At 34.5% G+C, this 60948-nt stretch overlaps 2 protein-coding genes and 2 long non-coding RNA genes across 9 annotated transcripts; 3 read left to right on the top strand and 1 right to left on the bottom strand.

The window, feature by feature from the left end:
* Positions 1-2004: 2004 nt before the first annotated feature.
* Positions 2005-4336, top strand: LOC140179644 (uncharacterized). The gene is made up of 4 exons (XR_011873355.1): positions 2005-2173; positions 2265-2319; positions 2408-2536; positions 3978-4336. It is a non-coding gene; the product is annotated as an uncharacterized lncRNA (long non-coding RNA).
* Positions 4337-9481: 5145 nt separating this feature from the next.
* LOC140179645 (uncharacterized) lies at positions 9482-10013 on the top strand. Its single transcript, XR_011873356.1, has 3 exons — positions 9482-9649; positions 9741-9790; positions 9884-10013. It is a non-coding gene; the product is annotated as an uncharacterized lncRNA (long non-coding RNA).
* Positions 10014-15308: 5295 nt separating this feature from the next.
* LOC112750105 (uncharacterized) lies at positions 15309-19906 on the top strand. Of its 6 annotated transcripts, none has more exons than XM_025798659.3 (9): positions 15309-15424; positions 15500-15584; positions 15818-16498; positions 16623-17039; positions 17143-17207; positions 17677-17773; positions 17898-17972; positions 18163-18274; positions 19074-19906. In XM_025798659.3, exons 3-9 carry the CDS (start codon positions 15818-15820, stop codon positions 19076-19078), a joined length of 1452 nt encoding a protein of 483 aa, XP_025654444.1. In that variant the 5' UTR covers positions 15309-15424; positions 15500-15584; the 3' UTR covers positions 19079-19906. The 6 variants fall into 6 exon arrangements, with proteins under 6 accessions (XP_025654444.1, XP_025654442.1, XP_072075091.1 ...); XM_025798657.3 differs by having other exon boundaries at positions 15814-16498; XM_072218990.1 differs by lacking the exon at positions 17898-17972.
* Positions 19907-19947: 41 nt separating this feature from the next.
* On the bottom strand, positions 19948-23038 carry LOC112750104 (formin-like protein 4). The gene is made up of 2 exons (XM_025798655.3): positions 21601-23038; positions 19948-21501 (listed from the first exon to the last, which is right to left on the bottom strand). The coding sequence occupies exons 1-2, from the start codon at positions 23001-23003 to the stop codon at positions 20286-20288; spliced, it is 2619 nt and encodes an 872-aa protein (XP_025654440.1). The 5' UTR covers positions 23004-23038; the 3' UTR covers positions 19948-20285.
* Positions 23039-60948: the final 37910 nt, after the last annotated feature.

The following is a 60948-nucleotide window of genomic DNA, read 5'->3' as shown; positions in this document are numbered from 1 at the left end:
TTATTACAAATTTAAATATTATACATATTATTAATTTATTTCTTAATACAACTTAAAAAAAAGCCATTAAACATACACTTATATAAGGATATTTAAGTAATTTTTTCGTAAGAATTTTTGCGGGTCTCTATCGGATGGGTACCTTAATTCCTGTTTTCATCCCTATTTATTCCTAAGGTGGATCTCCGTTCTATAAAAATTTTGTAAGTCTCCATTAGCTCCTCTGTCATAGGTAATTTCAGTGGGTATCTGTAGATATTATTTTCTTGCTATCTCTACTCATATTTGTATTTAATTTATGACTTTTTTTTTCTCTTTTTAAGTTCATTACTCTTGCTTCTTTCCATTATTGAATTGTTTTAAATAAGTTGCATTTTAGAATTTAAAAAAATTAAATTAAACTAATCTTAACAATAAAAAATTTTAATTTGATAAAAAATATCATATTCAGTCAAAAATTAATTACTAAATAAGAATTTATCTATAATTTATAATTAATAAAAAAAATTGGCTTCTACCGGGGGTTGATTTTTTTTTTATATAAAAATTATTGTTGTATTATTTTTGGTTATGCAGAAGTGGTGTGTTTTAATTTAGTATCGAGGGTCCTATTTGTGTTTTAAAAATTAAAAAAAAATTAAAGTTCACAAATTGAAAGGTCAGATTTGTGTAGTGTAAATTCACAAATCGGAGGATCAATTTTGTGTAAGTCCACAAATCGAAAGGTCAGTTCTATATTTTAAAAATTAAAAAAAAATAATTAAAGTTCACGAATCAGAGAGTTAGTTTTGTATTTTAAAAATTTAAAGAAAGTTAAACTTCACAAATTAGAGGATCAAATTTATGATCTCTATATAAAAAAATACATTAAATTTTACATATTATTAAAAAGTATTATTATAAACATAATATCAAAATTAAAAGCGTCTACCAGAATTCTTTTGAGCATGAATTATAAACTCTAAAAATCAATCACTAATTAGTTATATATAAAAAATATATTAATTGTTTTTTATAAAAAATAATATATATTAATATATATACAAATATTACATAAAACTCATCATTAAATCAAACACCAACTAATATTACATAAAAGTTTCAAAATCAGAAACGTTACATGTATGACCTCGTGCATATAACTATATAAATCGAATTTGTTAAATTTGAATTAGACGTTATAGTACTAAATTGAATCAATATGATTCGAACTAGTAAAGAACAATGTAAATTAAAATCACTTGTTTCGATTTACTAAAGAATAAAATTCGAAACGCAGGAGATATATATTAAATTGAATTAAATAATAAACTTTATTCGATTTACTATTTGTAACAGATTATTGACATTTATTACTTTTAAGTATTAACTTTAAACATAAATGTCAATAAGAAAATACCTTTATTTGGATTCAAATAAAATATTAAAAAAATCAAAACAAATAAGAATAGAAATCTAACTTTTGTATTTTAGTTCAAATTTCAGAAAATCTACATTTTTATAAACTTATGAATTTAAAATGAAAAAATTAGTTTTTTACAAATAAATTTATAAAAAATATAGATTTTTTGAAATTTGAACTAAAATACAAAAGTTAGATTTCTATTTTTATTTGTTTTGATTTTTTTAATATTTTATTTGAATCCAAATGAGGGTATTTTCTTATTGATATTTATTACTTTTAAATAATTGTTTATTTATTCTATATTAACTTTAAAATATAAATGTCAATAATCTGTTAAAATTCGGTTTACTATATATGTAAACCCCGGTTAAATTAGTAGATAATTAGTCAATAAATTAGTTTTTAATAAGGAGGATTAGAAATGTGAATGCTATATTAAATTAGGGTAGAGCTCATCGAAACGAGAATTTTGACACTAATTTCGAAGAAAACGGTCCAAAATTAGACCGAAAGGACCGAACCGGTTGAACCGAATCCGAACCGGGCTATCGGTCCAACCGGACCAGCCCATTAAAAAGAGCCACGGGCTCTTTTTCCCTCATTTCCTCAAGGACGCAGCTGAGCTCCAGGGAGAGGAAAGGAACGCCGAACCTTTACGGCAAAGTTCCAAATCCCGTAATTCCTCCGTTCGAGCTCCAATCGTCGCACCGTTTGCGGCCACGCGTTCACCGCGTCGAGCTCTACGTTTCTACCGGAACAATTTCATAGGTAACTTGATATTCCACTTCAGCCTCTCATTTCCCCCAATTTTCGAATTTTAAGTGGGAATGTTGAATTTCTTTGATTTTTGATGTTTTAGGATCCAATTAGCTTGAGAAAAACGTTCACTCTTGCTTATGTGAAGCTTGGGTAAGGTGAGGATACGATAATTCTATTTTATTTTCATTAAATTTGAGCTTTGAGTATTAAATTGGGTATATATGTATTATGAATGTGTATTAGGTTGAAAATAAATAATTGGAGCTTGAAATTGTGAATACTGGAACTTGGAGGAAGCGGATTAGTTGAGTTTTGAGGGGCTGTTTTGGTTTTGAATAAATAGCTTTGGTCGTTACGTGGAAATCGGCTAAGGTATGGTTTAGGTTTCTTGCATTTAATATATAATGTTCTGTGAAAACTTAGGCTAGATGACCATTGGATAAGTTGGAATGCAGGTGTATGTTTAATGTTTAGTAATTTATCGATGAATATATTTGGTTGAAGTTTATTGGATAATTAGTTTTTAATTTTGGATGGTGAATGTTGTTATGTTAATTTGGAGAGAATTATGGTTGAATGTTATTGTTGATTAACTAATGATTTGGTGAATTATTGATTTGAGGTATTTTGTGTTAAAAGCCTAGGATTTGTGAACTATGATCCTTAGTTGAATTTTGGTTGTTGGATTTGAATGTTGTATGAGTTTAATTGTTGATTTGAGGTAGATTTATTGTGGTGGTTGTTATGATGATGAGAAAGGGTATGTTGAATTGAAAAGAATACAGGTTTGGACCCGAACAGGGTGGCAAAGTCCGAGTTTTAGAGGAGATGCTGCCGAAATTTTATAAAAATTAGAGATTTTGTTTATATGATTATCTAAAAAGATTTAGATTTAAAGGTTATATGGTTTGATTTTGAGTTATTAAGAAAATGAGCATGTTTTAAGTTTAGTTCATTTGGAAAAGAATGAATTATGTTTTGAATTGGAACTATTGATGGACGGAATGAGAGGTGTGATAATGAAGGATAATGATTGAATATGATTGACATATAATGATGAATGAGATGTGATTGAGAATGATGTGGATGTTGATGAATTTTAATTGAATTATTTATATGGCTTATGAATTTGAATAATCTGAGATACGAGATTCCCTGGATTAAGTGCCGTGGCTTGCCACCACGTGTACCAGGTTGAAAACTCGATACTCTGTTGACCCTACGACGTAAGTGTGACCGGGCACTATATAAATTCCCGGGAATGTTACCCCCATTGAGCAATATTGATTATTTGAGAAAAATCTATGCATAGACTCTTGGGGATGCACGTCGGGGGACCGTCTAAGGACAATTCAGACTTGTCGGGTTGGCTGGATAACCGACAGATGAGCCTCATCAGCCATAGGACAGGCATGCATCATATGCATATTACTTGAATTACTTGCTTATGCTCTAATTGGGTGTGCCTATCTGTATTTGCCATGCTAAATGTGTATTTGTTACCTGCAGTAGTTGTAACTTTCTTGTGTTTGCCTTTATCTGTTTATTTGTCTGTGAAAATGCATGATGGAATTGGAGGTATGGAGGAATGGCAGTATAGGACTTAGATTTAAGGTTAAGTTAAGTTAGGATTAAATATTTTTAGGAAACCACCTTTTATGGCTTCTGTTTAATACTTTGAGCTCTACAATCTGAGTGTCGGCGTTCTAGGATTGCCTCTGGCATTCCCAGGACCTTATATATTATGTGTGTGGCACCTTTACCATACTGAGAACCTCCGGTTCTCATTCCATACTATGTTGTTATTTTTCAGATGCAGGTCGAGAGGCATCTCGTTAGGCGTCTGGACTCTTGAAGCGGAGTGGTTACTGGGATATTTTGTTATGTTATGATGTATATATATGTACTTAGATTTCTCTCCGCATGACTTATTCTTTTTGATCCTCTTAGAGGTTTATGGAGAGGCAGGATTGTGTGTATGTACTTTTGGGTTTTGGATATGTATGTATATATGTGTAAATATTCTCCGGCCAGTCTTGACTTCGCAGGCTGAGTTAGGAGCTTGTTATTTTGTATCTTTGGCACTCTATTCCTACTTCTGTTATCTTATGTTTGACAGTTACGGTTTTCTTAGCATGCAAGTTAACTCGTTCCTTGAGCGTTGCGCTTTTATCTCGCGATTTTTATTTCCCCTATCCTTCAAGGCTCCTAGTATATTATAACTCTTCTGCTATTATATGTACTTATTTTATTTTAGAGGTCGTAATACCACATCACCTCTGTTTTACGACTTAAGCGTAAAGCTTTTTGTGGTAGAGTGTTACATTATGGTATCAGAGCAGTTCGTTCCTATAGAGCCTGAAAGACGGACTGATTGTGCTTCTGTGCATTCTCTGTACATGTGTTTATGTGCTATTAGGATATCTGATTGATATATATGGCATAAACGTTTGTGAGCATGCATTTGGAACTTAAAGCATTAGACCTGCGATATTGAGACTGATCAACTTAATATCACTTGTTTGGTGTGTATAGGGACCAGATGTCGACTCGCGGACGCGGTCGCGGGCGAGGTAGAGGTAGGACAGGCACCGTTACTCCTGTACCCACAGGGACTGATCCAGTAGACTTTATGGCTGCCTTGGGAAATATGGCTGCAGCTATGCAGGCAACAGCTGAGGCACTGGGTAATCAGATAAATCAGGGTAATCATGGGAACAATAATGATGAAGACGGTCCTATGACACTTGCTACATTTCTGAAAGTTCGCCCTCCGACTTTTAGGGGAACCTCAAATCCCACTGATGCAGATAATTGGATTCAGGCTATGGAAAGGGCATTACAGGCACAACAGGTTCCTGAAGAGCAATGGGTTGAATTTGGAACTTATCAGTTGCAAGGTGAAGCTCAGTATTGGTGGCAGGGAACACGACGTATCCTGCAGCCTGATGGTGCTGCGATTCCTTGGGAGGTTTTCCGGACAGAGTTCTATAAGAAATACTTTCCTAATTCAGCCAGAAATGCCAAGGAACTTGAATTAATGCAGTTAAAGCAGGGACAGATGACTATTGCTGAGTATACTAGCAAATTTGAGGAGTTATGTCGCTTTTCTCGTATCTGTCAAGGTGCGCCTGAAGATTTTGCTGAATGGAAGTGTATTAAATATGAGGGAGGTCTTCGGAGCGATATTCTGAGCTTCGTTGCCCCAATGGAGATCAGGATATTTTCTGAATTGGTGAATAAGAGTAGGGTGGCTGAGGATTGTGTGAGGAAGGCGGCAGCAGAGAAAGGAAGTTTGAGGGTGCCTTTTCAGAGGCCTTCAGGGAGGAACTTTGCTCCGAGAGGTAGGAATTTCAAGCGTGGAGGCTTTGTTCCGCAGCAGACTCAGGGTCAGGGTAATTATAGAAGGCTGAATATTACTGCTAATCAAGGAAAAAGGTTTGGGAAGCAACCACAGCAGGATCTGAATTGTCAGAAGTGTGGAAAATATCATCCTGGAGTTCCGTGTAGATTAGGACTTGGAGTGTGCTATTCCTGTGGACAGCCCGGGCATATAGCCAGTAATTGCCCTGAGAAGAAGAAGTATGAGACTGGTAGGGTGCAGCAGCCAGGGAGAGTATACACCACTTCTACCATAGGTGCTGAGGGATCTGAGACACTGATTAGAGGTAATTGTGAAATGGCTGGTAAAATCTTAAATGCTTTATTTGATTCAGGAGCAAGTCATTCATTTATTACATTTGAAAAGGCCCATGAATTAGGATTGAGAATGGTGGTTCTAGGTTATGATTTGAAAGTATATAATGCTACTCATGAAGCTATGGTGACTAGGATAGAATGTCCACAAGTTCCTTTTCGAGTGCAACAACGTGAATTTGTGCATGATTTGATTTGTTTGCCTATGACTGGTCTTGATCTCATTTTGGGATTGGATTGGTTATCCAAGAATCATGTTTTACTTGATTGTTCTGAAAAGTCAGTACAGTTTATGCCGGAAGGGTCAGAAGCACCGGTTGTGGTGAATAGTTACTATTTGAATTCTATGATAGTAAACTGTTCTGGAACCGAATGTCAAGGTACTATGTTATTAACTGCGGGAGTATCAGGTGATGATCAGAGTTTAGAGTAGATTCCCGTTGTATGTGAATTTCCAGATGTGTTTCCGGATGATATTAATGAATTTCCACCTAACCGGGAAGTGGAATTCGCAATTGAGTTGGTGCCTGGAGCCGGTCCGATTTCAATTACTCCTTATAGGATGTCGCCTTTAGAAATGGCTGAACTGAAAGCTCAGCTGGAAGATCTGTTGGGTAAGCATTTTATCCGACCAAGTGTTTCTCCGTGGGGAGCGCCAGTGTTACTGGTAAAGAAGAAGGATGGGAGTATGCGGCTGTGTGTCGATTATCGGCAATTGAATAAGATCACTGTGAAGAATAAATATCCGTTGCCTAGAATCGATGATCTAATGGATCAGTTACAGGGTGCCGGTGTGTTTTCTAAGATTGACCTGCGATCAGGGTATCATCAGATAAGGGTTAGAGATGAGGATATTCCGAAAACTGCTTTCAGAACGCGTTATGGTCATTATGAGTATACAGTGATGTCTTTCGGGTTAACTAATGCCCCGGCAGTATTTATGGATTATATGAACAGGATTTTTCGACCGTATCTGGACAAGTTTGTTATTGTCTTCATTGATGACATTCTTGTTTATTCTAAGACTGAAGAGGAACATGCTGATCACTTGCGGATTGTGCTTCAAATTCTGAGAGATAGGAAGTTATATGCTAAGTTATCTAAATGTGAGTTCTGGAAGAGTGAAGTGAAGTTTCTCGGCCACGTGGTGAGTAAGCAGGGGATAGCTGTGGATCCTGCTAAGGTGGAAGCAGTGATGAATTGGGAGCGACCAACTTCAGTGACAGAAATCAGGAGTTTCCTAGGTTTGGCGGGGTATTATCGCAGATTCATTAAAGGATTTTCACAACTCGCCTTACCTTTAACTAAGTTGACTAGGAAGGATACGCCTTTTATCTGGACTCCGGAATGTGAAGAGAGCTTCCAGGCATTGAAGCACAAGTTGACTACTGCACCTGTATTGGTATTACCTGAACCAAGTGAACCGTTTGAAGTGTATTGTGATGCATCTCTGAAAGGGTTGGGGTGTGTTCTGATGCAGCACCAGAATGTTGTAGCATACGCCTCACGGCAGTTAAGGCCGCATGAGATGAACTACCCGACACATGATTTAGAACTTGCCGCTGTTGTGTCTGCTTTAAAGATTTGGAGGCACTATCTCTATGGTGTTAAGTTTCATGTTTTCTCAGACCATAAGAGTTTGAAGTATCTTTTTGAGCAGAAAGAATTGAATATGCGTCAGAGGAGATGGATGGAACTTCTGAAAGATTATGATTTTGAATTGAATTATCATCCAGGAAAAGCGAATGTTGTAGCGGACGCTTTGAGTCGGAAGTCTTTATATGCAGCTTGGATGATGCTACGGGAGGAAGAGTTACTGAAGGCATTCCAAGGTTTGAATTTGGGAGTTAGAGAAGAATCTGGAATCCTGTGTTTGAGTCAGTTGCAAATTTCTAGTGATTTTAAATCAGAACTTCTGAAGGCTCATCAAGATAGTGAAGCGTTACGTAAGGTATTACCAGCAGTTGAACAGGGAAAACAGTGGAGAATGTCAGAAGGTCATGATGGTTTATGGAGGTTCAAGAACCGGATTATTGTGCCTGATGTTGGAGACCTACGACAAAGTATCTTGAAGGAAGCTCACAAGAGCGGGTTTTCAATTCACCCAGGGAGCACTAAAATGTATCAGGATCTGAAAGCGATGTTCTGGTGGCCAGGTATGAAGAATGATGTGGCATTGCATGTATCTAAATGTTTAACGTGTCAGAAGGTTAAGATTGAGCATCAGAGACCATCAGGGACCCTTCAGCCTTTGGAGATTCCACAATGGAAATGGGAGAGTATTGCAATGGATTTTGTGATAGGTTTGCCTAGAACCCGATCTGGTTGTGACGCTATTTGGGTGGTTGTAGATCGACTAACAAAATCAGCTCACTTTCTTCCTATCCGAATAAGTTGCACAATGGAGGAATTGGCTCGAATGTATATCAAAGAGATTGTCAGGTTACATGGTGTGACCTCTACTATTATATCTGATAGAGATCCCCGTTTTACATCAAGGTTCTGGGGAGCTTTTCAGCGTGCATTTGGGACTCAGTTAAGCTTGAGTACTGCGTATCACCCTCAGACAGATGGTCAGTCAGAAAGAACTATTCAGACCTTGGAGGATATGCTAAGGGCTTGTGTTTTGGACCAGCCGGTAAGCTGGGACCGGTATATGCCATTAGTAGAGTTTGCTTATAATAATAGCTATCATGCGAGCATCGGAATGGCTCCATATGAGGCTCTGTATGGCAGGAAATGTCAGTCTCCGTTGTGTTGGTATGAAACTGGAGAAAAGAGTTTATTAGGGCCTGAGATGATAGCTGAAACGACTGAGCAGATAAAGAAGATTCGTAATCGAATGCTTATAGCCCAGAGCCGCCAGAAAAGTTATGCTGATCAGAGGCGAAAGCCTTTGGAATTTGAGGAAGGAGAACATGTTTTTCTGAAAGTAACACCAACCACTGGAGTGGGAAGAGCTATTAAGACCAAGAAACTGAATCCCCGTTATATTGGACCGTTTGAGATTCTGAAGAGAATTGGACCAGTGGCTTATAGAATTGCCTTACCGCCATACCTTTCGAATTTGCACGATGTATTTCATATATCACAGCTTCGGAAGTATACTCCTGATGCAAGTCATGTTCTAGAACCAGAACCAATCCAAGTGAGAGAAGATCTAACACTCCCAGTAATTCCGGTGAGGATTGATGACACCAGTGTTAAACGATTACGAGGAAGGGAAGTATCATTGGTAAAAGTAGCTTGGAGACGAGCTGGTATCGAGGAACATACCTGGGAACTCGAATCAGATATGCGAAAGGACTATCCACATCTCTTTTCAGGTAACTATATTTGAATTTTGAGGGCAAAATTCTTTATTAGGTGGGTAGGATGTAAACCCCGGTTAAATTAGTAGATAATTAGTCAATAAATTAGTTTTTAATAAGGAGGATTAGAAATGTGAATGCTATATTAAATTAGGGTAGAGCTCATCGAAACGAGAATTTTGACACTAATTTCGAAGAAAACGGTCCAAAATTAGACCGAAAGGACCGAACCGGTTGAACCGAATCCGAACCGGGCTATCGATCCAACCGGACCAGCCCATTAAAAAGAGCCACGGGCTCTTTTTCCCTCATTTCCTCAAGGACGCAGCTGAGCTCCAGGGAGAGGAAAGGAACGCCGAACCTTTACGGCAAAGTTCCAAATCCCGTAATTCCTCCGTTCGAGCTCCAATCGTCGCACCGTTTGCGGCCACGCGTTCACCGCGTCGAGCTCTACGTTTCTACCGGAACAATTTCATAGGTAACTTGATATTCCACTTCAGCCTCTCATTTCCCCCAATTTTCGAATTTTAAGTGGGAATGTTGAATTTCTTTGATTTTTGATGTTTTAGGATCCAATTAGCTTGAGAAAAACGTTCACTCTTGCTTATGTGAAGCTTGGGTAAGGTGAGGATACGATAATTCTATTTTATTTTCATTAAATTTGAGCTTTGAGTATTAAATTGGGTATATATGTATTATGAATGTGTATTAGGTTGAAAATAAATAATTGGAGCTTGAAATTGTGAATACTGGAACTTGGAGGAAGCGGATTAGTTGAGTTTTGAGGGGCTGTTTTGGTTTTGAATAAATAGCTTTGGTCGTTACGTGGAAATCGGCTAAGGTATGGTTTAGGTTTCTTGCATTTAATATATAATGTTCTGTGAAAACTTAGGCTAGATGACCATTGGATAAGTTGGAATGCAGGTGTATGTTTAATGTTTAGTAATTTATCGATGAATATATTTGGTTGAAGTTTATTGGATAATTAGTTTTTAATTTTGGATGGTGAATGTTGTTATGTTAATTTGGAGAGAATTATGGTTGAATGTTATTGTTGATTAACTAATGATTTGGTGAATTATTGATTTGAGGTATTTTGTGTTAAAAGCCTAGGATTTGTGAACTATGATCCTTAGTTGAATTTTGGTTGTTGGATTTGAATGTTGTATGAGTTTAATTGTTGATTTGAGGTAGATTTATTGTGGTGGTTGTTATGATGATGAGAAAGGGTATGTTGAATTGAAAAGAATACAGGTTTGGACCCGAACAGGGTGGCAAAGTCCGAGTTTTAGAGGAGATGCTGCCGAAATTTTATAAAAATTAGAGATTTTGTTTATATGATTATCTAAAAAGATTTAGATTTAAAGGTTATATGGTTTGATTTTGAGTTATTAAGAAAATGAGCATGTTTTAAGTTTAGTTCATTTGGAAAAGAATGAATTATGTTTTGAATTGGAACTATTGATGGACGGAATGAGAGGTGTGATAATGAAGGATAATGATTGAATATGATTGACATATAATGATGAATGAGATGTGATTGAGAATGATGTGGATGTTGATGAATTTTAATTGAATTATTTATATGGCTTATGAATTTGAATAATCTGAGATACGAGATTCCCTGGATTAAGTGCCGTGGCTTGCCACCACGTGTACCAGGTTGAAAACTCGATACTCTGTTGACCCTACGACGTAAGTGTGACCGGGCACTATATAAATTCCCGGGAATGTTACCCCCATTGAGCAATATTGATTATTTGAGAAAAATCTATGCATAGACTCTTGGGGATGCACGTCGGGGGACCGTCTAAGGACAATTCAGACTTGTCGGGTTGGCTGGATAACCGACAGATGAGCCTCATCAGCCATAGGACAGGCATGCATCATATGCATATTACTTGAATTACTTGCTTATGCTCTAATTGGGTGTGCCTATCTGTATTTGCCATGCTAAATGTGTATTTGTTACCTGCAGTAGTTGTAACTTTCTTGTGTTTGCCTTTATCTGTTTATTTGTCTGTGAAAATGCATGATGGAATTGGAGGTATGGAGGAATGGCAGTATAGGACTTAGATTTAAGGTTAAGTTAAGTTAGGATTAAATATTTTTAGGAAACCACCTTTTATGGCTTCTGTTTAATACTTTGAGCTCTACAATCTGAGTGTCGGCGTTCTAGGATTGCCTCTGGCATTCCCAGGACCTTATATATTATGTGTGTGGCACCTTTACCATACTGAGAACCTCCGGTTCTCATTCCATACTATGTTGTTATTTTTCAGATGCAGGTCGAGAGGCATCTCGTTAGGCGTCTGGACTCTTGAAGCGGAGTGGTTACTGGGATATTTTGTTATGTTATGATGTATATATATGTACTTAGATTTCTCTCCGCATGACTTATTCTTTTTGATCCTCTTAGAGGTTTATGGAGAGGCAGGATTGTGTGTATGTACTTTTGGGTTTTGGATATGTATGTATATATGTGTAAATATTCTCCGGCCAGTCTTGACTTCGCAGGCTGAGTTAGGAGCTTGTTATTTTGTATCTTTGGCACTCTATTCCTACTTCTGTTATCTTATGTTTGACAGTTACGGTTTTCTTAGCATGCAAGTTAACTCGTTCCTTGAGCGTTGCGCTTTTATCTCGCGATTTTTATTTCCCCTATCCTTCAAGGCTCCTAGTATATTATAACTCTTCTGCTATTATATGTACTTATTTTATTTTAGAGGTCGTAATACCACATCACCTCTGTTTTACGACTTAAGCGTAAAGCTTTGTGTGGTAGGGTGTTACAATATATGTGCTTTTTAGTAGTAAATCGAAGGGTTAAGTATGATTTTGGTCCTTAAGGTAGGGGCTGAAAATTTATTTCGTCCCCAACCTTTTTTTTTCTCTACAAAATGGTCCCAAAGGTTTAACGTAGTTTTAAAATCATCCTTCGGACAAAAATACCATTCCCCCTTCTTCTCCAAAATCACCCAAAAACAGAACAGAAACTGAAGCTGAACCAGAACCCACCATCACCACCATCATCTTCATCTTCATCAAAGCATTAGTAACAACAACAATCTAACAATGTAATAAACATTAAAAAAAAACAACCAGAAGCAGAAACAATGGAATTAAAATAAAAACCAAAACCAGAAGCACAAATAACCAGAAGCAGGAGCAGAATGAAATTGAATTAGAAGCAAAATCAGAACTAGAAGCACAAGCAACCATAACCAGAAACACAAGCAACCAGAAGCAGAACAACCAGAAGCAGAATCAAATTAAAAACATAATCAGTAGAAATGAACAAAATCAACAAACGACGAGGAGCATAATCAGAAATCAATGTAATTAACAAAATCCACAAATCAAACAAATTCAACAACATAAATAACAAAATCGGTGAGTAGTAGAAACGGCGAGGAGAAGAAACGGCCGGCGAAGAGCAGCGACAACCGGCGACTGAGGGAGGAGGAGCAGTAGAAATGGCGAGCGACGCGCGACATCCACCCTCTCGGATCTGCTGGCGTCGAAGTCGAGCAAGGGAGACGAGTAGCGACGAGATCTGGCGGCGAGATCTAGCGGCGATCGAGGACCGAACGACGAGGAACAACGGCAGCGACAGCGATGAGGAGCATAGCAGCGGCGGCGAGGATTCCCCTTCCCTTCCCCACCTTCCCTTCCCCTCTTCTTCTATGACCCTCCTCCCCCTCCCCCTCCCGTTCGTGATTTCCTTTAATCTTTTTTTTCTTGTTTTTTTTTATATATTTTTTAGTTAGGGATAGTTTGGTAATAAAAATAAAAATTTTGGTAAATAGAAAGATTTTAAAACAAATTGAAACCTTTGGGATTATTTTATAGCAAAAAAAAGGTTGTGGACGAAAAAAATTTTCAGCCCCTATTTTAGAGACTAAAATCATATTTAACCCTAAATCAAATTAACTAGATTCGATTTACTATTGATATAACATATATAGTAAATCGAATCAAATTGATTCGATTTAGTATATATCTCCTGCATTTTAAGTTTTATTTCTTTGTAAATCGAAATAAGTAATTTTGATTTACATAATTTTTTACTAATTCAAATCACATTAATTTGATTTAATACTATAATATATATTCGAATTTAATCAATTTAATTTATATAGGTGTATATATATAAAGACATGCATGTAATGTTTTTTATTTTAAAACTTTTATATAATATTGATTGGTATTTAGTCTAATAATGTGTTTTACCCTAATTTTTATGGCGTAAATTCGTTGGTTCGGCCTTGCCTCGATGGAAAGAAGTGGTACTTATTGCAAACAAGAGTTAAAAGAAAACCGTATCTCTTTATAAGGAATAGAATCCAGTTCGGAATCTAGAAACTCTCAAGCAACTACTTTACAAGTTACAACTTTGCCTTTGAATCTTGATGATTGGGTTTATATCAAGGGTTTCTTCTTTCATGAAGTACCCACAGGGGCACAACAACACAAAGGTGATTTGTTACTGTTACTCTACAGAAAAAGTGAAGGAAAAAACAAAGAGAGAAGGGGGGGGGGGGGGGTTGACGGTTAGGGGTAAGAAAAGAATGATCAATGAAGCATTGAACCTTTTATTCTATTCTCCAGACATTTTATTTAAATTATTTAAATATTTTATTTACTGAAATTCAAACGAATAAAATATTTAAATTTTTATATTATCATTATACATTTTAACTATACAAAATAAAAGATAAATAAACATAAAAATTAAGTATTGTGCACACCTTAAAAAAAATATCCCATACATCAAAATAAAAGTAAAAAAAAAAAAAATTCAATCTAGTATATTTAGATATGCTACAGTCTGATTTATTTTGATTTTTTTATTTCATCTAATATTATTTAAATAATTTAAAATTTTAAAATTATATTCATCTAAATATTTTAAAATTACATATCTCAAGTATATAATACTCAATGTTTGTATTTATTTATCTTTTATTCTGTGTTATGATATACAGATACTGACATGGATACGGAACACGACATGACACAAGACATGCTGACATATAAATTTTAAAATCTTATAAAATATGAGAATACATGTATATATAAAATATAAAGTATTTTTTAAATAAATTGTAATAATATTTTATTAATATTAAAATAAAAATTATTTTTAATTTTTTATTTTAATTATATAAAATATTTAAAATATTTTTTATTTTAAAAAAATAATATTATATACTATTTTTAAATTTATTTTAAGAATATATATTAAAAATGAAATTAAATATATTAATACAGAATGATATTTGATATTTAATATTTAAATGTATCTAAAATATTTAATTTTTTTAATTTTTATTAAAATATAATAAAATACAACAAATATGTATATTAGGGGTGCACATGGGCCGAGTGAAGCCGGATTTGATGCGACCCAGATCCGGCCTGAAATATACACCGGGTTTATTTATTAGACCCGAAACCGACCCTAGACCCGATGAAACTAATACACTTTCGGGTCACAATTATACCGGATTAAAACCGGGCAGTTAACATTACATTACGTTGATACCTTCTTGTAAGCTAGCATGTAAAAATATCCAAATTTTCAAGACTCCAACCATTAGTTAACATGGTAAAATTAAAGCATAACCACAATCAATACTAAAGCATAACCACAATCAATACTAATATTGTCTAATAATACCAAATATTTAAATCAATACAAATAACACAATCTTATGTATTAGTCTAAAGTCTTATGCATTCTAAACATAAAAAATTAATTTATAGTCTTATCATGACTAATAACACAAAATATTAAGGTTTACAATACTTAAATTCCACATAAGAATAGTCATGATCCATCACTAATAACACAAAATATTAATTGTGTATGATGACCGGGCCACCGGGCCGACTTCGACTGACCCGAGCTATGACCCGACCCAAAATAATGACCGGGTCTATTTTTGAGACTCGTACCCGACCCTAAACTCGATGAAATCACACCAAATTAATCCTTAAAGTGTTCGGGACTGGACCGGACCTTCGGACCGGGTCGGGTCTGTGCACCCCTAATGTATACTAGACAAATATCAATAAATATTGTATTTAAAATATATCCGTAAAAATAAAATATTATAAATTAAAGAATCGCACCTGTCCCTACTCCCTTGTGTTTTCACTCTAGTGATCTATAGTCTTCATGTCTGGGAATTTATTTTAGGGTCCTCTTTTGGTCCCATTGTGGCCACTGATTCTTAACTCTTCCATGGTTTGTTCAGTACTTCAGTGAGATATCAATGAACGATTATATTATTTTTTTATTATTATAATTTCTTCTTTACAGGCCATTGTAGCTGAGTAATAATTCTTGGTTCTTCCATTGCTGAATGAATTTGGTGTAGGTGCGAACCTTATCTGAAAGTTTAAAGGTAAACCCCATTTCTCATTAATGTTGTTTCAGATTAAAGTTTCAATCTTTTTTGTCTTTTTTTTCCTGCAAATATCTGGCTCAACGGTTTTGTGGATTCACCAATTGATGATGGTGTTTTTCTTTTTGGTGGTAGTCTGAGTTGTACTTGTGTTGGTTGCTTGCAATTATGAACACAATTTGTTGATTTTATTATATTTTGTAAAATGTTATTGTCTCTGCTATTTAAGCAAGATGGGAGAAACATCAGCTTCCAATGATGGCTTGCAAGCTTCTGTTTCATTGGGTAGATTTGAGAATGATTCATTGTCCTGGGAGAGATGGTCTTCTTTCTCTCCAAACAAGTACATGGAGGAGGTTGAGAAGTGTGCCACACCTGGATCAGTGGCACAGAAAAAAGCCTACTTTGAAGCTCATTACAAGAAGATTGCTGCCCGCAAAGCCGAATTGCTTGCACAAGAGAAGCAAAATGGGGAAGGTTCTTCCGGATCAGAAGATCAAAATGGTATGCATATCACTGGCGAAAATTCCGGTGCTGGTGCAGTCTTTGATGTTTTGAAAAAACCAGGTTATGTTGAAGTGGTTAAGATAGAATCTAGTTCTGTTGATGAGATTAGTAGGAGCTACATAGTTTCTAGAGATTATGTAAGTTCTTCAGCCAAGGCAGAGAATGAAGAACTGAAAACCAGATCACATAGTTCGCAGTTGACAGATAAGGCTGAAGAAGTTGTCAGCACGAAACAAGAAGAAAGTATTGATGCTGAAGTTGAAGATGTGAAGGAAATTTTGCATGTCGTGTACAATGTCAAGGAGACAGGAAATGCCACAGAAGTTGAAGTAAAAGAACTGACACTGGATCATACTAAGGATGTTGAAGCAAAGCATCTGACATTGGATCATCCTAGGGAATATAAGGTTTGCATTCCTATATCTGTTGAATTCATCTTCATTTTCGGGAAAACATTGGTGAAATCATAATTTTTCTTGCTTCAAGATTGGCTCTACCCAGTTGCCTGTTCTCACCATCTATTTTTGATAGGTTACCCCCATAAAAAGGGAAAGCAATGTGGCCAAGACAAAGAAGACATCAATGCAACCTACACCTAAGATATCCCAAATTTCAACACCAAGAAGTTCAAGTTCAAAGCCTACATTAACTCAAACAAAGCTACCAGCATCCAGTTCTTCTACTAAAAATGCAGATTCTCCATCTTTATCAAGGAAGCAAATTACTTCAAGTGGCCAGAGCAGAAAAGTTGCTAACAAATCCCTGCACATGTCCATGAGCTTGGGACTAAGTAATCATGATCCGGCTCCTCATAGTACAGTGGGGAAATCTTTAATAATGCAGAAAATGGGAGATAAGGACATAGTGAGACGAGCATTTAAGACATTCCAGAACAATTACAACCAGCCAAAATTATCTGGTGAAGACAGATCCTTGGTGAAAAGACAGGTAGCTAGTGTGGAAAATCATTATGAACAATTGTTGTTTACTGTTGATATGTCGGTACTGTCGCATTGATTTGAGAATGCTTTCCTATGTATATCTTGGGCAGGTTCCTGCAAGGGGGACAAAGCCAAAGGTTTCTACCTCTACAGCTTCGCAGAAAGAAAATGGACAGTACGTAAATTTTTGCTGGACTGATAATGTGTTTTGATTTGCACCCGTTTAATTCCTTAATGCATTCTGTGTAACCCCACTTTGTTTATCAATTACATTCGGTTGATGCATCTCGACAAAATTTCAAATGTGTGTTTTGCTTTAGCCTACCATCAGATGATATCGTGTTTTTGTTTTGTTTTCCTCAAGAGTACAAACTTATCAACCATAAAGACTGCATAAATGATGAAACATTGGAAGTTAATGTTATATGAAGTAATTCAGTTTTGGTTATACTTAGCTCTAACTTGATCCATCCACAAATATTCCTTAATTGAAATTTAGCTCATAAAACAATCCGTAAAACCATCGTTGTATTTTTTATTGAGTTAAAAAGTTGTATTAGAAAATATGATTACCTTTATTGATGTAATGTAACATGAGGTCAATTTTCTATGTTATGACTCTGTTGAAGTTTTTTCTATAATAGGCCAACAAAGGTTGAGAGTATTGATAGAAGAAGTGCAAATTCTGTACGAGCTACTTCAGTTCTGAGAAGAGATGTTAGAGCGGAGAAAGGGAAAGAGGTAAGAAGTGGCTCTTGATGTTTGCATTAGATTTCCTTTGATACTGGGAGTTCTCATTGGATTTTGAAAGTAATGCTTATTTCTACTGACCAAAAAATGCTCTCGCCTTTTGTCTTTTAAACAGTCCTTTAGAAAAATAGAGGAAAAATCGAATACAAAAGTGGCGGTAGAAAGAACACGCCTTCAACCAAAAATAAAGGTTCTCTTTCATATATCACAGTGTTTCTCTATGGAAGATATGTGCATACATTTATAGTGAATCAAAGGCAACTGCTTAAAATATGTAGCTGAATTTTATAGGATGGGTAATCTTAGGTTATATTGTTATTTTCAAGTAGATAATATGCATAAATTGGATGTTTTTCTGAACTATCTATTCTTCAATGCAGGAGGAAAAAGAGGCAGAGATGAAAAAGAGAACACCTAATTTCAAGGGTTACACCTCTACCAGCATATTGGCCAGGACAAAAAGTGTCAAAGACAAAGAGTCATTCAGAAAAGGTATGCATTATACATCTCATTTTTCATTTATTTATTTATAATTTTATGCAAAACACCCTCATGTACCCGTATTTGTACCTGGTACAGGCACTGCATTCCTACCTATGCATCATCTTGGTAATTTGTAGTGTTTATTGCCTTACAATTTATATGTGCCTAAACTTACATCAAACAATCTAAATATCATCTGCTATTACATTTTAAAGACAATTGTATAAATATTACATATCTAAAAGCTTTACCTTTAACTTGAAGTCAGCTAAAGCTTGGACTATGGAGATTTGTGAGACACTTGGCTGTCTAGTTTTGCTGTTAGACTTATTTTTTCCACTGTCAAAATGAACTTGTATAATGTTTGGTGGGTCAGAATAGAGATAGTAGTAGGAGTTCTTGCTGTGCACATTCTAACAGCATTTCTAGGAAACACTCCCTGTGAGATATGAACATTTGCTGACAAATCGCCCAGTCTTTACCTCGACTGCATGATGAATCCTTTTAAACTAGGAACTTGATTACAAACTTCTAAATTATACGGATTTCCAGTAGTTAAACCTATTAAATACTAACTCATTTTCATAATTTAGAAACATCCCCAATTCTTTTTGAGTGGTAATATCGATACTTTATTTACATGTATGCGCCGGAGCCCAGGCAGAAAAGAGGGTCCGGTGTGGGGTGAATTCAAAAAATTGGATTAAATGAAGCATTGACAAAGGCTGCATGTTCTAAACTTATATTCCAGCTTACAAATATTCAGTTCCTGTATTGGATAATCATTCAATGTATTTTATTCGTCCAGGGTGATGCTAAGATTGGGAACCCTTTGTAGCTGCCCACCGCCACAGGTGGTGAAGGTAAAGATAAAGAGAGATCAAAGAAAAAGAAAGAGTGAAAAAAAGAATCTCAAATACACCATTGATTCAGATATATGATAGTATATCTTATATCTGTTGAGGGGAAACTTTTATCGGAGCTCGTGAATCATGGAAGGACTAGAAGGAAGAAATTAATTGAAAATGGCATCTATAGTTGATAATTAATTTCTTCCCTCACACCCCCTTCAACAATAAGATTTAGACAACATTGTACAATGTCTTTAATGATGTTGTTTTTCTTTTTATTTTAGGCATACATTTCTTGTAGGTAGTTGCTCCTTTTACATGTTCCCCTCTTGAGTCTTGATCCATTGTAGACCATTATCAAACAAAAATGCTTAGGTTTATATAGTTGCAGCAACCAATTATCCCATTCACGTGCAATAGTGCAAGACCTTCTTGTTATGTGGGGAAACAGGGTGAAGAATTTCCAGAATCAGGTAATCCAAGACTTGTAAAGTTGGCTACAAGATGCAGATTCACTCGAGCTTGGCATGTATACGTTCTTCAATAAGCTCTCTATTTGTTACTATATGTTGATAATCATATTACCTACGTCAGTAAGAATTGTACTAGAAACTTAGAATGCAGTTAGTTTAGTTCTATAGGAGTTTGAGTTGCCCCGTTTTTAGTCTTTCTAGTGTTTAATACTTCTACATGTATTAAATTCATGTATAAGTACTGAGTAGTGGGGAGCATATTTACTACGATCCTTGTAATAATAATAAATGGTAAAAGAACTTACTTGTCTATCTGATATCACTGATTAGATGAATTGAAGATGTGTATCGAAAGAAATTGAAAGAATCAAAGATCCTTGTACACCATTAGAACCTAAAAGCTTCTCCAAGAAAATGGTTCTCTATACAAAATTCCAAATGAAATTGTGCAGTTACACGTTGAAAAGTGAAAACATTCCAAATTTCCAATCATTTTGGCCCTTGCAATGTTGTTTTTCATTATGGGGTTTGAAATCTACCTTTTGATGTACAATAAAACGCTCAGATAAAAAAAAATTTGAATTGTTCAGGCCTATGGTAACCTTGGTTATCTCTAGTGACTAAGATTAGGCCAAACCAGGATTCCTTTGAGCTGCTTGCTATGTTCAAGTGGGATCAAAACCTCAAAAGTCCTTTCTACTTTGTGCCCTTCCTCTTCTGCATGTTACGAGCAATCTCAATGCATGCTTGATCAACCATTCCCAGAAAATCCTTCACTATCTCAAACAGTTGAAGTGGTTGTTCACTCTCTTTCCATGCCCCTCCTCCTTGATAATAAGCTGTTGTTTTCTTCACAAGCTGCATCACCCTTCCATGTTCTTCACTCACCAATTTCACTTCTTCCTCGGCTTCTGATAGAAAACGGTTCATTTCTCTTGCAAAATTCCCTCCTTTATCATTTCCTCCACACTTCAAAACGAGTTGTCGAATCTCAGCTATCCTTGCTGAAAGTGCTGAGATTGAACCAACAAAACTTTTGTAATCTGTTAGTGTTGCTTTCTTTACATTGGAGAACTCAGAACTGACCCCTCCAACAATTGGCAATCCTAGTATTATGTATTCCCTTTTTCTTTGTTCATCTGAAACAGAATTCTCAGTGTTTCCACTGCTAATACTGCTGCTACTTCTACTTCTGCTGCTACTTCGGCTCATGCTGTAGTCTCGATTGAGAACAGCACGTTTGCCTTCAGATCGGACCACTTCCTCAACCACAAAGTGAAGCAATGTGGTTTTTCCATCGGTGCTCTTCACATCAGAAAGTTTCCTAAGAGAAGCCAAGTTGAAAGCTTGAGCATTACCTCTATGAGTACCTGCATTCATGCGATTTCCGGCCTTGAGCACTGCTTCAAGAAGCTTCAGGAACACTCCTTGGTTCCTAAGCTCCTTACATCCCAACTCAAGTGTCTGCAGAAACTCCTTGATTTCGACAATCTCGGCATCATAGTTCAGCCTGAACAGCATGGCATTCAAGCGCTTAAACACCGAAGGAACAGCTTTGAGAGTATGATACAGGAAGGACTCCGCTGCAGGAAGGTTTTCAGGATCTCCTCTGTATTGGAGTATTAGAGATTGCTCTTCTTCTGTTGGAGCAACTCTAGAAAGCTTTTCAATGGTGTCTATGTTGAGGCCATGACCATCAAGGAGTGCATCAATGACTTCTTTTCTTGATATTGCAAGAGATTTCAACACAATGGCAGTGTTCTGTGATTTTCTTGGGTCAAGAAGGGTGGATGCCTTTGTTGATGGAGCTGAGGCAGAGGAACCCTTGCTTGGACTCCCTGAATCATTCGCTTTTGGGGTGTTGTGGTTAACAACATAGCCAAAGAGAGCTTCCATAAGATCGTCATCGACCCTGAAGAATTATATGTAAACACTAAGTGCCAAAACAAATGATCAAAATTTGCATATTAGTTTCAGAGAATTGAATGTGATAGGAATATTAGTATTATACCTGAAGGAGCCACGGTCAATTTTGTCCCAAACCATGGAGTGATCAAGATTAGCATTGACTTTATCCCAATGCAGAGGCTTCAGTTTCACTTGACGATTGCCGGTTTCTTGCATATCTTCATCTTTAGATTTGCCTTTTCTCAAGTATGATGGTGCTTCAATAGGGGTAGGAGGTGGTTTTGATGATGACTTTGGATTTCCTCCCTTTGGTGGCCCCTTTCTAGAAGGAATCGGTGGAGGCGGCGGTGGCGGGGCTTGGCTCTTTCTACCAGTAATTGGTGGAAGAGGAGGTGGTTGTGGTGGAGGTGCTTGGCTCTTTCTTTCTGGTACTGGTGGAGGACATGCTGGTGGCACTGCTTGGCTCTTTGGAATTGGTGGCGGAGGTGGTGGAGGTGGCGGCAGTGTAGGTGCTGAACTTTTTCTATCTTGGATTCTTGGAGTGGAAGGTGAAAGTGGTGTAGGAGTTGATGATGAAGAAATGGAGGGTGGTTTTGGTTGTGAATGGCTAACAAAATCAAGTTTATCAAAACCATTAATTGGAGGAGGAGGATGAGGTGGTGGAATCTTCATAATAGTGTATGGTTCTACAGGAAATATATTCAAATGTGAAGAATTTGAAGATAACCCTCTTAGCAAAGGAGTTTCTTGAACATTAGATTCAGGTTGTGTCCTTTGATCATAATATCCTTCGTGATCGCTTTCTTCTTTGTTTTTGTGACTTTTACCCAATACCTCTTTTGAGTTCTTACCATCTTGAAGCCTTTTCCAATATACAACATCCAAACCATTCTCATCAACAATCAGCCCTTTTATGTTACCTTCCATTCTCTCATACACACTCACCTGAGGTTGAGGTCGAGGCTGAGGCAGAGGCACCACAACATTCCTATAATCTCTGTGTGTTGCAGAAGAAGCAGCCATGGTTGTTGTAGTAGTGTTGGTTATGTCAATTCTCTTCTTTGCTCTGAAGCACCTTAGACCTAAGAAGAACACAATTCCACAAACAGCTAGTGTGCATGCTGCAGTTGCAGCTACAGCCTTTGCTACTTTACTGTTTGATGATGGTGATGGAGATGGCGATGATGGCGGTGATTCTTCTGGATTTGTTGTTGGTAATGGTGGTTCTTCTGGTGTTTCAATTGGATAGAAAGTCTCAATGTTCTGAGGATCAAAATTGGTTTGGGAATAACATGTTTGTATAAAAAAAATATGTGAAACAAAGAGAAGGCTCAGAAGAAGCACAGCATTCTTCAGAGCCATAACATTAGAGAATGAAGCATGGATTAGATTACATTCATCACACGGTTTTCTAAATCCTAAGACAAGAAATTTTAATGCACTTTTTCTTCTACTTCTTCTTCTTCTTCTGTTCTTTCCGTTGATTATAATTGAAAGTTTGTCCATTTTCTTGTTATATTGGTTTTGTTAGTGTCTGAAAGTTTCAAAAGAAGTAAGCTGATAAATGTCGTTAGTTGGTAGTTTCCAATTTTATTAAACCATGCAATGACCAACATGACCCTGGATCTTAGAAATGAGTAAATGGCGTAGTTGAGGGGTATTTTAGTACTTTTGTGGCAGGATTTGGTCAAACTACAAAAGGATATGTGAATTAAGTAGTGTTTGAAAGAGACTTGTCACTTGTGCACTATTCCACTAACTATGTCAAACATGTTAATATTGCATGCGGGGTTTGAGGTGGCACTAGAATAATGCTCCAAATCCAAAAGCTTTTTTTCTTTTTCGAGTCAAATGCCATTAATTTATCATCATGGCACAGTTATCCTATCTTTGACTTTGTCTTACTATACTACCAATTATAATTAAAGGTATCTTATTTATATACATTAACTTGCGAGTTATTCTGATTTATATATTGTTGAATGAATTAGTTAACGTGTTCGACCGTGAATATTTAAAAAAAGATAAAGAAAAATAAATTATTAATTAACATACCATACTATTTAGTAGCAAATAATATGTGAGTTAAAATTAAAAATGGTGTCTCATATATTATTTTAATGATTAATGAAAAGTTAGATTAGTTGCTTCTAGAAGCTAAAAAGGCACAAGAAAAAAGGGAGAAGTTCCATTACAGAAATTTGTGGTGAAGGATTTGGTTGACTTGATGGTCATGCTGACGCCAACCTATACAGTAAGAGCAGCTCCAATGAGTGGTCCTCATTCCACTTTTTTCTGACACATGGTGGAATTTATAGTTGGAGAAGGAGAAAGATGAGTTCCTTCACGGAGGCCAAGGCAGAAGAATCCCTCTGAGCAGGAATCAAACATAACCAATGATAACTTGCCACAAGTTACCTTTTAAATAAATACATATAAAATTATAATTAAATAAATAATTATATTAAATAATTAAATTATATTAAATAATTAAATAAAATTAAATTTAATAATAATTATAATAGTTAATTAAATTAAATAATTATAATAATTAATTAAGTGGGACCACAATAGGGACTAAAGTCAGTTCCTCCTAATGGAGAAGAGAGAGATGCTTTGAGTTTATGACACAAAAGTTGATGTGGAGTTACTTCTTATGACAGGTGGACCATAAACAGGAACTTGGATGAGTTTTCTACTGGAGATGGTCTAAGAACATCTCTAATGGATGAGTTCCATTTAATTTTTTCTGACATTTAAGGGACCTACTATTGGAGCATAACCAACATGAGTCCCAGCACGTTGTTTAAGAAGAGAGAGTCTCCATTCAGAGGGACTCATTGTAACCAATAATAACTTGTCACATGACAAGTTATTATAAAAATAAATAATTATATTAAATAATTAAATAATAATTAAATTAATAATAATTATAATAAATAATTATATTTTTATTTGATTAATAATTTATATTAAATAATTAAAGTATAATTAATTTATTAATAATTATAATAATTAATTAGATTAAATAATTAAAATGTTAACATTTACATAATTAAATAATTAAATCATAATTAATTTATTAAATAATTTTTAAAATTTAAAATACTAACTACATTATTAAAATTAACCGTTGTAAGAATTTTTTTGTATTAAGTAATTTTATAAATTAGTATAATTTTGAATTATATATTGTGTATTATTGTTATGTATGAATTTGTTTAATATTAATATTTTTTAATAGTGAATTATTTTTAAATTTATAAATTTAAAATATTATTGAAAAAATTAATTATATTAAGTTTAAGTATTTTAATTAATTAATTAAGTGGGACTACAATGGGACTAAAGTGAGTTCTTTCTAATGGAGAAGAGAGAGATGTTTTGAGTTTCTATTTACTGTTTATGAAGCAAAAGCTGATGTGGAGTTACTTTTTATGACAAGTGGGCCATAAATATGAACTGAAATGAGTTCCCTACTGGAGATGGTCTAAGGATCCAAGATGTTTTGTTTGAACTTTGAAAGACAAATGCTCTTGTGGAGACATCGTTAAGTGAAGATCATATTGTAAATTGTTAAATTATTTAATATATTTAATTTAAATATATTTGATTAAATAATTTAAATATTCATAATATTATTTTTATGTGAAGATAATTTTATGAAAGTATATCTATTTTTTAAAATGGGAGTCACTTAGATAAAGATGTTAAAAATATTTTTTTAAAAATATTTTTAAAAAATTAAAATTTAACACATATAATTAATTAAACTGTGTTATTTTTATTAAAATTAAACCGGACAAATTAATTTATCTAAAAAATTAACAAATTAAATTTTAAACTGATCTAAATTAATATTTTTTTATAAAAAATAACTAATATCTCTATTATAAAAAATATTAAAATAACTAAAATATCGATATTATATAAATATATATATATATATATATATATATTAATTTTGAAAATTCTAAATCCTAATCCTATGACGTCAGAGAAGAAAAAAATTAAAATTTAGGATTCTCAAAATTAATATATATAATAAAAGTATTTTAGTTATTTTCTATAATAGGTGTATTGTAGTCATTTTTTATAAAAAATAATATTAATTTAGACCGATTCAAAATTTAATTAACTATTTTTTAATTAAATTAAATTGTCTGATCTAATTTTGATAAAAATAATATAATTTAATTGATTATATATATTAAATTTTAATTATTAAAAAATATCTTAAAAAAAAAATATTTTAAACGTTTTTAGCAGAATAATTCCCTTTTAAAATGGCCTATTTCTATTTGTATGGTGTAGTAGTTGAAAACTAATATACATGCATAGTGTTGTATCTTCACATATATATGAATCAATTCTCTTTCTCATAGGATTAACGTGAGATTATTATTTGCATTAAGTCACCGTTGGTTACTATGTAGGAGTTATTAAAAACATATATAAAAAAAATAGCTACTCATATGTAAATGATAATTACCATGCTGTAAATACACATTATATTAAATAATTTAATTAAATATATTAAATTATTTATCCGTTTTCAATTATTATCTTTATCTGAGTAACCGAAAAAAGAAAAAGAAAAATATCAACAAATCAAGCTCAATTAACATCTCATTATATATGTTTTACTATTATATCATGTGTAACATAAAAAATAAAAATATAAAAAAAGTTTTAAATAATAGTGTTTGTAAAAATATATAAACTAATATTAATATTGTGAAATTGACTTGTCTTTCACTACCTTCCAAGGTGCTTCAGATTTCTTAGTGTAAGGGTGAGCACGGGTAGCGGGTACCTGATTATCCGTCCGAACTCGAACCGAATCAATTAAATTGATTTTGAAATCAATGGGTAATCGGATCCAATCCGAATCAAACCGATAGTTTTTGTTAGTAATTGGTTCGGATATCGGTTTTAGGGATGCGAAACCCGAAGTAACCCGCAAACCCGATCATATATTAATTAAATAACAAAAAATAAAAAAATATATATAGCTTTTTCATTAGACAATGATTATACATTATTAATATGTTTGGATTTTAATGAGTTTAGTTTTTAATGTATTTGGTGTTTAACATGTTTGGATTATTTCTATTGATGTTACATGTATATTGTACTTATTGAATTTTTAAGATAAAAATTTGGAGTTTTTTTATGAATTTCAAAGTCATCGAATACCCAATTATCCGAACCGAATCAATCCGTTCTTATGACCAACCTAATGGAATGTTGGTAAAGTTAATTTTTTTGAGAGGAGCTTGATTTTTTATTGATGAATTATTGTTTCCACGGAGCTTTGTATGTAGGCCAAGTTCAAGTTCCATCCCGTCCATGCTTTCTATGTCTGCTTGGAAATCTTCGAAGTGGAGCATATAATGAGATTGGATTTTCTCAATTTAAATTCAATTTTGGTAAATTCGTGTCAAACTCGGAGATGCAATTTCAACGATTGGTAATATATTCAAATTTTCTTATTTTAAGCTTTTCGTAATTAAAATAATTTTATGACATATTGTGATTTTCTTTTCAGAAATTACCGGTTTTCTTTTGCATCAATGCAATGTCATTGAGGAGAATAAATGTTAGTTTAGTTTCTCGATGTGGCAATTCTATACCTTGTCGCATTGCATGGATAGCGGGTGACGGAGCTTATTTAATAAGAAAATATCTGAATTTGCACAAATTCTAAATGTTCGAACTTATGATGTTGTTTCAGTTGGTAGTCGTTACGAGAATGACTATAATCTATACGTGTCTAAGGATTAGAATATAAAATATTATTTAAGTAATTTAGTTCTAATATTGGTATTTGATTAAATTTGTTTTAGATTAACTTAAATTTAAATTGTTGCCTCAATTTATATATTACGACTATTCTTCTTTAACATGTTATTTTTTAATTTTTTGAATATGAGATTTTTTTTTCGGTTTTTAGGTTATTTTTATTTTTATTTTTATTTGTTCTTGGTATAATTAAGAGAAAAAAATAGTTAAGTTAAAAAAATTGTAAATAATAAATATTATTTTTGATATAATAATTATTTTAATCAATTATGTAAAATTATTATAAACAAATAATAAAATAATTAATAATTGGATACGAATAAATCAACAATAATATTTATTAAAAGTTTACAGGTTCAATAATACTCTTAGTTGTATTTAAATTTTGATAATAAGTTTAATTTACTTATTTTATATAATGAATATATTGGAGATTATATTATTTTTTATAGAATATGAAATTTTTATTCTATATTATTTGACAATTATTTTTTTATTTAATATTATATCTTTTTTAACTATTTAGATAATATATATATTGAGCAAGTATTTCTATTGAATTAATCATAAAGGTTAATAAAACATAATGACATAATTTTTATCTAATTGTAACAAGTATCTCCATTGAAAATATTGTCTAATTATTACCGTGTACAATTAGTGTGTGTATATATATACTGAGTAATAGTGATGGTTTACAATTATTTATTATTTAGAGGATTTATAATTCAGATATAGTTCCTCTTCTGTTTTTTATTTTTTATACCTAATGGCTACTAGCTATGATTATATATATATATATATATATATATATACTCAATAGTATTATCTATGGTAGATTATGTGATGAAAAAGATTGAAAAATAAAGACAAAAATTATAAGATTATAAAAAGTTTCATCCAAATTTGACAAGAACAAGACGACTTATATAGAAATGGTTCTAATTGATGATAATGTTACTTGATTATTTTTTATGATTCTTTCAAGTGATACTAGGTCCAATTTATAAATATTTTTAATAGTTTTATAAGTTCTAATAGCTTTTATATTTAATTTGTTTTACAGTGTGATAAATTCATTGTTCAATCAAGAGTTATTTGGCAAAGATGTTTGAGAATGAACTGATCGAGGGAAGAGTCTATGTCTTCTCAAATTTTGTGATTGAGGAATCAAACAGAATTTATCTTCCAACTGCACACGTGTGTAGAATAACTTTTAAGAAGGAATCACATATAGTAAATACGGTCGATAATTGTAAAATTTCTGATAATCATTTCAATTTTCTTACTCATGTTGATATATTGAAACAAACAAATAAACAGTCTAACTTATTTGGTATGTAGTTAATTTGTATTAACCTACACAAAATTATTTTTTTTATTTTAATTTTTGCCAAGAAATTATATAATAGCATGTTTTATCGATAATATAAATTTTAACATTTAATTTATACAAATGTTTGAAATTGTATTGTGACTTTTTTAAAAGTATATCCTTTTATTAATATATTGTTAGTTTATCGTTTAGTATAAAATAAATTGATAAAATCTCTTTAATTTTTAAATAATTTATTATATTATTCATTTATTTGTCCTTAATTTGATACTCTTAATTCAATTTTTTTTAGTTAGATGTTATTGGACTCTTGACAAAAAAAAGAAGAGCTTATATAATGGTAAAAAAAAGAAAAAATGACCATTACATTATAGTTAATTTTCATTATTTGCAGCATGTGAAATTTTAATATTTCACAATGAGATTTTGTTTTGTAATAATTATCTTTTCATATGTAAAATCTTTTATCTTTTTCATAATATATTATTACTTATTTCTCTTAATTTCTGCTTTTATTTAGAAATGAGAAAAAAATAAGGTGAACACTGTGGAATCAATTCACAATCCAATTATTCAATTATCTACGTGATCACCAAGTAACCGAATACATACTTATTCTCTAATTTGCAAAACTTAACAAATACATTGGTAAGCATATTGGTTTAACTTTTTGTTTAATATATTTATTTATGTTATATCTGTAGTCATATTATATCTATTTTTACGTATATATCTTTTTGAAAAATACTCTTAATATTTTTTAATGGTATATTAAATTAATATTTTAAAATTAACTGTAACATATGATAAAAATAAAAATTAAACTAAATAGATATTACAAACACAAACACAGGCACAACCCATTTAACCCTACTCCAAACACAATCAGAGTAAAAAACTTTCTAACCCACTCATTTAACTACCTCACCAACTTTCATAAATCTACCTGCTAGCAATTTTCCTCTTCCCCAACCAAGATCATAAAACTCATCATAATTGGGGGTTTAACTGTTACCTGTTACAACCAAGTCACAAACAACCCTAAACTCAAATAAGTGAACAAATCTAGCAGTCACTCAACGACATAAAGAACAAACCTGTCGCACTGTCACGTGCTTGTCATCGCTGCCCACCCGTTGTGCTGGTCACATGCTCGCCATTAGAGTAGATTAATAAAAACAATTAATAACTATATTAGAGTTGATATACTTAACACCAGATTTAGACAAAATAAACAACACATGACATGTTACTTTTTTTTATTATTAATCAAATGATTATAATTCAATTTAGTTTTAACAAAATAACTTAAAATTATAATTTTAATTTTATCACGTGCATGATACGAATTATTACACTTCTTAGCATACTAAAAATGCATGTTGTTTGAGAATAAAAAATACTACTTACTCTTTAAATTTCAACCTTTAGTCAATCTTTTAATTTAAATAATATTATTTAATTAAAATTTAATTAAAATAAATTTTTTTAAAATAAACACATAGTTAATTAAAATTAATTTAAATTTTAAACACTAATTTTTTTTTAATTTCTTATATATCCACATAATAAAGCAGTTACCTTACTCATTCATTTTCTTCTCTCTCTCGTATACATGCTCTCTCTCTCTTTAAAGTGAAGCAGGTCTCCATGGACTCCATGTACGTAAAGTAGATAAAATCAATAAAAAATTTTTTTCTTCTTTGCAGGTAAAGAAACACTTGCTTGAATATGTACTTAATATATTATTATTATTATTATTATTTGTTTCATTGTTTATGTGACTACCAATTTTGTATTTTACTTTTTTTTTATCCTAGTATGTTAAGGAATATAAGAATCAACTTCTTTGGTTATGTTTAAAAATATAATAATTTATTTATTTAATAATAACTAGACTGATCTTATTTAATTTTAATAATGAAGTTGTTATAAATAAAATAATTTATATTTTAATTTGTTTGAGTAAATTTATCATAAAAAATCAAAATATTTGAGTAATTCATATTTTTTTTTATTCTAGTACCCTTTTTAACATTTTTTTGGACATCTTTTATCTTTTTTCTATTCTAATAAATTTAGTTTAATTTTATATATATATATATATATATATATTAAAATGTGACTTCAATTTTAGATCTGCTCGAAATTCAAATTATGTACAATTATGTTATTTTATATGTGTTGTGAAAATTTAATGTAATATTTTAAATATATTTACACACATCCAAAATAATAAATAACAAAATTAACTTATTAACTAAATAATATTACTTCTTTTTTTCTGTATCTAATTATATTTTAGTTTCGTATGTTTATGTTTAAACATTAATTTTTTTTTTCTCACGTAATTATTTTTGTGGTAGTTTTTTTATTATTTTGTATATGTTCATAGCACATCTAAAATAATAAGATTACACATAAAATATTTTTAGTACACATCCAAAATTTATTTAATTTGTGTTTATATTTTTCTTAACAAAAATAATTTTTTAACACATCCAAAATTCGTTCAAATTCATATTTATAGCTTTTTAATATAAATGATTTTATAACACATCTAACATTATAAAATTGCACACTAAATAATTTCTTAACACATTTAAAACTCATTCAAAAATAATTATGTTCATTACTCTTTTTAATTAGAACCGAAAAGAATCATATATACCAATCTTAAAACAAAAAAAATTGATTTTAATAGTATTATTTTAATTTTAGTTTAGTTAGAGTTTTTTTTTTGTTTGTTATTTTTATTTTGTTAGGTTTAAATTTAAATTTAAATTTAAATATATAAAAGAAAATTTGAAATATAACATCTAAAAATAATTATTATAATAAATAATAACTGGTTAAAAGATGAATTATAATAAATATCTAATTATACTGTTTTGGAATTATCGGCAGTGTGAATTTGTTAATATTTATAAGAATTCTTCATTTTCACACATAAATTTGAGCAACTTGTATGCTTTGACTTGCGAATGAAATAGGCTTTTATTTTTTCCAGTAATACTATAGAAAAATAATAATCTAAATTTATCTTATTATTTAACTTAATATTTATAATTTTATTATATGTAAGGTATATAATTTTATACGTATAATATCTATACCTATATATGTATTACATCAAATATTCTTTAATTATTTCAACAACAGTTAAAATATATAAAATAAAAAATACTAATTAAAAATAAGATAATTTTAAACTGCTTTAACTTATTTCTATTTACTTTTAAATATTTTTGTTATTCCTTTAGTCAGGAATTGTATTTAAGATGATCACTCCCAAATTACCTTGTAAAAGAACCAGAATTAAACTTGATTTTGGTAAAATTTTTTGAAAAGGGGTTTGGTAAATAAATTTATATATTAATTAATTTTTAAATTTAACATTTAAATTTATATTTTTTATAGTATTTTTAAATTTTAAAAATTATTTTACCAAACGTAATTATTGTTAATTGTGTTTATTGAAAATTATTTTTAATTTAATTTATCAAATATAAATGCTATATATTTTAAAAAATCACCTTTTAAAAACTAATTTTATCAAATTATTTTTAAAAAATAAAAACTTTATCAAATTAAATCTTAATGTCTCGCCATCTTTTAACACGTCTTTCCTTGATTACTAGTAACCTAGAAGTTAGAACAATAACTCATATTTTTCTTCAAATTGAGCAGTTGGGTGAAAATTACCGTACAAGTTCAAATACCATAGACTGTTCAAATCTTCCAGTCAAAGATGGACAAGTTCAAATACAGATGTATGCGTTTATATCAAGATTAATGAAAACATGAATAATTGATGAATGCAATAAATAAAAGACTTCACTAACTATTATAATTTATGATTTATACTATTATCTATGGCCATAGCTCCAAATTCAACCGTGATATGATGAATATTAACTTTGGGACGTGACCTAAAAGTTCGGACAAAAGTAACATATATAACCAAGAAAGAAAGTTTAGTTATGCCGAACTAACTATGTGCCTTGCAGTAATTAAGAAGATGGGTTTGGTAATTTAACACTATGAAATGTAAGCGTCGCTCATATATGATTATTTATTTCAGAATTCAAAAGAAGTTGTGAATCTTGTTAAGTAGTATTAGTTTCATATTTCACATAAAACAAAAAATTTTTAATTAGAACCTATTTTATTTAGTATTTATTAATTATTATAACAATTAATAAATATTAAATAAAACAAATGTTGACTCATTTTAACTAAATATTTTTATTTACCAAATATTTTCAAAATTCTTAATACTTCATTTCAAATTTTTGGACTCTCTCTAAACTTCACATCAATCTCCATCCACTACTACTCCTACTTTGTGCAGCATATTATTTATTATACCATTGATCATATATATGCTTCAAATTTCCTACTTCACAATTAATTGAGCTGTTGATAATGTCGCTGAACCAAAAATTCTTTTACTACCGTGTTTTCTGACATAATTTCAGTCAAGTTTGTCAATTGTCATGACAACGAATAAGCTCTTATGTGACCACCGAGAATGTGTTTCATTATTGTATCAGAACAACGAATATAGATATCAAACATGGCAAAGTATTTGATAAAACTCTCGTTCATTTGATGGAGAGGTTAAAAATATTTAAAAAATTATTTTAATTTATTTTGTTGTATTTATTAATAACCGACAATAATTTTAAAATTATTTTTAAATTTTAAACTCAATCAAATCATTTAATTGTATTAAAATCATTCTGTGTGAATCATGACGTAAAACATAGATATCTTTTGTCCTCATCTTTGCTCCCAATTCAAAAATAAATAATTTTTTAGCTTATTTTTATGATTCTATGAATACAACGATGCTAGCTGTTAGAGTGTTTCAATTTCTTTGATTATACTCAAATATGAGAGTCATCACCTCATTTTTCTGTTTAAGATGACTTCCACTTTAGGTAGCAGTGGTCGATGACAATATGACACCGGTGTAGAGGAATTCAACAAATTAAAGTAAGTACTTTTCTTTTATCACATATTTTTTTTAGGTGAATTTTATTGTACTCTTTTTAAAATAAATGGTAAATTACTTCTTGAAATATATATATTGAAAGTGATTCACCAGATAAATTTTATGACATGGAAGAGCTTTTACGAATGCAATTGATGCACTTAAAAGTAGAAAAGAACTTATGATCCATGATGATAGAAGTTATAAAGACATTTGAAAAGATTCTTTAGATTCTCAAGTCATAAACACAGTTAAAGACATTGTTGCTAATGATATCAAATACAAGTTTCAAGAGATTGTAGATTCGGATCCTTATGAGATTAAAGACATTGTTGTCGATGAGGTGGAGATCAATAGGATTCACAAGATGAGGTGACAATTATGCACAAGAATTTAATCACTTTCATGGGACAAAAGTTTTGCGGATAATGAACTCTGAGGATGTTATCACCATACAGAAGAGGGTGGAAGAGGCACAGTAGATGTACGCTGAGGTTGGGAAAGAATTGTGCCTATGTAGCAGAGATTCTCCGTATCTCGATAACACAAATGTTACCACGTGTAACGAGTTGAATACGTACTTGTACCTTGTTGATGGGTTTGTAAGCTCACCGCAAAAATTTTTTTTAGCGGTGACAGCCACCACCACCGCCACCATAGACTGGTGGTGTTAAACTAAAATTAAATAATTACAAGAGAGAGAAAGAAAAATAGAGAACATATACTTAATTATTATGGTTAATATTCAACTTAATCATAAGGGTAAAAAACACATATAAGCCAATGGCAGACTAAAATTACACAAATAAGCCAAAACGAAAATTGTTTCATGAATCCACCAATGCATGTTTATATGTAGTTCGAACCAGCTAAATTCGAACTCTATTTTTACATAATTCGAACCAGGTGGGTTCGAATTATACACAAACACACGCACACACTAATTCGAACCAGGTGGGTTCGAATTACACACAGTAATTCCTATGCTGTTAAAAAATTAATAATTTATTAAAAAAATTTTATTAAAAATTTTATTAAAAAAATTAATAATTTAAAAATTAAAAAATATATTTTATTTCATACATTAAAAAAAAAGTTAACAAAATATTTAATTACGAGACTTCTTTAAAATATTTGTGATCTATCAATTCGAATTCCATACAATACTCTTTTGTCCATTTTTAATAACTCATGAATATTTTTTAATAAATTTTTTAATACATTTATTTAAATTATACTACAAAAAATATTTTATTCTATGCAAAACAATTTAAAAAAAATGGCTTAAAAAATGTTAGGAGTACTATAAAAATTGTAATGTTCTAATAACTTAGGTAAATACATGCATGTACTCAAATTTTAAATAAAATACTCTACATAGTCAATAATAATTTAGAAATGAAAGAAAATATTTTATTCCATACAAAACAATTAAAAAATAAATTTTATTTTAATACAAAATAATTTTAAAAAAATGACTTAAAAAATGTTATGAGTACTATAAAAGTTTTTAATATTCTAATAGGTAAATACATAATAAAAATATTTTTTCTTTAAGATCTAAATTATTATTGACTATGTAAAGTATTTTTTTAATGTTCTAAGTCATTAGGATATTACAAATTTAACTATATAAATAATTATAATTATATGTATTTTTTACCCTAATTATAATTATAAACACTATATAAATAATAAAAGGTAATTTATCCTATATTTTAAAGAAGATATGGCAGCATTCACCATTTTTTTATTCCCTACAGAGAGGTTACTAATAAGTTTTCTCTCTGAACATGATTCTATTAATTTTTATGTTAAATTTAATAATGAGAAAGCAATTTTATTTTTTCTTCTACTAATTTTTGTATGTGTATAAATTGCTGATTTTATTATATTGACGATTTTTATTTTCTTTTTCTTTTGTAACAAAAAAAAGTAAAAATGAAAACATATTCACGGTTGTTCCTTAAACTTCAGATACTAACATTTTTATTTTTTAAAAAATAATATTTTATAATATGATTGATTTAGTTTAATGCATGTGATGTTGGTTCCTATAACCATGAAGTGCTATATATTTTATTTTGTAATTGAAGCTTTTATTTAAATTAATAGATTTTTTTTGTAGTCTTTATTATATTCTGATGTACTCTAATGATAATAAATTTGTTTGTGTTAGATATTCTCTGTGTCAACCATCAGTTTTAAGATTTAATGATACGCACCTTATTTGCTATCAAATTTTTTATGCTTTGTACATTATACATAAATAGTAGTGAAAATTTTAACTACATACGAAGAAGAAGAGAAGGTTTTATTTTGGGATGATATAATTTTTGAATATGACAATGTTAACGAGGAAGATTATGAGGTTGAGGATAACGATGAATATGTAGTAAAAAAAATTTGTGTGCAATGAAATAGTGTATAATATTAAGTAGGTTGAAGAGTAAGAATTGTTCTTAAATGAAGTCATTGAAGTCTCATATACATATACAAATGATGTCTATGAAAATGAATCCTGTTTAATGAAAAAGAAATTTTTATAAAGGATGATTCTATAGATGCAATAGTGTTATCGCAAAAAGTAATTTTAGATGAACTTCTCTGCATTATATCAAAGCAGCAAATTTTGGACACTAGTTTTAACAACTTGACAACACATGATTTTGTGAAGCACACCTTCTATAATTTGAATTTGGTTTTCGAGTTTTATAACAAATATGCGAAGTCTCTGGATTTTTATGCAAAGAAAAGCAAAAGTAGATGATTGAAGAGTAGACAACTCGTGATGAAAATATTTATTTGTTACCTAAAGAGAGTCAAAAAGAAAAAATATTATAGTAGAGAGAATCGCAAGCAAGAGTCATCACGACAAGAATACGATGCGGCTGCAATGCTCGTATGCAGTTACGATTTCATGTTAATAGTTCCAGATGGATTGTTATCTTTTTTGTGATCGACACAACCACAAATATGTTGATCCTCGAATAATTAGAATGCTACGTGGCCATAAAAAAATTTCTTATATATTATATTAAAAAATATAATATTATATAATTTTTTCTAATTCTAATCTCACCTCAACTGGTCACCAAAAAAAAAAAAATCTCACCTCAACTACCATTTTTCTTTCTCCTTTTTAATGTAACTATTTTTAGTGTTTCATAATTTTTTTTCTTTTCTTTTTTCAAATTTTCTTATAAATTTAATTTTAGTCAGATACTCAAATACCTAAATCAATCCCTCCGGAATTTCATTGATTTGGGTCCAATAACAAAAAATATACTAATCTAATTTAATTTGAATCGATGATTAAATTTAATTAATTTAATTCTTAAAATTGATCAAAATTTGATTCAATCCGATTCCATTACACCCCTAATTATTTATGTTATACTGAAATTGTCAATAAGTATAAGAAATATAATTGTCAATGTTAAAATCTAAAAACTAATTATATGATTTACAGTGAGATGCCTCCTTCTTCTTTTTTCCTTTCTTTATTTTTATTTTATTTTTCAATCTACAGCTCTAAACAAACACTAGCATGAGATTCCTCATTATTACTAGTTACAAATTAGAATAGTCATATGTGTAATTTGTGGTTATTATATCGTTTTTAGAAATTCAAAAGTAGGACAATAACCATCAGTTATTTATTGCAGTTCTCATTATACATAATATAGATATTTATACATATGTTCAAAATATTTATTAAATATAAAATATTTGAAAAAGTCTAAGAAATCAATTATGTATTCATCCAACTTGAACATTATTCTGTTTTTGAAATTTTGAATATTAAGCAGTGAAAAAACCAATTCGTAGAGCGACTTCTCCCACCAATAACATTGCATCATTCATATGGTATTTATTTCGAGTGTTCTCAACGTGAATCAATTGTCGCCCACGGTTGCGTCCTCCAGCAACTGCTCTCTCTGCCGCATCGTTACCCTTCGTATTTAATCGTGCTCGCTCCGACGCAGACGGCTCTCTGTCAGCACCTCTCTCTGGGTCGCTGATAAACCACTATTTTTATGATTTATTTTGTGCTAAATTGAGTGGTTTTTATCAGTTTTTTCGCACACTTATTCATACAGATTGTATGGTTTTACAAATCCTTCCTAATTTTGTTCCATGATTGAAAACTTGCTTCTTAAGCCTTTAAATTGTCAATTTTTAATTTTCCTTTATACCATTCGATGCTATGATCTGTGTGTTAAATGTTTTCAGGCTGTATAGGGCAGGAATGACTTAGAGGATGGAAAGGAAGCATGCAAAAGTGGAAGGAACACAAAAAACTAAGGAGCTGAGCAGCGAGGATCGACGCGCACGCATGCTTGACGCGTGCGCGTGCATTGGCGCATCATACAACGACGCGTACGCGTGACACGCGCAGAAGTCCATCGACGCGTTCGCGTGACTGACGCGTACGCGTGACGCGCGTCACGTGCTACAATTACAGAAGACGTTGGGGGCGATTTCTGGGCTGTTTTGGACCCAGTTTTCGGCCGAAAAACATAGACTAGAGCCAGGGGGCAAGCAGAGACTCAACACACATTCACATTCACTTAGTTTGGAGTTTTTAGTTTAGAATCTTAGAGAAAAAATACTACTTCTCCTAGGGTTCTTAGATTTTAGTTTTATACTTTTAGATTGGATATTGAGAGAGCTTCTTCTACCTTCGATTGAAGTCTTCATCGTTATATTTTGCTTTTCCATTACTCTACTCTTTTGTTTTCCATTTAATTTGCTCGTGGTCATATATGGATATTGTTACTTTTGGGATTTATTAATGCAATGAACAATTTTTACATTTAATTCCATTTCTTGTTTGATTTCCTTCAATTAATTAGCAGCTTCAAAATTTTCTTTTATTAATTTATTTTAATTACCATGTCTCTTATTTGTTCTTATTCCATGTTGTTGAAAAATGACATTCATGTTATGATTTAAAACTCTCAACTTGGCTTGGGAGTTGATTAATTGGAACCCCTTGACTTAGAATACTCAAGTAATAATTTATAATTGGGGGTTGCTGGCTAACTCACTTTTCACTAACTCTAATCCTTCCCTAGGAAGGGATTAGGACTTGTGAATCAGAGTTAGTGTTACCCACTTGACCTTCCTTTGCAACTGTAAGAGGATAACTGAGTGGAAGTAACAACCTTTTACTATCACACTTGGAAATTTCAACAAGGATAGAAACTCCAATTAATCTTCTCTTAGCCAAGGCCTTTTAATTCAAACACATAACACATCTTACTATTATTCATTGCTTTGGTTTTCACTTATTTATTTTTCCGTTCTCAAACCTTAAAAATTTCTCAAAAAATTCCTGATCAATAATTTACACTGCTGTGTCAACTCGTTGGAAAACGACCTGAGAATTCTACTCCCAATTTTTATTCTTAATTGTGATATCTTCTAAATTTAGAGTGAAAATTTCATCGGTTAAGACTGTACTCACAACGCTTCTTTTATTAGAATTTCTTAACCGACATTTTTCCACCAGTCAATTTTTGGCGCCGTTGCCAGGGAGTTGCAACAGTGTGATAAATTATTAGTTGGTGTAAATGATGAGTTTGGAAAATTCTTGTTTAATTTTGATGATGAACAAACATTATTAAAATGTTTAATTACAAAATTATTAATTTGATATTAATTTGCATTTGCCTAATTAATAATTTTGTTGTGCAGATTTTATATTGGGCCGAAAACAAATTTATTGTGCTAGCCCAATTTACACTCAGCCTTGGTTTTAATAACAAAAAATGAATGTGGCTGATTTAATGTTACTTGGGTCCAAATGATTTTGATTGCTCTAAGCCCAAGAGTGTTACATGCTTTCCATTTGCTTTATGCTTGCTCCAAATTTTATCAAGAAAGCAAATGTTATTAATGGGCCAAGAACAAATATGGTTGCAACCAAGCCCAACTTTGATGAAAGATCCAATGCATGATCCGAAAATAAATCCATCAGGAAAGCAAATGTTACAATTTGCCTTATGACCTCAACAGATCTCTTCTCCTAACTTGTGATGGAACTCAAAATTTATTGAGAATAATTAATATATGCATTGGAAACATGAGAGAGATTATAATTGATTTGATGGGTCATTATTGCTTCACGCCACCAAGAAAGAAAGGGGAGTAGGAATTAATTCAGCATTGTTTTACTTTATTCAAATTCACTACATGCTTTTAGTTCCACTTTGTCTTCTCTCTCATCTCTTTCTTCTCTTCGGTTATTACACAGGAAACATTGGTAGCCATGGAAGCAAAAATGAGCTACCGAAAGGAAGAGAAAGAAAGCCTAAAGACCATCACAATGATGGCAAGAAAACATACTAAAATAAAAATGAGCTGTGGCTAAGATACTTACCAAATATGGTCAGATTTGGTGAGGTTATCTTGAGCTCTCCATGCTCAAAAAGGAAGAAGAAGATTCGGCCAGCAAGGGAGATTCTTGAAGCATGGCTTGTCTTTGATTCTGCTCAACCACCACAGGGAGTAGCTAGAGTGGCGAAGTGATGGTTGAAGGCAGAGATTGAAGCAGATGAAGTCATCATCATCATGAAGCATCAAGGGCCAGAATTTCATCTTGGAGAGCAAGCCAAGGATGAAGAGCTCGGATTGATGAAGAGTGATGATCAAGAAAGGACTAGAGGTAATTGCATGTTGGTTAATGCATGGTTATCTCTTCTCTCTCTATGTGGCCGAACCAGTTTTGCTGAAGGAGGAAGAAGTTGGTTCGGTTTTGGCTTCAATAAGTGGAGGCTCCCCTCTTCTATAATAAGGGTGGACAGCCACTGTTTGAAGCAAGGAGAAAATTTGAGAGTGCAAGGCACAGAATTCTCAGAGCTACCTGAGCTAACAGTTTTCTCTTCTCCTTCAATGTATTCAATTTTGTATTTTTCTGTTTAATTTTGTCATGTCTTGAGTCTCATGGTAAAAGGCAAACAGTGAGGTTTGTAATGAAAAAGCCATAGAGCGGAAAAAGGCAGAGAGCGCAAAATTAAAAGAAAAAGCCATAGATGTCTTAGAGTTCCTTTGTTCATCTATGTTGTGTTTCATGATTCTGTGGGAATCCCCTTGTAAGTTGGGTTAGCACTTTACAAGTTGTAATCAGATTGATTATAGTGAAATTCCATCATGTTTGTGATGGAGACTGGATGTAGGCTGCACTGCACTTAGCAGCTGAACCAGGATATATCTGGGTGTAATCTTCAACTCTTCTCTCCTACATTTCTATATCTACTGCACAGGAGCAAAAACTAATATTATCTCGTGCCAAGTGACGAGACAAAAAGAAAAGTCTCGTGGCTAGGGACGAGACAAAACAAAGTTGCTCGTGTCCAGTGACGAGCAAAAACAGAAAAGTCTCCTCTGAGTTCAGCAAGTGTTAGCAATGTAAAAAGGGGGCTAAGATTCAACCCCCCTTCTCTTAGCCAATGAAACCATCAATTGGTATCAGAGCTTGGTCTCAAAGAGATCAAGCTTTGCAGCTTGGAGTAAAGATCCTCATGGCAGAAAACAGTGGCACAAATGTGGTGTCTTATAATCTAACTGAAGGACAATCAAGCAACAGACCCCCTCTTTTCAATGGGAAAAATTATACCTATTGGAAGGAGAGGATGAAGATATTCGTACAAGCAGTGGATTATAGACTTTGGAAGATTATTCTCGAAGGACCTCAATTTCCAACTACCACAAGTGCAGAAGGAGTTGTTTCTCTCAAACCAGAAGCAAGATGGACCGAGGAAGATAGGAAGAAGGTGGAGTTAAATGCCAAGGCAATAAATCTGCTCAATTGTGCTATCAGCTTCGAGGAGTACCGACGGGTATCAAGATGCACAACGGCAAAGGAAATCTGGGACAAATTGCAAATCATCCATGAAGGAACCACCATCGTCAAGAAGACTCGGACAGATATGCTAAATAGAGAATATGAAATGTTTGCAATGAAGGAAGGAGAGTCCATTGATGAACTGTTCGAACGGTTCAATGCTATCATTGTTGGCTTAGATGCTCTGAGAATTACACATTCTGATTCTGTGCTAGTGAGAAGAGTGTTGAGATGTCTCACAAAAGAGTGGGAAACTAAAGTTTTAATTATTTCTGAGAGCAGTAGCTTAGACTCCATGACACTTGATGATTTGAGAGGAAATCTTCTTGCTTTTGAAAATACATATTTGAAAAAGGATACAAAAAAGAAAGGAATTGCATTTTCTTCTGTGACTAACCCTCTGGATGATGAATCCAGTGATAACTCTTCTGAAAATGAGTTTGTTTTATTTGCAAAAAAATTCAGGAAAATGGCTAAGCTCAGAGGCAAAGGCAGCAGCACAAGGAGAATAAAGAAAGACCTTAGCAAGGTAACTTGCTATAATTGTAAGGAAATGGGGCATTTCAAATCTGATTGTCCCAAGCTGAAAAAGGAGGAAAAGCCAAAAAGAGGAAAGAAGAAAGGACTGATGGCCACATGGGAAGACTTGGAGAATGACTCTGACGATGATGATGAAGAAGCCGAGACCAAGTCACAAACATGTCTCATGGCAGATCACATAGATCAGGTAGTCTTTCATAACCCTAATACTGAAGATCTCCATCTTATGATAGACCACCTTTCTGAAAAAATAAGATGTTTTCTGCTGGAAAATCAAGAACTTGAACAGCAAATTACCATTCTTAAGGCCGAAAACAGTTTTCTAAAAGAAAAAGTGAGAGAGGCCGAAACTGCTTGTGATCTCGTTGAAGAAAATAAGCAGTTAAGAGCCCAAGTTAGGAGCTGTGAAAGTAACCATTGTGTTCTTGCATATGTGGACTGTTTTAAACAAAATGAAGAGTTGCTTAAAAAGGTTGAAAGACTTGAGGAAGACTTGGCCAAATTTACACAAAGTTCTGAAAGTTTAAATCACATCTTGGCTAGTCAAAAACCTCTTTATGATAAGGCTGGGTTGGGGTTTCATAAATCTGAAAATTCACATTTTGAAAATATTGCTTCATCTTCTAATGACACAAGATTTCAAGATCCCACCTACTTTAACAAAAAGGCAACTCCAAGATTTTGTAGACTATGCAATCGGAATGGACACTTTCCCATTCAATGTTTTTTCGGTGAAAGAATGGTTGGTGACAAAGTTTATAAAATTGTTTTTGATTACAATGGCTTAGGACATAGAAGATGGTTTAACGTAAAAGGATCCAAAAAGATTTGGATACCTAAGGTTACTTAAGCATTGTTTTGTAGGTATGCCTAGCATCCAAAAGGAAGGAAAATGTGTGGTATATGGACAGCGGATGCTCTAGGCATATGACCGGAAAGGCAACCTTCTTCATAAAGCTTGATGACTATGATGGAGGACTTGTCACTTTCGGTGATGATGCAAAAGGAAAAATTATGGCTGTTGTGAAAGTTGGTAAAAACTTTTCTTCTTGTATAAATGATGTTCTCCTTGTACATGGCTTGAAACATAATTTGCTTAGTGTTAGTCAACTTTGTGATTTGGGTTTTGAAGTTATCTTTAAGAAATCTGTTTGTTTAGTTGTGTGTGAAAAAACTGGGAATGTTCTTCTTGAAGCTAAAAGATGCAACAATGTGTATGGATTAACTCTTGAGGATTTAAAGGAACAAAATGTAACATGCTTCACATCTTTTGAATTTGAAAAATGGCTTTGGCATAGAAAGTTGGGACATGCTAGCATGTATCAAATCTCTAAGCTAGTCAAAAGAAATTTGGTTAGAGGGATCCCAAACATCAAGTTTGATAAGGATCTTACTTGTGACGCTTGTCAATTAGGCAAACAAGTAAAATCCTCTTTTAAATCAAAAGATGGAATCTCAACCAAAAGGCCATTGGAAATGTTACATATTGATCTTTTTGGTCCTACTAGAACTCAAAGTTTAGGAGGTAAACATTATGGTCTTGTGGTGGTAGATGATTACTCTAGATTTGGTTGGGTACTTTTTCTTGCTCATAAGAATGATGCTTTTCATGCTTTTTCCACCCTTTGTAAGAAAATTCAAAATGAAAAGGATTTGAAAATTGCCCATTTAAGAAGTGATCATGGAAGAGAATTTGAAAATCAAGATTTTGAAAAATTCTGTGATGACTTAGGAATTTCTCATAATTTTTCATGTCCTAGAACCCCCCAACAAAATGGGGTGGTTGAAAGAAGGAATAGAAGCCTTCAAGAAATGACTAGGGCTATGTTATGTGAGAGTGAAATTCCTAAATTCTTATGGGCTGAGGCTGTGAACACAGCATGTTATATTTTGAATAGAACAATCATTAGAAAAGGGTTAAAGAAAACACCTTATGAGCTATGGAAAGGAACCCCTCCAAATCTTAAGTACTTTCATATTTTTGGATGCAAATGTTTTGTGCTTAATAATAAGGAAAACCTTGGAAAATTTGATCCAAAATCATATGAAGGAATGTTTGTTGGATATTCCACCACAAGTAAGGCCTATAGGGTTTATCTCAAGGAGCATAGGACAATAGAGGAATCCATACATGTTACTTTTTGTGATTCTAACTTAATTCCCAGTATTGTGAAGGATATTGATTCAGATTGTGAAGAGGCTGCAACAAGTAAAGAAAATCCCAAATCTGTGCAAAATGAAGAATCTGTCAAACCGGTTTTATCTCGTCAAATTGTAGGAGAAACTTCCATTTTATCTCCAGAACAGACACGAGAAACTGAAACAGTGAGACCACCAGAAGTTCATCAAAGTTCAACACCTGGCCGAAAACCTAGAGAATGGAAGTCTATGAGGGGATATCCTCATGACTTCATCATTGGTGATCCCTCTCATGGTGTAACAACAAGATCCTCCACCAAAAGGCAAACTGAACCTAGCAACTTTGCTCTCTTGTCACAAATGGAGCCCAACAATGTCAAACAAGCTCTTGAAGATCCATCATGGGTCAAGGCCATGCAAGAGGAGCTAGCTCAATTTGACAAGAATGAGGTTTGGACATTGGTACCCTATTCGGATGGTATGAAGGTAACGGGTACTAAGTGGGTCTTTAAAAATAAACTTGGTGAAGATGGACAAGTTGTTCGTAACAAGGCTAGATTAGTGGCCCAAGGTTACGATCAAGAAGAGGGTATAGATTTTGATGAGTCTTTTGCTCCGGTAGCTAGAATGGAAGCAATTCGGTTGCTTCTTGCCTATGCCGCCCATAAAGGTTTCAAAATGTTTCAAATGGATGTTAAGTGTGCTTTCCTTAATGGCTTTATTGATAGAGAAGTGTATGTGGCACAACCCCCCGGTTTTGAACATAAAGAGTTTCCAAATCATGTTTTTAAATTATCTAAGGCTCTTTATGGGCTTAGACAAGCTCCAAGAGCTTGGTATGAAAGGCTTAGTGCCTTCTTGTTGGAAAATGAATTTCAAAGGGGTACCACCGACACTACTTTATTCATTAAAGCATCTAATGATGATATACTTCTTGTTCAAGTTTATGTTGATGACATTGTATTTGGTTCGGCCAACATTTCCTTGTGTGAAGAGTTTGGAAAACTCATGACTAGTGAGTTTGAAATGAGCTTAATGGGAGAGCTTACTTTCTTTCTTGGCCTCCAAATTAAACAAACTCCTAGTGGTACTTTTATTTACCAAGGAAAATATGCAAAAGAACTTATTAAAAAGTTCGGCCTAGAAAATTTCAAAGCAATGGGCACTCCAATGCATCCTAATACAAAACTTGAAAAAGATGACGATGGCCAAGATGTGGATGAAACAAGGTATAGAGGAATGATAGGTTCACTCATGTATCTTACCTCCTCTAGACCGGATATTGTTCAAAGTGTGGGTGTATGTTCAAGATTTCAATCTCACCCAAAAGAATCCCATCTTACGGCTGTTAAACGCATCATTAGATACATTAAGGGAACTTGTGATTATGGCTTGTGGTATCCTAAATCTGATAAATTTTGTGCAGTAGGGTTTTGTGATGCAGATTATGCGGGAGATAGAGTGGATAGAAGAAGCACGTCCGGCATGTGTTGCTTCCTTGGAAGCTCACTCAATATGTGGTCAAGCAAAAAACAAGCCACAGTGGCTTTATCCACAGCTGAAGCAGAGTACATTTCCGCATCTGCATGTTGCACTCAACTAATTTGGTTAAAAACACAATTGGAAGATTACAAATTAAAAATCAATAGTATACCCCTATTTTGTAATAATATGAGTGCCATAAATATTTCAAAAAATCCTGTTTTGCACTCAAGAACAAAGCATATTGAAATTAAATATCATTTCATTAGAGAACATGTGCAAAAGGGTACTATTGATATTCAATTTGTAAAATCTGAAGATCAAATTGCTGATATTTTTACAAAACCTCTCTGTGAAGACAGATTCTGTACCTTGAGAAAAAGTTTGGGAATGTTTGATTTAAGTTTTATTGAAAATCTGTGAATTTGTGACTCTGTTCAGTTTTTGCTCGTAGGTTTAGACGAGATAAAAATCATGGCATGATGGAAGAGCTGTGGTCAAGGGGGAGGCAGCGCAGAATTCAAAATTTTTATGGGCCCCACCAAAATTCCTTGACCCCACCTTAACAGTTATGGTAGTTATCTTTCTACAAATAAGAATCTTCCTCTTGTGTCATCAAATCTCCTTGGAAGTGGTTATTGTCAAATCAAATCCCTATATCCATCCAATCCCTTGATTTAAGGCAACAACTTTTCAGTTTTGGATTTCAAAAGTTAAAAGGGAAATCATTTTTTTGGATAATAACCACCCATTATGGTCATTAACCGTCCACTAATGGTCATTACTCTCCATATTCTCTTTCCAAACTCCATTAAATGCGTTCACCCACCTTGTCTCACTCCCTCTCTCAATTCGGTTATCACCACCACCCTTTCATATTCCATTCCCCATTACCATGAAAAAGAAAACCACGCCAAGAAAGAGTGAACGAATTCTTCTTTCTCAAAAACCATCAACACCCCAAACGCACACTCATATCCACATACATTCTACTTCCTCATCCTCTCCCTCACCTCCAACCAAACAAACCGAAGCCATGAGAAGAAAGGTAGTGGCCCAAAAGAGTTCCGGAAGAGGACGAAACAGGAAGAACAAGGACCCCCAAGAGGAAGAAGAGCAAGAATCTTATACTTCTCCCATTCCATCACCTCCACCCTCATCACCGAAGCGGACTACTCCTGGAAAAAGCTCCCAGAAGAATCAGGGGTTTGCACTCAATGACACTACTGAACCTCCAAACTTGGAATCCATGGAATTTAGAGACAAATATGGCAAGACTCACTCCCACTTTGATCCAAGCAGATTTAACTCTTGCACCTCTTTTGAGTTTCATAAGGAGGTTATGGAGAAGCGTCATTTGTGCACAACTTATCTTGTTAGCCTTGAAAATCTCACCAACAAGGGCATCAACGTCTCTCCTCTGTTTGAACTACTCAACTGGAAACCTTTGCTTCTCATTCAGAAACCAGTCTACCCTGGTCTTGTTCGAGAGTTTTATGCCAATATGCGGCTCATTGACGGCACCCTTCATTCCTATGTCAAAAGGGTTCAAATAGCCCTTGATGCTGAGACTATTGGAGCGGCCCTGGGCTTCAAGGATGAAGGACCACGAGCATACATGGTGGAAAAATGGGACACACAAGTTGGCGTTCCATACAAGACTGTTCTCAAGCACATTTGCGAGAACCTTTCTGGATTGCTGATGAGCGGATATTTTATACGCTTTTTGGGGATAATTTCATATAGTTTTTAGTATGTTTTAGTTAGTTGTTAGTCTCTTTCTATTAGTTTTTAGGAAAAATTCATATTTCTGGACTTTACTATAAGTTGTGTGTTTTTCTGTAATTTCAGGTATTTTTCTGGCTGAAATTGAAGGAGCTGAGCAAAAATCTGATTCAGGCTGAAAAAGGACTGCTGATGCTGTTGGATTCTGACCTCCCTGCACTCAAAGTGGAATTTCTGGAGCTACAGAACTCGAAATGGCATACTTTCAATTGCGTTGGAAAGTAGACATCCAGGGCTTTCCAGCAATATATAATAGTCCATACTTTGCACAAGGATAGATGACGTAAACTGGCGTTCAACGCCAGTTCTCTGCCCAATTCTGGCGTCCAGCGCCAGAAAAGGATCAAAAACTGGAGTTGAACGCCCAAACTGGCATAAAAACTGGCGTTCAACTCCACAAATGGCCTCTGCACGTGACTCACTTAAATCTCAGCCCCAGCACACACCAAGTGGGCCCCAGAAGTGGATCTCTGCATCATCCATCATAGTCCACTCATATTTTGTAACCCTAGGCTACTAGTTTAGTATTTAAACAACTTTTAGAGACTTATTTTGTATCTCATGACATTTCAGATCTAAACTTTGTATTCTCTAACGGCATGAGTCTCTAAACCCCATTGTTGGGGGTGAGGAGCTCTGCTGTGTCTCGATGAATTAATGCAAGTATTTCTGTTTTCCATTCAAACACGCTTGTTCCTATCTAAGATGTTTATTCGCGCTTAACTGTGATGGAGGTGATGATCTGTGACACTCATCACCTTCCTCAAATCATGAACGTGTGCCTGACAACCACCTCCGTTTTATATACGATTGAATGAGGATCTCTTAGATTCCTTAATCAGAATCTCCGTGGTATAAGCCAGAACTGATGGCGGTATTCATGAGAATCCGGAAAGTCTAAACCTTGTCTGTGGTATTCCGAGTAGGATTCAAGGATTGAATGACTGTGACGAGCTTCAAACTCCTGAAGGCTGGGCGTTAGTGACAGACGCAAAAGGATAGTAAATCCTATTCCACCCGGATCGAGAACCAACCGGTGATTAGCCGTGCTGTGACAGAGCGCGTGAGCGTAGTTTTCACTGGAAGGATGGAAGGTAGCCATTGACAACGGTGATCCACCAACACACAGCTTGCCATAGGAGGACGTGCGTGCGTGAATCAGAAGACAGAGGAAAGCAGAGATTCAGAAGACAAAGCATCTCCAAAACTCCAACATATTCTCCATTACTGCACATCAAGTAACCTTCAATTTATGCTCTCTTGGTTATTCACAATTCAACTGATAAACATAATTGACCTCCTGACTAAGATTTACAAGATAACCATAGGTTGCTTCAAACCAACAATCTCCGTGGGATTCGACCCTTACTCACGTAAGGTATTACTTGGACGACCCAGTGCACTTGCTGGTTAGTGGTACGCGTTGTGAAAAGTGTGATTCACAATTCGTGCACCAAGTTTTTGGCGCCGTTGCCGGGGAATTGTTCGTGTTTGGACAACTAACGGCTTATTTTGTTGCTTAGATTAGGAAAAATTTTCTCTTTTTGGTTTAGAGTCTTTTATTATTTATCCCTTGTTAAAACACTTTAAATTTATAGCTCAGTTAATTAGAACGTGGTGTTTATGTTCATGGTAATTGGCTATCATATTTTTTAAAACCTTTTTCAAAAATAATTTTTCTGTTAAATCCTGTGCCAAACTTTAAGTTTGGTGTTTTCAAAAATAATCTTTCTTAAAATTTTCGAAAATTTTCATAACTCATTTGGCTAGAGCGTTAATCTGTGTTCTTGGTAATTGGGGTAGAGTCTTTTATATTCTTTTCAAAACCTTCTTTTTCATAAATAATATTTTTTCTATTAAATCTTGTGCCAAACTTTAAGTTTGGTGTTTTCTTGTTGATTTCCCTTTGGTTTTCGAAAATTTTGGTTTGGTTTTCTAAAAAATTTTAAGTTTGGTGTTCTTTCTTCATGTTCTTGTGAGTCTTCAAAGTGTTCTTGAGTTTTCCTTGTGTCTTGATCTTAAAATTTTTAAGTTTGGTGTTCCTTGGTGTTTTCCCTCCAAAATTTTCAAAAACAAGGAGCATCAGATCTAAAAATTTTAAATCTTGTACTATTTTATTGTTTTTCTCTCTCCTCACTAAATTCAAAAATATCTTTTCAAAATATCTTTTCTAACTTCCTAACTTCTTATCTTTTCAAAATTTGTTTCAACTAACTAACTAACTTTTTGTTTGTTTCTTAACTTTTTCAAAACTACCTAACTAACTCTCTCCCTCTAATTTTCGAAAATATCTTCCCTCTTTTTCAAAAATTTCTTTTTTTTTAACTAATTAATTTTTATTCTCTTTTACGAAAAAAAAAAAATTTTTTTTAATCTCAAAATTCAAATTCTTTTTAGTTATTTTATTTTATTTAAGTATTTACTTCTTATAAAATAAAATAAATAAAAAGATAAATCAGTCCAAGTTATATCCATATATCCATCATGGACATAAGTGGAAATGAACAGTCCAGGAGGACTCTGGAGTCATATTCTAACCCCTCTACTGCTTCATATGGAAGTAGTATCTGTATACCTTCCATTGGAGTTAGTAGCTTTGAGTTGAATCCTCAGCTCATTATCATGGTGCAGCAAAGTTGCCAGTATTCCGGTCTTCCACAGGAAGAACCTACAGAGTTTCTGGCACAGTTTCTACAGATTGCTGACACAGTACATGATAAAGAAATAGATCAGGATGTCTACAGACTATTACTGTTTCCATTTGCGGTAAAAGATCAAGCTAAGAGGTGGTTGAATAACCAACCTAAGGCCAGCATAAGGACATGGAAACAGCTGACAGAAAAATTCCTGAATCAATATTTCCCTCCAAAAAGGATGACACAGCTAAGGCTGGACATCCAAGGCTTTAAACAAGGAGATAATGAATCTCTTTATGATGCCTGGGAGAGATACAGAGAGATGCTACGAAAATGCCCCTCTGAAATGTTTTTAGAGTGGGTTCAGTTAGACATCTTCTACTATGGGCTTGCAGAAGGAGCTCAGATGTCTCTAGATTACTCAGCTGGTGGATCTATCCATATGAGAAAGACAATTGAAGAGGCTCAAGAGCTCATTGATACAGTTGCCAGGAATCAGCATCTGTATCTAAGCAGCAACCCTTCCATGAATGAAGAGGTTAAAACAGTAACTGCTGAATTCAGTACTGTAAAACAAGCTGCTGAATTCAATCAGCAATTGGATTTTCTAACAAAGCAGCTAGCTGAATTCAAGGACAGGCTACAAGAGACAAGGATAGCTAATATACAGATGGACGAACAGTTTAAGCAAACAAAGCAGCAGCTATCAAGGCAAATAGCAGAAGAATGCCAAGCAGTTCAATTAAGAAGTGGGAAAACATTAAATACCCCACCTCAAGGCATCAAAAATTCAAGAAATGAGCAACCCACCAAAGATTCACCTGAGGACAGTAAGAGCCCAGGGAAAAATAATTCTGGCACTAAAACGCCAGAAAATGGGTGGAAGGCTGGCGCTGAACGCCCAGACCATGCCCAAAACTGGCGTTCAACGCCAGAAATGGGCAAGAATCTGGCGTTGAACGCCCAAATGGGGCAGAGTCCAGCGTTGAACGCCCAACATGGGCACATTTCTGGCGTTCAGGCGCCAGGAATAGACAGTGAGCTGGCGTCTAACGTCACTCCAGCTTCTGACTCTGGCACTCAATTGCCAGTGAGGGATCAGACACACACAAGTGCTGATAACAACCCCTCTAAAAAGGCTTCTTTAACCACTAAGGTTGAGGAATATAAAGCTAAAATACCTTATCCTCAAAAACTCCGGAAAGAGGAGCAGGATAAGCAATTTGCTCGCTTTGCAGATTATCTAAGGACTCTTGAAATAAAGATTCCATTTGCAGTGGCACTTGAGCAAATACCTTCTTATGCCAAGTTCATGAAAGAGATCTTGAGTCATAAAAAGGAGTGGAGAGAAACAGAAAGAGTTCTCCTCACTGAAGAATACAGTGCAGTCATTCTGAAAAGCTTTCCTGAAAAGCTTAAAGACCCTGGGAGTTTTCTGATACCATGCATATTAGAAGGTGATTGCACCAAGACAGCTTTATGCGATCTTGGGGCAAGCATCAACCTGATACCTGCATCCACTATCAGGAAGCTTGGCTTAACTGAAGAAGTTAAACCAACCCGGATATGTCTCCAACTTGCTGATGGCTCCACTAAATACCCATCAGGCGTGATTGAGGACATGATTGTCAGAGTTGGGCCATTCGCCTTTCCCACTGACTTTGTTGTGCTGGAAATGGAGGAGCACAAGAGTGCTACTCTCATTCTAGGAAGACCCTTCCTAGCAACTGGACGATCCCTTATTGATGTCCAACAGGGGGAAATAACCCTGAGAGTCAATGATGATGAGTTTAAGTTGAACGCTGTCAAAGCCATGCAGCATCCAGACACATCAACAGACTGCATGAAAGTTGATCTTATTGACTCTTTGGTAGAAGAGATCAACATGGCTGAGAGTCTCGAATCAGAGTTGGAAGACATCTTTAAAGATGTTCAGCCTGATTTGGAGGATTCAGAGGACATGGAAGAGCCTCTGAACTTTCTTCTGAAAGAGGAAAAACCTCCTAAACCCGAGCTCAAGCCACTACCACCATCCTTGAAATACGCATTTCTGGAAGAAGGTGACACTTTTCCAGTGATCATAAGCTCTGCTTTAAATTCACAGGAAGAGGAAGCACTTATTCAAGTGCTAAGGACACACAAGACAGCTCTTGGGTGGTCCATAGGTGACCTTAAGGGCATAAGCCCAGCTAGATGCATGCACAAAATCCTATTGGAGGATAATGCCAAACCAGTGGTTCAACCACAGAGGCGGCTAAATCCAGCCATGAAGGAAGTGGTGCAGAAAGAGGTCACCAAATTACTAGAGGCTGGGATTATTTATCCCATTTCTGATAGCCCCTGGGTGAGCCCTGTTCAAGTCGTCCCAAAAAAGGGAGGCATGACAGTGATTCATAATGAAAAAAATGAACTGGTTCCTACAAGAACAGTTACAGGGTGGCGCATGTGTATTGACTACAGAAGGCTCAATACAGCCACCAGAAAGGATCATTTTCCTTTACCATTCATAGACCAGATGCTAGAGAGACTAGTAGGTCATGATTATTACTGCTTTTTGGATGGCTATTCAGGCTATAACCAGATTGCAGTGGATCCCCAGGATCAAGAGAAAACAGCATTCACATGTCCATCTGGAGTGTTTGCTTATAGAAGGATGCCATTTGGGCTATGTAATGCGCCTGCAACCTTCCAGAGATGCATGCTCTCTATTTTCTCTGACATGGTGGAAAAATTTCTGGAAGTCTTCATGGATGACTTCTCAGTATATGGAGATTCATTCAGCTCCTGTCTTGATCACCTGAAACTTGTTCTGAAAAGATGCCAAGAAACCAACCTAGTGTTAAACTGGGAAAAGTGTCACTTCATGGTGACTGAAGGAATTGTTCTTGGGCATAAAATCTCAAACAAGGGAATAGAGGTGGATCAAGCAAAAATAGAGGTAATTGAAAAATTACCACCACCTGCCAATGTGAAGGCAATCAAAAGCTTTCTGGGGCATGCAGGATTCTATAGGAGGTTTATAAAGGATTTTTCAAAAATCGCAAAACCTCTAAGCAATCTGCTAGCTGCTGACACGCCATTTGTGTTTGACACAGCATGCCTGCAGGCGTTTGAAACGCTGAAAGCTAAGCTGGTCACAGCACCAGTCATTTCTGCACCAGACTGAACATTGCCATTTGAGTTAATGTGTGATGCCAGTAATCATGCCATTGGTGCAGTATTGGGACAGAGGCATGACAAGCTTCTGCATGTCATTTATTATGCCAGTCGCGTTCTAAATGATGCCCAGAAAAATTACACAACCACAGAAAAAGAACTACTTGCAGTGGTTTACGCCATTGACAAGTTCAGATCATACTTAGTAGGATCAAAAGTGATTGTGTATACTGACCATGCTGCTCTTAAATATCTACTCACAAAGCAGGATTCAAAACCCAGATTCATCAGATGGGTATTGCTTCTGCAAGAGTTTGATATAGAAATAAGAGACAGAAAAGGGACAGAGAACCAAGTGGCTGATCATCTGTCCCAGATAGAGCCAGTGGAAGGGACGTCCCTCCCCTTTCTTGAGATCTCTGAGACGTTCCCTGATGAGCATCTATTTGCCATTCAGGAAGCACCATGGTTTGCCGATATTACAAACTATAAAGCTGCACGGTTCATACCCAAGGAGTACAATAGAATACAAAAGAAGAAATTAGTCACTGATGCAAAGTACTACTTGTGGGATGAACCCTATCTCTTTAAGAGATGTGCAGACGGAATTATCCGTAGGTGTGTGCCCAGAGAGGAAGCACAGAGAATCCTATGGCATTGCCATGGATCTCAATATGGAGGCCATTTCGGAGGTGAGCGAACAGCCACCAAGGTCCTCCAATGTGGCTTCTATTGGCCCACACTCTATAAAGATTCCCGAGAGTTTGTACGTAATTGTGACAGTTGTCAAAGAGCTGGTAATCTGCCTCATGGTTACGCCATGCCTCAACAAGGAATCTTGGAAATAGAGTTGTTTGATGTATGGGGAATTGACTTCATGGGACCTTTCCCACCATCATACTCAAACACTTATATTCTGGTGGCAGTTGACTATGTATCAAAATGGGTTGAGGCTATTGCCACTCCCACTAATGATACTAAAACAGTGCTGAAGTTCCTCCAGAAACACATCTTTAGCAGGTTTGGTGTCCCTAGAGTGTTAATCAGTGATGGGGGCACTCACTTCTGCAATAAACAGCTTTACTCTGCCATGGTTCAGTATGGAATTCGCCACAAAGTGGCCACACCATATCATCCACAAACCAATGGGCAAGCTGAAGTCTCTAACAGAGAATTAAAGAGAATCCTGGAACGGACAGTAAATACCCGTAGAAAGGATTGGGCAAGGAGCTTGGATGATGCTCTGTGGGCTTACAGAACAGCATTCAAGACCCCTATAGGGACCTCTCCATACCAACTCGTGTATGGTAAGGCATGCCACTTGCCTGTGGAACTGGAACATAAGGCCTACTGGGCAACCAGATTCCTAAACTTTGATGCCAAATTAGCAGGAGAAAAACGATTGCTCCAGCTAAATGAGCTAGAGGAATTCAGATTCACAGCTTTCGAAAATGCCAAGCTTTATAAAGAAAAATAAAAAAAATGGCATGACAGAAAGCTGTCATCTAGAATCTTTGAACCAGGACAGAAGGTCCTGTTGTTTAACTCTAGACTCAGGCTATTCCCCGGGAAACTGAAATCCCGGTGGAGGGGACCATACGTGATTACAAGTGTGTCACCATATGGTTATGTGGAGCTTCAAGATATTGATTCTGATAAGAAGTTCGTTGTCAATGGACAGAGAATCAAGCATTATCTTGAAGGCAACATTGAGCAAGACTGCTCAAGGCTGAAGCTAGATTAAAAGCTCAGCAAGGTCCAGCTAAAGACAATAAAGAAGCGCTTGCTGGGAGGCAACCCAGCCATGGGGCATCAATCCTCTAAGCAGTTCTGCCCTATTTTTATTTTTATTTGTTTATATAAAGTTCACTGACACTAAGGTACAGAATCATTTGTATAAGTTTACAGGGTTACAGAAGGAATTTGCACACAAAACAGAGAGAGGGAGCTCAATGGCAAGAAAACGCCAGTAAAGGGGCATTTTGGGCGTTCAGCGCCCAAAATGGGCATCCACTGGGCGCTGAACGCCAGTAATGGCAGAAATTGGGCGTTCAACGCCAGAAATGGCCACCCACTGGGCGTTGAACGCCAGTAATGGCAGCAAGTGGGCGCTGAACGCCCAGGAGATCAGCATTTGGGCGCTGAACGCCCAAAACAAGCAGTGTTTGGGCGTTCAAACGCCAGGAAGACAAGGAGGAGCCAAATCCAGTTATCCCACACGTATTTCCATTTTAATTTCAAATTTTATGCTTCAATGCATGATTTTTACATAAACATATCAAGAACCCTGATTTCTAAAATCCTTAATTTCTAAAAATCCATCTTTCCAAATTCAATCCAACTCTTTTCAAAATCTTTTCTGAAAACAAATCTATCTTTTTCACTCAAAAATCTTTTCAACTAATCCATATCTTTTTCAAATATCCATATTATCTTTTTCAAAATTCAGAGTTATCTTTTTCAAAAATCTATCATATCTTTTCAAAACTAAACTCTATCTTCTATCTTATCTTTTTCAACTCAATCTTTTTATCTTATCTCTTCCAATTTTTCGAAAACCCACCCCCCACCCCTTTAAAATTGGGTTCGGCCTCCCCCCTCCTCCATCAACAAGTGCACCTCGATCTCCTTCTATCCCTCTCCTTTCTTTTCTTTTGCTTGAGGACAAGCAAACCTCTAAGTTTGGTGTGTTTTTCCAAGATCACTAAGATCATGGCTCCCAAAGGAAAACAACCCACTCCAAGAGGCAAGAAAGAGAGCATTCCAAAACCACTTTGGAATCAAGGGAAGTTCTTATCTAAAGAACATTCAGACCATTATCTTAAAGTAATGGGTCTGAGATCAGTGATCCCGGAAGTTAGATTCGATCTGAAAGAAGATGAATATCCGGAGATCCAGGAGCAAATTCGAATCAGGAACTGGGAAGTCCTAGCTAATCCTGAAACGAAAGTAGGAAGGAACATGGTCCAGGAGTTCTATGCTAATATGTGGCAGACTGACAAGCAAAGACTATCTGGAACAGCCTGCTACGAATTTCGGACCATGGTCAGGGGAAAGATTGTTCATACCACCCCTGACAAGATCAGAGAGATATTAAAGCTACCTCAGCTAAAGGATGATCCAGACTCCTTCAACAGGAGGATGATGAGAGTAGACATTGGCCTGGATAAGATCTTAGAGGACATATGTATCCCTGGAGCCAGGTGGACCACCAACACAAAGGGCGTCCCAAATCAACTCAAGAGGGAGGATCTCAAACCAGTTGCCAGAGGATGGCTGGACTTCATTGGGCGTTCTCTGTTGCCCACTAGCAACCGTTCTGAAGTCACAGTTAAAAGAGCAGTGATGATTCATTGCATCATGATGGGAAAGGAAGTGGAGGTTCATCAGCTGATTTCAACTGAGCTCTATAAGATTGCTAACAAAAATTCAAAAGAGGCCAGGTTGGCTTATCCAAGCGTGATTTCTCTGCTCTGCAAGGACGCTGGAGTCAAGATGGGAATAACTGAATATATCCTAATTGAAAAGTCAATCACCAAAGCATCAATGGAGAGACAACAAGCACAGGAGGATCTTATCAAGAAGAGAGCACAGGAATTTCTCCCAGAGATTTTTCAAGCGGAATATTGGGAATATCTTGAGGCGTCTGTCACCAAGATACAGGAAGCTATGGAGCAAATAATAAAACAACAGAAGGAACACAGTCAAATGCTGACCCATATGTTTAAAGAACAAGAGGAGCAGGGACGTGACTTAAGGGAACTAAAGCGCCAAAAGTCTTCTATAATACCAAGCCTCCCAAGGATCAGAGGAACCCCCATACCCCCAGAATAAAGGTTGTTAATTTCCAATTTCTGCCTTAACTCTGTGACAGTGTCCTTATAAAAAGTCTACCTTAGAAGTCATATAATAGTAATTAGTATCTATTTGATTTTATCTCCAATTAAGCTATAGTTTATTTTTCTCATCATCATTAAACATGAATAAAATAGTAGATCTTTTGAATAAGAAGCAATAAAATTTAGAGTTTAATAAAAGAAATTCTAATTGGTTAAATGTGGTGGCAATGCTTTCTGTCTTCTGAATGAATGCTTGAACAGTGCATATATCTTTTGAATTTGTTGTTTAAGACTGTTAAATATGTTGGCTCTTGAAAGATTGATGAACATGAGACATGTTATTGATAATCTGAAAAATCATAAAAATGATTCTTGAAGCAAGAAAAAGCAGCAAAGAACAAAGCTTGCAGAAAAAAAAAAAAAGAAGCAAGCAGAAAAAGCCAAAAGCTCTTAAAACCAAAAGGCAAGGGCAAATAAAAAGGATCCCAAGGCTTTGAGCATCAGTGGATAGGAGGGCCTAAAGGACTAAAATCCTGGTCTAAGCGGCTAAACCAAGCTGTCCCTAACCATGTGCTTGTGGCGTGCAGGTGTCAAGTGAAAACTTGAGACTGAGCGGTTAAAGTCAAGGTCCTAAGCAAAAAAAAAAAAGAAGAGTGTGCTTAAGAACTTTGGACACCTCTAATTGGGGACTTTAGCAAAGCTGAGTCACAATCTAAAAAGGTTCACCCAGTTATGTGTCTGTGGCATTTATGTATCCGGTAGTAATACTGGAAAACAAAGTGCTTAGGGCCACGGCCAAGACTCATAAAGAAGCTGTGTTCAAGAATCATCACACTAAACTAAGAGAATCAATAACACTATCTGAATTCTGAATTCTTATAGATGCCAATCACTCTGAGCTTCAATGGATAAAGTGAGATGCCAAAACTGTTCAGAAGCAAAAAGCTACTAGTCCCGCTCATCTAATTAGGATCTAAGCTTCAATAAAAAAAAACTCTGAGATATTATTGCTTCTCAACTTATTAGTCTTCTATTTTATTTGTCTAGTTGCTTGAGGACAAGCAACAGTTTAAGTTTGGTGTTGTGATGAGCGGATATTTTATACGCTTTTTGGGAATAATTTCATATAGTTTTTAGTATGTTTTAGTTATTTGTTAGTCTCTTTCTATTAGTTTTTAGGAAAAATTCATATTTCTGGACTTTACTATGAGTTGTGTGTTTTTCTGTAATTTCAGGTATTTTTCTGGCTGAAATTGAAGGAGCTGAGCAAAAATCTGATTCATGCTGAAAAAGGACTGCTGATGCTGTTGGATTCTGACCTCCCTACACTCAAAGTGGAATTTCTGGAGCTACAGAACTCGAAATGGCATGCTTCCAATTGCGTTGGAAATTAGACATCCAGGGCTTTCCAGTAATATATAATAGTTCATACTTTGCACAAGGATAGATGACGTAAACTGGCGTTCAACGCCAGTTCTCTGCCCAATTCTGGCGTCCAGCGCCAGAAAAGGATAAAAAACTGGAGTTGAACGCCCAAACTGGCATAAAAACTGGCGTTCAACTCCACAAATGGCCTCTGCACGTGACTCACTTAAATCTCAGCCCCAGCACACACCAAGTGGGCCCCAGAAGTGGATCTCTGCATCATCCATCATAGTCCACTCATATTTTGTAACCCTAGGCTACTAGTTTAGTATTTAAACAACTTTTAGAGACTTATTTTGTATCTCATGACATTTCAGATCTAAACTTTGTATTCTCTAACGGCATGAGTCTCTAAACCCCATTGTTGGGGGTGAGGAGCTCTGCTGTGTCTCGATGAATTAATGCAAGTATTTCTGTTTTCTATTCAAACACGCTTGTTCCTATCTAAGATGTTCATTCGCGCTTAACTGTGATGGAGGTGATGATCTGTGACACTCATCACCTTCCTCAAATCATGAACGTGTGCCTGACAACCACCTCCGTTCTATATACGATTGAATGAGGATCTCTTAGATTCCTTAATCAGAATCTCCGTGGTATAAGCCAGAACTGATGGCGGCATTCATGAGAATCCGGAAAGTCTAAACCTTGTCTGTGGTATTCCGAGTAGGATTCAAGGATTGAATGACTGTGACGAGCTTCAAACTCCTGAAGGCTGGGCGTTAGTGACAGACGCAAAATGATAGTAAATCCTATTCCACCCGGATCGAGAACCAACCGGTGATTAGCCGTGCTGTGACAGAGCGCGTGAGCGTAGTTTTCACTGGAAGGATGGAAGGTAGCCATTGACAACGGTGATCCACCAACACACAGCTTGCCATAGGAGGACGTGCGTGCGTGAATCAGAAGACAGAGGAAAGCAGAGATTCAGAAGACAAAGCATCTCCAAAACTCCAACATATTCTCCATTACTGCACATCAAGTAACCTTCAATTTATGCTCTCTTGGTTATTCACAATTCAACTGATAAACATAATTGACCTCCTGACTAAGATTTACAAGATAACCATAGGTTGCTTCAAACTAACAATCTCTGTGGGATTCGACCCTTACTCACGTAAGGTATTACTTGGACGACCCAGTGCACTTGCTGGTTAGTGGTACGCGTTGTGAAAAGTGTGATTCACAATTCGTGCACCAATTGCATGGCACCATACCAACACATAAAGCTCTAGGACCGGTCAATTCTCTGCTTCATCGCATCATCACACATATTCTGACTCCCCAAAGCGGCTCACACAACCGAGTAACATTTTCTGACTGTCTCATCTTATTTGCTTTGGTTACCTCTACTCCTATATCCTTCGGTTATATAATGATTAGACACATGTGGGATTCTGTTAGAAGCACCAGAAAGGCTAACCTGCCTTATGGTATGTTTCTAACTAGAATATTTGAGTACTTTAAAGTTGATTTGTTGAATGAGGCTGTAGAAAACAAAGTGTCTTCAATTCGAGGAGCAGGAGCAACTAAGGAAACCAAAGGGCGACAAACTGCTGCATCGGATAGTGACCATGAAGGCAGACCAGAATCTTCCAAAACAATCAAGTCCATCAAACAGATTTTGGGAGAATTTTCGAACATGGCAGATTTGATGTATCGGTCAGCCAAAGAAACCCGTAAGCAAGCCTTTGACAATGAGAAAGCTTGGAAAAATTGCAAAGACAGGGTCAATCTGATGATGGAACATTTTAAAGAAGATTTGGGAGATGATAGTGTCGGAGATGCTGAAGAACAACTTAATTTTTCAGATGATTAGTGACTGTTTCTTTACTCTGTTTGATATTGGCTCCACTAGGCTCAATCTGTTTTTTGTATGAGCATGACTTGATACTCACTGCTCTAGGATACTCTCTAGGATATTGTGATATACTCTTGCTACTTTGCTTTGAATATTTTGCTATGTTTTGATCATGTTTTGTGTAGGTGCCCCCATGATGACAAAAGGGGGAGAAAATTTAAGTTCCAAAATTGAAATTGGAACGAAACAGGGGCTGAAAAACAGGGGAACAGGGGATGAAATTTTTAAAATTGAAAATTTATGATCACCCTTGTTCAAAGAATGCATGAGTTATTGCATTCACTATATTGCTTGAACTCACTATATTGCTTGAACTGCATTTGGTTTATGATGATGTTTGATTTATTTTGATGCCTGGCTGTTTGATTCATCATTGATAACTTTGTTTGATTGAAAACTTATTTTTGCCAGTTCCTTTAAATTATGTAATGTATTAAAACTGTTTTGATCATGTGTACTTCAAGTACTTTTCCATCATTTGGTTTTGCTCTGATATTCTAACAAGAAATGTTTGGAAAATATTTGATAAATTTTTTTTAAAGATGGTTGAGCAGTAAATCAGTTTATGATATCAAATGAGTTTTGATTATCAATTA

This window comes from Arachis hypogaea, chromosome 15 (assembly GCF_003086295.3).
Source record: "Arachis hypogaea cultivar Tifrunner chromosome 15, arahy.Tifrunner.gnm2.J5K5, whole genome shotgun sequence".
NCBI lineage: Eukaryota > Viridiplantae > Streptophyta > Magnoliopsida > Fabales > Fabaceae > Arachis > Arachis hypogaea.
This window is presented reverse-complemented; position numbering and strand designations above follow the sequence as displayed.

Excerpts from the sequence above, each read along its gene's own strand:
- LOC112750105 (XM_025798659.3), top strand. The coding sequence starts at position 15,818 with ATGGGAGAAACATCAGCTTCCAATGATGGCTTGCAAGCTTCTGTTTCA. Across the intron at positions 17,774-17,897 it reads GAGCGGAGAAAGGGAAAGAG|TCCTTTAGAAAAATAGAGGA; the intron begins GTAAGAAGTGGC and ends TCTTTTAAACAG. Across the intron at positions 17,973-18,162 it reads GCCTTCAACCAAAAATAAAG|GAGGAAAAAGAGGCAGAGAT; the intron begins GTTCTCTTTCAT and ends TCTTCAATGCAG.
- LOC112750104 (XM_025798655.3), bottom strand. The coding sequence starts at position 23,003 with ATGGACAAACTTTCAATTATAATCAACGGAAAGAACAGAAGAAGAAGA. Across the intron at positions 21,502-21,600 it reads ATTGACCGTGGCTCCTTCAG|GGTCGATGACGATCTTATGG; the intron begins GTATAATACTAA and ends ATAATTCTTCAG.